We start from the raw sequence: 60,948 nt of genomic DNA, 5'->3' as shown, positions 1-60,948 counted from the left end.
ACGCCGAGGTCCTTCACAGTTTTATTTGAGACGACTGTACAACCATTAAGATTAATTGTCAGATTCAACAGAAGATCTCTTTGTTTCTTGGGACCTAGAACAAGCATCTCTGTTTTGTCCGAGTTTAAAAGTAGAACGTTTGCAGCCATCCACTTCCTTATGTCTGAAACACATGCTTCTAGCAAGGGCAATTTTGGGGCTTCACCATGTTTCATTGAAATGTAACAGCTGTGTGTCATCCGCATAGCAGTGAAAGTTAACATTATGTTTTCGAATAACATCCCCAAGAGGTAAAATATATAGTGAAAACAATAGTGGTCCTAAAATGGAACCTTGAGGAACACTGACATTTACAGTTGATTTGTCAGAGGACAAACCATTCACAGAGACAAACTGATATCTTTCCGACAGATAAGATCTAAACCAGGCCAGAACTTGTCCGTGTAGACCAATTTGGGTTTCCAATCTCTCCAAAAGAATGTGCTGATCGATGGTATCAAAAGCAGCACTAAGGTCTAGGAGCACGAGGACAGATGCAGAGCCTCGGTCCGATGCCATTAAAATGTAATTTACCACCTTCACAAGTGCCGTCTCAGTGCTATGATGGGGTCTAAAACCAGACTGAAGCATTTCGTATACATTGTTTGTCTTCAGGAAGGTAGTGAGTTGCTGCACAACAGCCTTTTCTAAAATTTTTGAGAGGAATGGAAGATTCGATATAGGCCGATAGTTTTTTATATTTTATTACTGCCACTTTTAGTGAGTTTGGTACACATCCGGTGGATAGAGAGCCGTTGATTATGTTCAACATAGTAGGGCCAAGCACAGGAAGCAGCTCTTTCAGTAGTTTAGTTGGAATAGGGTCCAGTATGCAGCTTGAAGGTTTAGAGGCCATGATTATTTTCATCATTGTGTCAAGAGATATAGTACTAAAACACTTGAGCGTCTCTCTTGATCCTAGGTCCTGGCAGAGTTGTGCAGACTCAGGACAACTGAGCATTGAAGGAATACGCAGATTTAAAGAGGAGTCCGTAATTTGCTTTCTAATAATCATAATATTTTCCTCAAAGAAGTTCATGAATTTATCACTGCTAAAGTGAAAGTCATCCTCTCTTGGGGAATGCTGTTTTTTAGTTAGCTTTGCGACAGTATCAGAAAGGAATTTCAGATTGTTCTTATTTTCCTCAATTAAGTTAGAAAAATAGGATGATCGAGCAGCAGTAAGGGCTCTTCGGTACTGCACAGTACTGTCTTTCCAAGCTAGTCGGAAGACTTCCAGTTTGGTGTGGCGCCATTTCCGTTCCAATTTTCTGGAAGCTTGCTTCAGAGCTCGGGTATTTTCTGTGTACCAGGGAGCTAGTTTCTTATGAGAAATGTTTTACATTTTTAGGGGTGCAACTGCATCTAGGGTATTGCGCAAGGTTAAATTGAGTTCCTCAGTTAGGTGGTTAAATTATTTTTGTCCTCTGGCGTCCTTGGGTAGACAGAGGGAATCTGGAAGGACATCAAGGAATCTTTGTGTTGTCTGTGAATTTATAGCACGAGTTTTGATGTTCCTTGGTTGGGGTCTGAGAAGATTATTTGTTGCAAATGCAAACGTAATAAAATGGTGGTCCGATAGTCCAGGATTATGAGGAAAAACATTAAGATCCACAACATTTATTCCATGGGACAAAACTAGGTCCAGCGTATGACTGTGACAGTGAGTGGGTCCAGAGACATGTTGGACAAAACCCACTGAGTCGATGATGGCTCCGAAAGCCTCACTCAATCAGTCAATCAATCAACCAATGATTAATTCACTCAATCAGTCAGTCAACCAACGATGTAATCAGTCAATCAGTGGCAGTGTATGCCAATGGCCCATGGGCACGCCTCTTCACAGGCACTAAAGATAATATCTAACTTACATTGCCCACGTGATGGCACATGCCTCCTGCCTGGACCCACATGCCACTTTCTGTAAATCCCCCCGCAATAACACAGAGCCAACACACCCTGCCTTCACCCTCACCACCGCTGTTATCACTACTCACACTACAGTGTTTGGGGCTGCTTTTCTCTGCGTGTAGGTTCATGAATGTGTGTGTGTGATTTGAGTGTGAAGACGTGTTATGTTGAACGTCTGTGTAGTGAGAATGTGTGGGAGTATATGTAAAAATCTGTTCATAAAGAAGTTGCTGTATTTATATGCATACGTGATTAACTGGTGTGTGTGTTTGGCAGTTGTCCCCCAGACGAGCCCTTCATCCATCCAGTCCCATTGGACTCTATAATGTAAATCATCCTTTATCGCCCTGTCTACTGTGTTATTAATGATCTACTCATTTAGTGTGTGTGTGTGTGTGTGTGTGTGTTCCCGATTGTATTAGCAGATCCGAGGTCAGTGTTTACAGTGTGTTTATTGAAAGCTCAGTCCCCACACACTCCCTGTGCCTTTAATCAACTGCTAGTCTGTTAATCAATAAAGTCATAAACAAAAGCAATGATTCAGAGCTGTTGGCTCTGATAATGTCTGAGTAGGTGTTTTAATCTGTGGGACATCAAGTATTCAAACAGCTGTAGAGAGTCTAAGGTACTTGAGTCCAGTCTTTCTAGTGGAAAGGCCATGAAATCACAGAGAAAAACGTGGCGTGTGTGTCTCATTGCTTTCTTAATTACTTGCACTTCATGTGTCTGCTTGTGAGAGCACATCGGTGTTGGTTTGTCAGTCACCTCTGATGTTGGTTGTCAGTCACCATATTGGTGTTGGTATGGTGTCAGTCACCACACTGGTGTTGGTATGGTTGTCAGTCACCACATTGGTGTTGGTGTTGGTTGTCAGTCACCACATTGGTGTTGGTATAGTTGTCAGTCACCACATTGGTGTTGGTATTGGTTGTCAGTCACCACATTGGTGTTGGTTGTCAGTCACCACACTGGTGTTGGTATGGTTGTCAGTCACCACATTGGTGTTGGTTGTCAGTCACCACATTGGTGTTGGTTGTCAGTCACCACATTGGTGTTGGTGTTGGTTGTCAGTCACCACATTGGTGTTGGTATAGTTGTCAGTCACCATATTGGTGTTGGTATAGTTGTCAGTCACCACATTGGTGTTGGTGTTGGTTGTCAGTCACCACATTGGTGTTGGTTGTCAGTCACCACATTGGTGTTGGTTGTCAGTCACCACATTGGTGTTGGTGTTGGTTGTCAGTCACCACATTGGTGTTGGTATAGTTGTCAGTCACCATATTGGTGTTGGTATAGTTGTCAGTCACCACATTGGTGTTGGTTGTCAGTCACCACACTGGTGTTGGTATGGTTGTCAGTCACCACATTGGTGTTGGTGTTGGTTGTCAGTCACCACATTGGTGTTGGTATAGTTGTCAGTCACCATATTGGTGTTGGTATAGTTATCAGTTACCACATTGGTGTTGGTGTTGGTTGTCAGTCACCACATTGGTGTTGGTGTTGGTTGTCAGTCACCATATTGGTGTTGGTTGTTGGCCTATGGTCACTATCAGTCAGTTTTATGACCTGCCATTACAAATGATTTATGCCCGGGGAGGGCTGGAATATATTATTCTGTTGCGCTGAGGGAAGATCAGAGAGAACAACTGTCCTCTTTAGACATCATCATGGAAACTCAGAAATGGTCTATCGTGGCCCTGTGTCTGCTGGGGGTTTTGGGTTCAACCACCGCCAAAGGTAAAAGATCTGCCAGACACACATTTACTCTGGATGGTCACCTGACCTGACTTAGCTCATCTCCTGCCCTTCTCATTGACTTACTTCTAGACAATCACTATGACTTTCTTCTGAGTTGTGTTTGTAATTATATTCACTCTTTTCATTGGTTTCTACGGTCCTTTCCCCTCAAACCTTCTTACTCTCTCCTTTCACAAACTAATCTCCTCTCACTCCATCATCATACTCTCTCTCTCACCTGATCTTACTCTTCGACTACTCTTCTCTCTGCTGGATCTCCTCTCACTTGTTGTAAACTTCTAAACTCTTAATTCCCTGTCTCTCTTCTCTCTCACCTCGCTACACAAGTTCTTCTGAATCTGACAAAATATTAAAGTACGAAGAAACTACTATCTGCAGTCCTAATTGAAACCCATGACAATATGTAATTGAAGCACTGTCTGTAACCTCCTATCGATAGTATATTGCTGTGGCAATCTATCTACAGTATGTTACAATAGCCTCCTATCTACAGTATGTTACGGTACTCTCCTATCTACAATATACTACTGGATCCTTCTATCTACAGTATGTTACTGTAGCCTCCTATATACAGTATATTACTGTAGCCTTCTATCTACAGTATGTTACTGTAGCCTTCTATCTAGAGTATGTTACTGTAGCCTCCTATCTACAGTATGTTACGGTACTCTCCTATCTACAGTATACTACAGTAGCCTTCTATCTACAGTATCTTACTGTAGCCTCCTATCTACAGTATGTTACTGTAGCCTTCTATCTAGAGTATGTTACTGTAGCCTCCTAGCTACAGTATGTTACTGTTGCCTCCTATCTACAGTATGTTACGGTACCCTCCTGTCTACAGTATGTTACGGTACCCTCCTATCTACAGTATGCTACTGTAGCCTCCTGTCTACAGTATGTTACTGTAGCCTCCTATCTACAGTATGTTACTGTTGCCTCATATCTACAGTATGTTACAGTAGCCTCCTATCGACAGTACGTTACAGTAGCCTCCCATCTACAGTATGGTACGGTAGCCTCCTATCTACAGTATGTTACTGTAGCATTCAATATACAGTATGTTACTGTAGCCTACTAGCTACAGTATGTTACTGTAGCCTCCTATCTACAGTATGTTCCTGTTGCCTCCTATATACAATATGTTACTGTAGCCTGCTGTCTACAATATGTTGCTCTAGCCTCCTGTCTACAGTATTTTACTGTTGCCTCCTATCTACAGTATGGTACTGTAGCCTCATATATACAATATGTTACTGTTGCTTTAGCCTCCTGTCTACAGTATGTTACTGTAGCCTCCTATCAACAGTATGTTACTGTAGCCTCCTATCTACAGTATATTACAGTAGCCTCCTATCTACATTATGTTACTGTAGCCTCCTAGCTACAGTATGTTACTGTAGCCTCCTAGCTACAGTATGTTACTGTTGCCTCCTATATATAATATGTTACTGTTGCTCTAGCCTCCTGTCTACAGTATGTTATGGTACCCTCCTGTCTACAGTATGTTACTGTTGCCTCCTATCTACAGTATGGTACTGTAGACTCATATATACAATATGTTAATGTTGCTTTAGCCTCCTGTCTACAGTATGGTACGGTAGCCTCCTATCTACAGTATGTTACTGTAGCATTCAATATACAGTATGTTCCTGTAGCCTTTTATCTACATTATGTTACTGTAGCCTCCTGTCTACAGTATGTTACTATAGCCTCATATCTACAGTATGTTACTGTTGCCTCCTATCTACAGTATGTTACTGTAGCCTCCTATATATAATATGTTACTGTAGCCTCCTGTCTACAGCATGTTTAGCTGATGAGAGAATAAAGACCAGGCAAGTGAAGTATGTAGTCGTCAGTACGTCTCTTGGAGCCTGATCAAAGATCAGTCCATAGGGTGTTCATATCTACCCCCTCTGATCTCTCTCTCTCACAGTCCATAGGGTGTTCATCTCTACCCCCTCTGATCTCTCTCTCTCTCACATTTCATAGGGTGTTCATCTCTACCCCCTCTGATCTCTCTCTCACAGTCCATAGGGTGTTCATCTCTACCCCCTCTGATCTCTCTCTCTCTCACATTTCATAGGGTGTTCATCTCTACCCCCTCTGATCTCTCTCTCACAGTCCATAGGGTGTTCATCTCTACCCCCTCTGATCTCTCTCTCACAGTCCATAGGGTGTTCATCTCTACCCCCTCTGATCTCTCTCTCTCTCACATTTCATAGGGTGTTCATCTCTACCCCCTCTGATCTCTCTCTTTCTCACATTCCATAGGGTGTTCATCTCTACCTCCTCTGATCTCTCTCTCACAGTCCATAGGGTGTTCATCTCTACCCCCTCTGATCTCTCTCTCACAGTACATAGGGTGTTCATATCTACCCCCTCTGATCTCTCTCTCTCTCACATTTCATAGGGTGTTCATCTCTACCCCCTCTGATCTCTCTCTTTCTCACATTCCATAGGATGTTCATCTCTACCTCCTCTGATCTCTATCTCACAGTCCATAGGGTGTTCATCTCTACCCCCTCTGATCTCTCTCTCACAGTCCATAGGGTGTTCATATCTACCCCCTCTGATCTCTCTCTCTCACATTTCATAGGGTGTTCATCTCTACCCCTTCTGATCTCTCTCTCTCACAGTCCATAGGGTGTTCATATCTACCCCCTCTGATCTCTCTCTCTCTCACATTTCATAGGGTGTTCATCTCTACCCCATCTGATCTCTCTCTCTCACAGTCCATAGGGTGTTCATATCTACCCCCTCTGATCTCTCTCTCTCTCACATTTCATAGGGTGTTCATCTCTACCCCCTCTGATCTCTCTCTCTCACAGTCCATAGGGTGTTCATATCTACCCCCTCTGATCTCTCTCTCTCTCACATTTCATAGGGTGTTCATCTCTACCCCCTCTGATCTCTCTCTCTCTCATATTTCATAGGGTGTTCATCTCTACCCCCTCTTATCTCTCTCTCACTCTCCATAGGGTGTTCATATCTACCCCCTCTGATCTCTCTCTCTCTCACATTTCATAGGGTGTTCATCTCTACCCCCTCTGATCTCTCTCTCTCTCACATTTCATAGGGTGTTCATCTCTACCCCCTCTGATCTCTCTTTCACTGTCCATAGGGTGTTCATATCTACCCCCTCTGATCTCTCTCTCTCTCACATTTCATAGGGTGTTCATCTCTACCCCCTCTGATCTCTCTCTCTCACTGTCCATAGGGTGTTCATATCTACCCCCTCTGATCTCTCTCTCTCTCACATTTCATAGGGTGTTCATCTCTACCCCCTCTGATCTCTCTCTCTCACAGTCCATAGGGTGTTCATATCTACCCCCTCTGATCTCTCTCTCACAGTCCATAGGGTGTTCATCTCTACCCCCTCTGATCTCTCTCTCACAGTCCATAGGGTGTTCATATCTACCCCCTCTGATCTCTCTCTCACAGTCCATAGGGTGTTCATATCTACCCCCTCTGATCTCTCTCTCACACACATACACTCTCTCAAAGTAGATTATATCAAATATTACAGAAGTTAAAACATTTTTATATTCCTGAACTGTTTGCTCTGTGTAAGTTTTGAGAGCTAGAGGAGTTCAGATAAGTGTGTTTTAGTTAAGCATGTTTTTATTAGTGTGTTTTAGATAGGTATGTTTTTGAAAAGTCTCTGTGTCTGGTCCAGTTGAGGAGGAGAACCCAGAGTTCTGGAGAGCCCAGGGTGCCAAGGCTTTGCAAGCGGCGCTGAACAGGAAGTTGAACACCAATGTGGCCAAAAACATCATGCTCTTCCTGGGTGACGGTGAGTGACCAATCACTGTCCAAACCTCACATCAGTGGTGTATTAAACGTATCCAAATCTTACATAACAAATACAATGAGTGACACTCATTCGTAACCACCTTTTCCAGCCTATTCTAATTCACCAGTTACAGTCCAGTACAACCCCAGTATGCCCTATTTCTCTGTGCCATTCCCCCCAAGGTATGGGCATTACCACCATCACAGCAGCTCGAATCCTCAAGGGCCAGATGCACAACCAGTCTGGAGAGGAGACAGTGATGACCATGGATACTTTCCCCCATGCGGGCCTCCTCAAGGTACACAAACAAACAAACAAATCTTCAAATACATACATTAACATGCATAGAGATACCCACAGAGATCACACTTTGTTTGATGTGCAGCTGCAACCATGAGTACCTCTTTCAGAGGAAGATATTGTGTCTGTTGTGTATAATGATGTATGTATGAGGTGCAAGCTCATGCGTACATATTATTCATGTGTATTCCTTTCTATCCCTTAATGTTTGCATGTACTGTCTGTCTGTGTGCAGACATACAGTGTTGACTTCCAGATCCCTGACAGTTCATCCACAGCCACAGCCTACCTGTGTGGTGTTAAGACCAACCTGAACACGGTCGGTGTGAGCGCTGCCGCTCGCAACGGAATCTGCAAGACCCAGAAGGGCAACGAGGTCTCCTCTATTCTCAAGTGGGCCAAAGATGCTGGTAGGAACCATATCTCTGTCCAACTTCCCACATCACTAGGGCCCCGACTTTGTCCTGATCCAGTTGACTTACCAGGAAAACCTTACAGACGATAACTAGGGTCCAGAGTTTTTCCTGATCCAGTTGACTTACCAGGAAAACCTTACAGACGATAACTAGGGTCCAGAGTTTTTCCTGATCCAGTTGACTTACCAGGAAAACCTTACAGACGATAACTAGGGTCCAGAGTTTTTCCTGATCCAGTTGACTTACCAGGAAAACCTTACAGACGATAACTAGGGTCCAGAGTTTTTCCTGGACACGTTATATAATCGGGTGGGTGTTAGATACCGATACAAAACATTAATAAACACAAGAGAGATAACAGTTGGCTAGATGTTCAGTTGAGTCTATAAGGACCACCTGTAGCTGTTGGCTGGAGTCTGGGCCCTCTGGCTTCTTTGGTGATCAGGTGTTGTGGCCTGGTGTAGTACTGAGCTGCTGATGGAGGCAGGAGAATGTTACCTTGACTGTTATCATGTTTCCTTATCACCAACCATAAATATTTCATAACTCCCAGCTCCACAGCCCTGACCCTTACACAGGAGGCTGATATCCCTTCAGAGACAGACGTGACCCTTACACAGGAGGCTGATATCCCTTCAGAGACAGACGTGACCCTTACACAGGAGGCTGATATCCCTACAGAGACAGACCTGACCCTTACACAGGAGGCTGATATCCCTACAGAGACAGGCCTGACCCCTACACAGGAGGCTGATATCCCTTCAGAGACAGCCCTGACCCTTACACAGGAGGCTGATATCCCTTCAGAGACAGACGTGACCCTTACACAGGAGGCTGATATCCCTACAGAGACAGGCCTGACCCCTACACAGGAGGCTGATATCCCTTCAGAGACAGCCCTGACCCCTACACAGGAGGCTGATATCCCTACAGAGACAGGCCTGACCCCTACACAGGAGGCTGATATCCCTTCAGAGACAGCCCTGACCCCTACACAGGAGGCTGATATCCCTTCAGAGAGAGAGATTAAAAGCAACCATGTGTTTGATAGAGAGAACAACATAGAAAGCGCTTTCAGCAGCAGTAAAACTGATGAATTACTTGCTATGAGCATAATAACTGTAAGTATTCTAATTTCAATGCCGAATAATGTGATATCTGACACAAAAACACAGCCACATGGCTATATCACACATAAAAAATACAGTAAGTATTCAAAACCAAGGGTGATTATTTTGAGAGTGGACAAGGTTTGACGGAAAACTTTCCTCTGACCCTCTCCCTCCCTCCTTACTTTCTGACCTCCTCCTCTCCCTCCCTCCTTTCTGACTTCCTCCTCTCCCTCCCTCCTTCCTTTCTGACCTCCTCCTCTCCCTCCTTCCTTTCTGACTTCCTCCTCTCCCTCCCTCCTTCCTTTCTGACTTCCTCCTCTCCCTCCCTTCTTCCTTTCTGACTTCCTCCTCTCCCTCCCTCCTTCCTTTCTGACTTCCTCCTCTCCCTCCTTCCTTTCTGACTTCCTCCTCTCCCTCCCTCCTTCCTTTCTGACTTCCTCCTCTCCCTCCCTCCTTCCTTTCTGACTTCCTCCTCTCCCTCCCTCCTTCCTTTCTGACTTCCTCCTCTCCCTCCCTCTCTCCTTTCTGACTTCCTCCTCTCCCTCCTTCTTTCCTCACCTCTCACTCTTCCTCCTTCATTCCCTCCTAGGTAAATCGGTTGGCATCGTCACAACAACGCGGGTCCAGCATGCAACTCCTGCCACAACCTATGCCCACAGTGCCAGCAGGAAGTGGTACAGCGATGCAGACATGCCCGCCTCTGCCAAGAAAGAAGGATGCACAGACATTGCCTCTCAGCTCCTAAAAAACACTGACATTGATGTGAGCAGCCAAAACCCCTCTATTGACCCAGAGAGTTAGTGTTATTCATGACCTCTCAACTCCTCTATTGACCCAGAGAGTTAGTGATATTCATGACCTCTCTGCACCTCTATTGACCCAGAGAGTTAGTGATATTCATGACCTCTCTGCACCTCTATTGACCCAGAGAGTTAGTGATATTCATGACCTCTCTGCACCTCTATTGACCCAGAGATGTATTGTTATTCATGACCTCTCAACTCCTCTATTGACCCAGAGAGTTAGTGATATTCATGACCTCTCAACTCCTCTATTGACCCAGAGATGTAGTGTTATTCATGACCTCTCAACTCCTCTATTGACCCAGAGAGTTAGTGATATTCATGACCTCTCAACTCCTCTATTGACCCAGAGAGTTAGTGATATTCATGACCTCTCAACTCCTCTATTGACCCAGAGAGTTAGTGTTATTCATGACCTCTAAACTCCTCTATTGACCCAGAGAGTTAGTGATATTCATGACCTCTCAACTCCTCTATTGACCCAGAGAGTTAGTGATATTCATGACCTCTCTGCACCTCTATTGACCCAGAGAGTTAGTGATATTCATGACCTCTCAACTCCTCTATTGACCCAGAGAGTTAGTGATATTCATGACCTCTCAACTCCTCTATTGACCCAGAGAGTTAGTGATATTCATGACCTCTCTGCACCTCTATTGACCCAGAGAGGTAGTGTTATTCATGACCTCTCAACTCCTCTATTGACCCAGAGATGTAGTGTTATTCATGACCTCTAAACTCCTCTATTGACCCAGAGAGTTAGTGATATTCATGACCTCTCAACTCCTCTATTGACCCAGAGAGTTAGTGATATTCATGACCTCTCTGCACCTCTATTGACCCAGAGAGTTAGTGATATTCATGACCTCTCTGCACCTCTATTGACCCAGAGAGGTAGTGTTATTCATGATCTCTCAACTCCTCTATTGACCCAGAGAGTTAGTGATATTCATGACCTCTCTGCACCTCTATTGACCCAGAGAGTTAGTGATATTCATGACCTCTCTGCACCTCTATTGACCCAGAGAGTTAGTGATATTCATGACCTCTCTGCACCTCTATTGACCCAGAGAGGTAGTGTTATTCATGATCTCTCAGCACCTCTATTGACCCAGAGATGTATTGTTATTCATGACCTCTCAACTCCTCTATTGACCCAGAGAGGTAGTGTTATTCATGACCTCTCAACTCCTCTATTGACCCAGAGAGTTAGTGATATTCATGACCTCTCAACTCCTCTATTGACCCAGAGATGTATTGTTATTCATGACCTCTCTGCACCTCTATTGACCCAGAGAGGTAGTGTTATTCAGTAGTCATTGATGAAGGTGAGCCTGAGAGGTCAAGTCTGAAGGTCAAATCTGTGGTGAATCTGGTTGGGGGCAAGCTGATTGCCTCAGTTGTTATTGTTATTCAATACAAACCCTGACCATGAACATGAATGATGTGTCCGTCTCCAGGTGATCATCGGCGGGGGGAGGAAGTACATGACCCCTAAGGGCACCTGGGACCCAGAGTACCCCCGAGACCTGGCCTCCAGTGGCAAGAGACAGGACGGACGCCACCTCATCTCTGACTGGCAGAAGATGAAAGTCGGAAAGGTAAAGAGAGAAAAAAAACTATGGAACAACAAATTGACACACAACATTGGTTACATTCAGCCACAAAATGGCCCAAAGACGTGTATTCAGACTGCCCATATCTCTCTCTCTCTCTCTCTCTCTCTCTCTCTTTCTCTCTCTCGCTCTCTCTCTCTCTCTCTCTCTCTCTCTCTCTCTCTCTCTCTCTCTCTCTTTCGCTTTCGCTTTCTCTTTCTCTCTCTCTCTTTCTCTTCCTCTCTTTCTCTCTCTTTGTCTGTCTGTCTCTCTCTCTTTCTCTTTCTCTTTCTTTCTTTCTTTCTTTCTTTCTCTCTCTCTCTCTTTCTCTCTCTCTCTCTCTCTCTCTCTCTCTCTTTCTCTGTCTGTCTGTCTGTCTGTCTCTCTCTCTCCGTCCATCCGTCCGTCCGTCTGTCTGTCTGACAGGTGGCTCGTTACGTGTGGAACAGGACTGACTTTGACGCTGTGGACCCTGACACCACTGACTACCTTATGGGTAAAGGATTGTAGTATTCTGTCAATTTTTCTGTATATTCTGGAAAGCTGAGTATTTGAAGGTCACGGCCAACATTACTGCTGATTCTTACTGTATATCAATAGACACGGGGGTGTCCTTGGTTTTTTCACTTTCTTACACTTTGAGATAGAGTTCCTCATCCTGCCTTACCTGTTCCTACATCCCTTAGCCTACATATATGTATTGTGAATATTGACTAAGCTAAAACTGACCCATTTTATCATACATTTACACGGGCTGAAGCGCATTGAGTACACTCTACCTGCTCTACAACTTTCTTTTCTTACCTGATCAACCCTGTTCCCTGCAGCCCTGTTTGAGCCTGGAGACCTGCGCTTTGATGTGGAGAGAGACCCCACCATGGACCCTTCCATCGCTGAGACCACAGAAAAGGCCATCCGCATCCTCAGCAAAAACCCCAAGGGATTCTTCCTCCTGGTAGAAGGTGAGCAAAGGGTTAACCAAGCTGTCAGTCAATGAATCCATCCATCAAACCAATTCCAACAAGTTCCTCCTTAACATAGGTGCACGGTTGTTTGTTAAAATACAATCAATCTATTGATTGAATAATCACACCACTTGCTTATATTACTGAACACCAACATGCATTGGTTTCAAAGTGTGTGTGTTGCCGTATTTCTGGATCTTGAGTCAATACAGAGGTTAGTTAGTTGCTGTTCTAATGCGTGCCTCTCAGCAAGACGGTTAGGGACTGCAGTGCTCTACATATATCTGCAGACTGTAGTAGGATCTGCATGTAGTACCTGCATGTGTTTGCTGCAGTGTGAGGAGAGGCAACATTATGTTGGAAAGGGGGATACCTAGTCAGTTGTACAAGTGAATGCCTTCAACTGAAATGTGTCTTTTGCATTTAACCCAACCCCTCAGAGAGGTGCGGGGCCTTATACGACACATTACTGTTCCACAGCGGTGGCTCTTGGGCCCAGGCCCTCAGGAGCCAGTGGTTCCTTGTCCCTTACACACAGACCTAGGTTCAGCTTACCTTCCCCCAATCTTAACCTTAAATCATTAGAGATGACACCAAAATACTGAGCTTAGATCAGTGTTTATGGGTAACTTCATCCTTCTCTTTCTCTCTGTGTGTGTCAGGTGGACGTATCGACCAGGGCCACCATGCCAGCAGAGCCTCCATGGCGTTGCACGAGACGGTTGCCTTTGACAATGCTGTCGCCAAGGGCCTGGAGCTGACCAATGAGGAGGAGACTCTCACCCTGGTGACAGCTGACCACTCCCACGCCTTCACCTTCAATGGATACCCCTTTAGAGGGCAAAGCATTCTGGGTAAGCAACGACCTCACAGAAACAACTTTCTACATGGATTATGGTTTCTGTTTTCCCCATACAGTTAGAGTTGGTTATTTTAGTAATCATTCTGATTATGGGGCTTTTTCACGACAGTGTTTTTATAGTTAAAGGAATGTTTGGGCAACTTTTTTTGGTGGTTCCATGATTAGAAGTTTGGGTCAGGTCATGCTAAATTGATGAAACTACCAATAGTCATGTTGAATTGGTTTAGTAATGCTCTTATGTAGTGAAGCAGTAAGAATCTCTCCCCTTTTACACACACATCCCTCCTCTGTGGACAGGACATCCTCATTCTGCCACCTCTCCCCCCACCTTCCTGCTCTGCCTCCCCCTTCCCCAAGGTGTCACTCCTCACAGCTGTGATGACATCAGAGGTGGTGGTGTGCTCCACTAGGCGGCCTCAGCCGTCGTCTGGGAGACGCCACTGGCACTTTGACATTTCCTCTCCCCTGCAATTACAGAGGAAAACAAACAGCTTAGATCACTCCCTAACCTCCCCTCTCTGCCTCTATCCCCCTCCCCTCTCTGCCTCTCTCTCCTTCCCCTCTCTACCTCTCTCCCCCTCCCCTCTCTGCCTCTCTCTCCCTCCTCTCTCTACCTCTCTCTCCCCTCTCTGCCTCTTTCCCTCCCCTTTCTGCCTCTCTCCCCTCTCTGCCTCTCTCTCCCTCCTCTCTCTACCTCTCTCTCCCCTCTCTGCCTCTTTCCCTCCCCTTTCTGCCTCTCTCTCCCTCCCTTCTCTGCCTCTCTCTCCCTCCCTCCCTTCTCTGCCTCTCTCTCCCTCCCTCCCTTCTCTGCCTCTCTCTCCTTCCCCTCTCTACCTCTCTGCCTCTCTCTCCCTCCTCTCTCTGCCTCTCTCTCCCTCCTCTCTCTAACCTCTCTCCCTCCCCTCTCTGCCTCTCTCCCCTCTCTGCCTCTTTCCCTCCCCTTTCTGCCTCTCTCTCCCCCCCCTCTCTGCCTCTCTCTCCCTCCCCTCTCTGCCTCTTTCTCCCTCCCTCCCTTCTCTGCCTCTCTCTCCCTCCCTCCCTTCTCTGCCTCTCTCTCCCTCCCTCCCTTCTCTGCCTCTCTCTCCCTCCCTCCCTTCTCTGCCTCTTTCTCCCTCCCTCCCTTCTCTGCCTCTTTCTCCCTCCCACCCCGTTCTGCCTCTCCCTCCCTCTATTGCTCCTTCCAAGAAGCTCTTCAGCGTTCAGGCCTCCCTTCCTCTCCATTCCCCACCACCCTCCTTCTGCCTTCCCTCTCTCTCTCTCTCTCTCTCTTTCTCTCTCTCTCTCTCTCTCTCTCTCTCTCTCTCTCTCTCTCTCTCTCTCTCTCTCTCTCTCTCTCTCTCTCTCGGTGATTGATGCAGTAGTGAAACACTGAGCAGTTCATCAGTAGGGTCTGGAAAGTCTAATATCTCATCTGTCTGGAGACAACTTGCTTGACCCCTAGCTCTTTTGGGACACACACCTACTCTCTTACTATGTGTGTAAGACCTTTACATTGTGATTCATCCCACTGTGTGCCTCTCTCACAGGGAAATCTCCTCTGTATGGGAAGGATATGCTGCCTTACACAACCCTGATGTACGGAAACGGCCCTGGATACAAAGTCGTAGACAACAAGCGCCCTGACATCGGTAAAGTGGATACACGTAAGAAACCAAAACTCTGGTCTTCACCTGTAGCTTTCCTCTCTGTACACTCCTTCCTTGTCCTGTAGCTCTCCTCTCTGTACTCTCCTCCTTGTCCTGTAGCTCTCCTCTCTGTACTCTCCTCCCTTGTCCTGTAGCTTTCCTCTCTGTACTCTCCTCCCTTGTCCTGTAGCTTTCCTCTCTGTTCTCTCCTCCCTTCACCTGTAGCTTTCCTCTCTGTACTCTCCTACCTTCACCTGTAGCTTTCCTCTCTGTTCTCTCCTCCCTTGTCCTGTAGCTCTCCTCTCTGTACTCTCCTACCTTCACCTGTAGCTTTCCTCTCTGTTCTCTCCTCCCTTGTCCTGTAGCTCTCCTCTCTGTTCTCTCCTCCCTTGTCCTGTAGCTTTCCTCTCTGTTCTCTCCTCCCTTCACCTGTAGCTTTCCTCTCTGTTCTCTCCTCCCTTGTCCTGTAGCTTTCCTCTCTGTTCTCTCCTCCCTTGTCCTGTAGCTTTCCTCTCTTTCTCTCCTCCCTTGTCCTGTAGCTTTCCTCTCTGTACACTCCTTCCTTGTCCTGTAGCTTTCCTCTCTTTCTCTCCTCCCTTGTCCTGTAGCTTTCCTCTCTGTACACTCCTTCCTTGTCCTGTGGCTTTCCTCTCTTTCTCTCCTCCCTTGTCCTGTAGCTTTCCTCTCTGTTCTCTCCTCCCTTCACCTGTAGCTTTCCTCTCTGTTCTCTCCTCCCTTGTCCTGTAGCTTTCCTCTCTGTTCTCTCCTCCCTTGTCCTGTAGCTTTCCTCTCTTTCTCTCCTCCCTTGTCCTGTAGCTTTCCTCTCTGTACACTCCTTCCTTGTCCTGTGGCTTTCTTCTCTTTCTCTCCTCCCTTGTCCTGTAGCTTTCCTCTCTGTTCTCTCCTCCCTTGTCCTGTAGCTTTCCTCTCTGTTCTCTCCTCCCTTGTCCTGTAGCTTTCCTCTCTTTCTCTCCTCCCTTGTCCTGTAGCTTTCCTCTCTGTACACTCCTTCCTTGTCCTGTAGCTTTCCTCTCTTTCTCTCCTCCCTTGTCCTGTAGCTTTCCTCTCTGTACACTCCTTCCTTGTCCTGTAGCTTTCCTCTCTGTTCTCTCCTCCCTTCACCTGTAGCTTTCCTCTCTTTCTCTCCGCCCTTGTCCTGTAGCTTTCCTCTCTGTACACTCCTTCCTTGTCCTGTAGCTTTCCTCTCTTTCTCTCCTCCCTTGTCCTGTAGCTTTCCTCTCTGTACACTCATTCCTTGTCCTGTAGCTTTCCTCTCTGTTCTCTCCTCCCTTCACCTGTAGATTTCCTCTCTGTTCTCTCCTCCCTTGTCCTGTAGCTTTCCTCTCTGTTCTCTCCTCCCTTGTCCTGTAGCTTTCCTCTCTTTCTCTCCTCCCTTGTCCTGTAGCTTTCCTCTCTGTACACTCCTTCCTTGTCCTGTGGCTTTCCTCTCTGTACACTCCTTCCTTGTCCTGTAGCTTTCCTCTCTGTTCTCTCCTCCCTTGTCCTGTAGCTTTCCTCTCTTTCTCTCCTCCCTTGTCCTGTAGCTTTCCTCTCTGTTCTCTCCTCCCTTGTCCTGTAGCTTTCCTCTCTTTCTCTCCTCCCTTGTCCTGTAGCTTTCCTCTCTGTACTCTCCTCCCTTGTCCTGTAGCTTTCCTCTCTGTTCTCTCCTCCCTTGTCCTGTAGCTTTCCTCTCTTTCTCTCCTCCCTTGTCCTGTAGCTTTCCTCTCTGTACACTCCTTCCTTGTCCTGTGGCTTTCCTCTCTGTACACTCCTTCCTTGTCCTGTAGCTTTCCTCTCTGTTCTCTCCTCCCTTGTCCTGTAGCTTTCCTCTCTTTCTCTCCTCCCTTGTCCTGTAGCTTTCCTCTCTGTACACTCCTTCCTTGTCCTGTGGCCTTCTTGATAAATATCACTCCTGCAGAATGTTTATCTCTCCAGTCCATATTCACATATTTATTCACCTTGGTCAGAGTCGAAGGACTACGTGCAGCTGTCTGCGGTGCCCCTGGACACTGAGACCCATGGTGGGGAAGATGTGGCAGTGCTGGCCCGCGGCCCCATGGCCCACCTCTTCCACGGGGTCCAGGAGCAGAGTTACCTGGCCCATGCCATGGCCTATGCTGGCTGTGTGGGACGGGACCTCAGGCACTGTGAAAGTAGACCTCAACACACCAATACCAAGAGGATCCTCGTCAGTGCTACTGAGGATGATAGGAACAGTGCACCATCCCAGGTATCCTCCATCTCTCTGGTTACTGCCCTACTGGCTGCCGTGCTGCACTGAGAGACTGGTGGAGGTGGAGAAGAGGGAGGGACAGAAAGAGAGAATGAAAGAGGTCCATTTGTTTTGCTACTCCTCTTCAACAAAAAAGTGCTCTGTGCCAAAATGATTTTGTCAAATTATGTAAATTATGACAATACTCCTGATTTGTATATGTTTATATTTAAATAAATCATATATTTGTCGCTAATAAAAAAGTATATGGACTAGAAGATGACCGTTCTGCCAACTTTGTCTTAATTTCAGCTCTGAGTCAATAATAATACATTGGTTAGTCAGAGAAAAGTGCTGTAGGCCTATTTAGCAGTGTGAGGAAACCATAGAAGGATTAGGATTGGGGAATGACTAGTTCCCTCCTGGCGGCCAAAGCCGTTTGATCTCCTATTCTAATATCTGCGTCGCTAATTGAGGATCGAGGCCTGCAAGTGTTTGATGACATTACTACAGCAGGCCAATAATAATGCACAATATTTAAAGATCACATATTTCCGTCCCATAATGTCAGATTATTGTAATCATTGTGTACAGCTGTCGCAGAGTTTGGCTATTACGAGTGACCGGGTCCTCCTTGCACCCAATTGTCTCTTTTTAAAAAAAGCATCAGGTAATTTCCTTGTAGTTGTAGACACCCTTAAAACTATTGCCATTGTATTTATGTGTAATTGTATAATCCACTATTCGCGTAGGCTACTTGTCGAGCAAATAAGAGGACCACAATGGAAATAATCTGTAGATTTCTTGTGTGTTTTGTGAAGTCGATACGCCATCCTTTCCTATTGTAATGATCCAACTGCTATCTCAGCCAAGCCTTGCCAGTTCTTTGAGCATATTACAATAGTCAGTTGGATCCTTGAGCTATTAATTGATTTGCAGTATAGCCTAAGCAAATATATCTTGTGCGTCTGGTTTCAAGCCGCATCATTCCGCTGCACCGCGCAACATGCCTTTTCTCGACTCAGGTGTTGTTACACAATACCGTCTTTTGGTGCCGCTAGAACACAAGGGAAACAGCTCTGCGGCATGTTGTGTGTGATATACAGGTTGCTGCAAATTTGAAATGTTGCGAAATCGAGACAGATTGCGCAACGGTGGGTGTATGGTATTGGACAGGTAGGACAATATTTATCATGAACGGTAGAAGCGGTAAAAAAAACACGAGCTTCTACATTTAAAAAATGAGGGGGTTCAACAAGGGTCCTTCTAACGTCCTCAAAGTTTCCTGAAGAACCTTAGGGTTCTTGGCACTGAAATATTGCCACAAAATATTCTTCCAAGAACCCCATAGGAGGTGGGGTTAATCGAGGAACCTCTTTAGTTATTGGGGGTTCTTGCAGGAACCTAACTGACCAGCTTAAACAGTTTGAATTTGATAAGACAGCAGGTGCAGGCACTTAACTGAAAAATGTAAAGATCTCCTAAATGTAAGATAAGGTTTCTCCTTTTATGATTATACCATCGATCTTTTCATATTTATGCAAATAGCTGTGTTATTTCACACTTTCTCCCTTTTTAGAAAGTCTGAAAATGGCCAATTCAATTGATAGGAATCAACAAAGAGGTAAGAATATGTTAAAGCTGCATTGGGTGCAGATTACTGAATGGCTGGCTCACTTATTTGCATGTGTCTGCAGGTATACTGACCAGGAGGCACACAAAGGTATATATCATTGGTATTGGTTTGTCTCATAATGATATACAGATCACATGTATCATCTACAAATAATTTGAATTAATCTAAAACCTTATAGGACTCTGTCACAGCAGCCTCTGTCAATGAAGATCCCAGAGGCATCTACATTATGGACGAGGTATGAAAATCGTTGTCAAAAGTGACCTGCACTGCAAAATCATGCACTGCAAAATCATGCACTGCAAAATCATGCACTGCAAAATCATGCACTGCAAAATCATGCACTGCAAAATCACGCACTGCAAAATCATGCACTGCAAAATCATGCACTGCAAAATCATTCTGGCTATGGATAACCGACAAAGGCCATCAACACGCCAGAGGACATACGTATTGGACTTGGGGCTGGGAGGGTACCTGTTTTTTTAAATGCTGCTTTGCCTCTAAAATCAACAAGGACAACTAAAAGATTGTGTTATTGTTGTTATTTTTGCTGATTATTACTAATAAAAATGAACACCAAAACATTATTTGTGGAACCATTAATGGTGGTTTTAAAGGGTTCTTGAAGAACTTATAGGGGTTCCCCCACAGTTTCAAAAACTCCTCAAGCAACCTTTTATTTTTAGTATGTCTGTCTATCGTGCTGCGTAGGTCTGAACAGCCGTGATCTCATCATATGAATAGGCCTACTTTGGCCTATTTTATTACATTAAAGCCTTATTCTAAAATTGATTAAACATGTTCTTTAGCCTAATCAATCTACACACAATACCACATAATGACAAAGCAAAAAAACTTTTTTTTAAATGTTTGGAAACTGAAATATCACATTTACATAAGTATTCAGACCCTTTACTAAGAACTTTGTTGAAGCACCTTTTGCAGCGATTACAGCCTCAAGTCTTCTTGGGTGTGATGCTACAAGCTTGGCACACCTGTATTTGGGGAGTTCCTCGCATTCTTCTATGCAGATCCTCTCAAGCTCTGTGAGGTTGGATGGGGAGCGTCACTGCATAGCTATTTTCAGGTCTCTCCAGAGATGTTCGATTGGTACAAGTCCAGGATCTGGCTGGGCCACTCAAGGACATTCAGAGACTTGTCCCGAAGCCACTCCTGCGTTGTCTTGGCTGTGTGCTTAGCGTCGTTGTCCTGTTGGAAGGTGAACCTTCGTCCCAGTCTGAGGTCCAGAGCACTCTGGAGCAGGTTGTCATCAAAGATCTCTCTGTACTTTGCTCCGTTCCATCTTTGCCTCGATCCTGACTTGTCTCCCAGTCCCTGCCACTGAAAAACATCCCCACAGCATGATGCTGCCAACACCATGCTTCACTGTAGGAATGGTGCCAGGTTTCCTCCAGACGTGACACATGGCATTCAGGCCAAAGAGTTCAATCTTGGTTTCATCAGACCAGATAGTTTTGTTTCTCATGGTCTGAGAGTCTTTAGGTGCCTTTAGGCAAACTCCAAGCAGGCTGTCATGTGCCTTTTACTGAGGAGTGGCTTCCATCTGGCCACTACCATAAAGGCCTGATTGGTGGAGTGCTGAAGAGATGGTTGTCTTTCTGGAAGATTCTCCCCTCTCCACAGAAGAACTCTGGAGCTCTGTCAGAGTGACCATCAGGTTCTTGGACACTTCTCTGACCAAGGCCCTTCTCCCCTGATTGCTCACTTTGGCCGGGCGGCCAGCTCTAGGAAGAGTCTTGGTGGTTCCAAATTTCTTCCATTTAAGAATGATGGAGACTACTGTGTTCTTGGGGACCTTCAATGCTGCAGAAATGCTTTTGTACCCTTCCTCAGATCTGTGCCTCAACACAATCCTGTCTCGGTGCTCTACGGACAATTCCTTCGACCTCATGGTTTGAATTTACCACAGGTGGACTCCAATCAAGTTGTAGAAACATCTCAAGGATGATAAATGGAAACAGGATGCACCTGAGCTCAATTTGAGTCTCATAGCAAAGGGTCTGAATACTTATGTAAATAATAAGGTATTTCTGTTGTTGTTTTTAAATAGATTTGCAAAAATTTCCAAAAACCTGTTTTCGCTTTGTCATAATGGGGTATCGTGTGTAGATTGATGAGGATTTTTACATTTTCAAAATAAGGCTGTCACGTAACAAAATGTGAAAAAAGTCAAGGGGTCTGAATACTTCCCGAATGCACTTTAGCTAGCCACAGATGGAATCTGAGTATGTAGACCTATTTTGGCGGCTCTTAGCTCAATCCCACCGGTCCACATTTGAACTACAGCAGCATCGCATTGGCCACCCATAGTGACTCTGAGACACGTTTCCCCTGGCTAGAGTTAGTGATTTGTATAAATGACCCCAAATGTTTCATCGCTCGCAGGGTCGAGAAGGGCAGAGGTAGACCATCACAGCGCAATGCCTAATTAGGCCAGCCATGCACCTGCTGCTGTTGTTGTAGCCATCCTGATTCATCTATTAGACCCCCTCCAGCAAAGCTTTCCAAACGCCCCTGCAAATGGTGTGTGTCTGTGCGTGAGAGAGGAAGAAGATAAAATTAGTAGGCCCTATATTAGAGTGACAGAGCGAAAGACCATTACTGTGTCCTCCCTTCCTGCCATGCATGACGTCTCACATCAATACTTCTGTCCAATAGAATATAATACCACATATGGAGTTTCCTCATTACTCAGGCCAGGCCTGATTAAATCACTGGCCTTACAAATGGCGTGGGCCTGTTACTTCACGCTAACCTCTGTCCATGGTCCTGAAATAGTCCCGATTCAAAGGTTATGGAGCCTCAATGCCTTATTTTCTAATTTCCATTGAAACACCACGCATTTAGGGTACTTTTACTTGGTATTTTCCACCCCATTAGATCCCTGGTCAGAGCTGCACGTTACAGCCTTATTCTAATATGTATTAAATCATTTGTCCCTCTCATCAATATACACGCAGTACTAATGACAAAGCAAAAACAGTTTTTTGAAATGGTTGCAAATGTTTATATATATATATCAATAAATATATATATATATATATATATATATATATATATATATATATATATATAAATATAAAAAAACTGACCCTTCAGACCCTTTACTAAGTACTTTGTTGAAGCACCTTTGGCAGCAATTACAGCCTTGAGTCTTCTTGGGTATGACGCTACAAGCTTGGCACACCTGTATTTGGGGAGTTTCTCGTATTCTTCTCTGCAGATCCTCTCAAGGTCTGTCAGGTTAGATGGGGAGCGTTGCTGCATAGCTATCTTCATGTCTCTCCAGAGATGTTCAATTGGGTACAAGTCCAGGCTCTGGCTGGGCCACTCAAGGACATTCAGAGACTTGTCCCAAAGCCACTGCTGCGTTGTCTTGGCTGTGTGCTTAGGGTCGTTGTCCTGTTGGAAGGGGAACCTTTGCACCAGTCTGAGGTCCTGAGTGGTCTAGAGCACGTTGCCATCAAAGATCTCTCTGTAGTTTGCTCTGATCATCTTTCCCTCAATCCTGACTTGTCTCCCAGTCCCTGACGCTGACAAACATCCCCACAGCACAATGCTGCCACCACCATGCTTTACCGTAGGGATGGTGCCAGGTTTCCTCCAGACGTGACACTTGGCTTTCAGGCCAAAGAGTTCAATCTTTGCTTCATCAGACCAGAGAATCTTGTTTCTCATGGTCTGAGAGTCCATTAGGTGCCTTTTGGCAAACTCCAATTGGGCTGTCATGTGCCTTTTACTGAGGAGTGGCTTCCATCTGGCCACTCTACCATAAAGGCCTGATTGGTGGAGTGATGCAGAGATGGTTGTCCTTCTGGAAGGTTCTCCCCTCTCCACAGAGGAAATCTGGAGCTCTGTCAGAGTGACCATTGGCTGCTTGGTCACTTCTTTGACCAAAGCCCTTCTCCCTTGATTACTCAGTTTGGCCAGGCGGGCCAGCTCTAGGAAGAGCCTTGGTTTTAAAAATTATGGAGGCCACTGTGTTCTGCAGAAATGTTTTGGTACCCTTCCCCAGATATGTGCCTCGACACAATCCTGTCTCTGTGCAATTCCTTTCACCTCATGGCTTGGTTTTTGCTCTGACAGGCACTGTCAACTGTGGTACCTTATATAGACAGGTGTGTGCCTTTACAAATAATGTCTAATCAATTGAATTTACCACAGGTGGACTCCAATCAAGTTGAAGAAACATCTCAAGGATCAATGGAAACAGGATGCACCTCTGCCCAATTTCAAGTCTAATAGCAAAAGGTCTGAATACAAACAGTACGGGTCAAAAGTTTTTAAACACCTACTCATTCAAGGGTTTTCTTTATTTGTACTATTTTCTACATTGTAGAATAATAGTGAAGACATCAAAAGTATGAAATAACACATATGGAATCATGTAGTAACCAAAAAAGTGTTCAGATATTAGATTCTTCTAAGTAGACAACCTTTGCACACTCCAAACTTTTGACTGGTACTGTATATAAATAAGGTATTTATGTTTTTTTTTATTTTTAACACATTTGCAACAAAAACCCTTTGCTTTGTCATTATGGCGTATTGTGTGTAGATTGATGAGGATTTGTTTATTTAATCAATTTTAGAATAAGGCTGTAAAGTAACACAATGTGGAAAAAGTCAAGGGGTCTGAATTCTTTCCGAATGCACTGTACATCCCGTTGCCGAGTATAAAACAAGGCTAAGTAGGGTCTATAGGCTAGGCAATAAAGCCCCAATAAAGCCCTTTCTGGGGAGTTTTTCCCAGCCAAGAGCTTCTACATCTGCGTTGCTCTCTGGGGTTTTAGGTACGGTTTCTGTATAAGCACTTGGTGACAACTGCTGTTGTAAAAAAGGGCTTTATAAATAAATGTGATTGGTTGATAGCCTAACCATGTCAATGTACGGTCTTTACCACATGCCAGCTGGCCGTAGACCGAGGTCTTTTCACACACTGAATAACGAAGGAAGGGGTAGGGGGGTTCTTGTCCGTAAGATGTCGGCACAAATAGGATAATAACCTAAATGTACTCCTGATTCCGGATTCTTTCATGAAAAGACTGCGTTTTGGGGAAAGTGTTGCATTTTGAAGGAAGGCAATTTTAAGCTTTCATCTTTAAAAGCTTGTAACGTTTTAATCACGCCTTGCATCCTTAACTAGACCTTACCCACAGGAGTTGAGTTAGATCAATGCGTTGAGTTTAATAAATTGCAATACGTTATCTCAGTGGGCTATCAGAGGCCCTCACTGAAATCGCATCTGCTGAGAAATGCAACTTTTAATTGAGAACATCAATCCCGAGTTAATTCTCTCTCCACTTCTAGCCCCCCACCCTTTATGAAGTAGGCTGGTCCTTACACCGTGACATCCTCCAATCAGATATCTTTCCACTTCAAGTAGAGCGAAAGGGGAGGTGGAAGCTCGGCCTGGTGTATAAAACCGTTTTCGCGTGGGATTTTTGTACCAATGCAACCTGCAACTCCTCTGCTAGCCAAGGCCGAGTGACGCTACTAGGCTAGAGCTACACGAAGAACGCGGGACGACCCCGTGCTGGTGTGTGGATTTCACTAGAGTGTGACAACAAGGGGGATCCCCCAGCAGCGGAGCGTGAAGCCAATGCTGCTGCCGCGGCCTCAGAGCCCAAGCAGACATGCGCTGTCCAGCCGCGGTGGTGCTGAAACGCCGGCATCGATCCTTCCCTCAGTGACGTAGGGAGAGAGGGGCACGGTTTGGCTACAGGCAGATAGAATACACTGGATATTAATATTGTAATGATAAAACCGCGCAAAGACTACACAGAAGCCATATAGAACATACAGATCTCACAAGCAACCAAGCATTAACAAAAAGCTAGTGAAAACTTGGAAGAACGGGTTGTGAGCAGCACGCCGTATCCTTGCGGAACCCAGAGAAGACTCCGGGGAGAGACAGGAGAGATTTCAGATCTATAAGGTACGCTCAGGTCTTTTGTTGCAGAATGAAAACAGGTGTAGGTTAAGCTACTCCTGTGAGAAGCGAAAATCGGCTTTATTGGTTCCAAAACGTCAGTTGGTAAGAGTTCTTTAATTTGGTTTTGATACTAAAAGCACGTCCCAGACCGCCTGATTTTTGCATACAACGAATGGTGTGAGTTGTAGAGTCCTGTGCACGGGATATTTAAGAGGTGCAATAAGTCGTTTGTTTATTGAACTGGACTGTAAACTTTGTTTTCATCTTTGAGTTTAGAGATTTCTAGATAGACCAGAAATCTGTGTATAATAGTCAATCAGTTGAGTATAGGGAAGCACTGGGACTTTCTTCTGGAGGAGCTGCAGGAGATGAGGAGGGAGTGAGTGTTGGCATCGAGATGCCGCGAGAGCTGATCTCGTATAGCTTTTTGGTGAGCGCGCTAGGCAGGAGAGAGTGAAGTGATTTTTCTGCTGTTGAAGGATGCGGAGCTAAAGGTTTTATGTTTGAATGACAAGACCCTTCCGGCCGGCACAATGGTTTTGACTGCGTTGACCCAGTTTAGCTGCAAGGTAAGACAGCATATTGCTCCTATCTACGCGTTCTGTCTTCATGTTATCTGGGCTATTCGAATAGCTATTCCCACAGACATGGCTTTATAGCCGTCATACATCATAAGACCGTGGAATTGACTATGCTGTAATTACTCATTTTTAAGAAATAGGGGGCTAGCCTCGTCCGGAAATGCAGAATTGAAATATATCACTGTGTTGGGGCATGAGCTACATAGCCCACAGACTGATTTGCTGTTCCCGAGAGACAAGATAGAAAAGGAGAGCCGCACTCTAGGAGCTCAGATGCAATAATTGAATAACCTAATAACGTTTCGACAGACAAGCTGTCTTCATCAGGGTATAATGAGAGACAAGCTTCCTTGGTTACACCGCAGTTGTCTTGTTCTCCCGCTGGTTGTTTACAAGATCCCCCTGTCTGTCTCAGTGTCTGTCCGCCTAGTCAACGTGCCTTTCCATTTCCTCTTCATTGGTGTTTCCCACCGATATCTCACTCGCTCGGTCCTGGAAACGTGATTAATTTGATGGGGCCTTGCACTAGCGATAAATCACACGCACCCCACATCCATCCATCAGTGCACGCATCCATGTAACGCGCGCACACACACACGCACACAAACGCACAGTCGCTTATCACCCACAGCAAGCGAAATACAATATTGTTAGCAATATAAACAAGCCAGGGATTATTTATTTGATATGCCTATAAATCTGGAAGCCAGGCCCTCTAATTGCCTATCAAGTCATCGCCCCTTCAGACACTTGATGATGCTTATGGCTTGTAGGGTACTGTGCTATCATCGTCAGACCGCCTATCAGCACTTATCAGGACTGTAACATGTCAATGTAATCATATTGCTGTCCATAATACTGAATTAGATGGGCTGCTTCAAGCTTTCTGTCTTTGTAACGTTCTGTGCCGTGCATGGCTGTCAGTGTCACCCCAGTAATAGTCTACACAGACCTGTCGTTGCTGTAGGCTGCACGACAAGACCCACCTGTTTGCCCATTATAACTATATCACAATGCAGCTGGCCTTGACATAATTATGTTGATTTCCTCTTAAGTCTTTCAGTGAGCAAGGAAGACAGGAGTCGCACCGCCATGGTCTAGCTCTTGTTTCCACGACAACGACAGAGAGCGAGGCACTTTGATGCACAGCGAGAATGCACTAATATCTCCGTCTAGATGGCGAAAAAAAGCATACATGAAATATAAAAGATGTAGCCTAGAGCAAATAAAAAATGTATGCACAGATGACGGATGTCCGCGAGCCTCTAATTTCCTGGTGATCCGCTCTCTCTCGATACGCGTGGCAGCAGAGAAACTGTTGCACAATCTGACGACGTAAACCATTCAATTTGCCGAAGACAATCGACAAAAATCATAGGCTAGGCCTATAAGATTACAACACTCCAAATCATACCCCCCCCCCCCCCCCCCATTCGTAATTTGTTTTCTCTAGGCTGCATAGGCTTTTGAATCTGTTTTTATTTTATTTTGTCCTATATATTTTTTACAGATTGGTCTTCATTGCACTGCTCTGTGGACCAGGGATTTAAGCCTTTATTGAATACTCGAGATTGCTATGAGACATGATCGCATATGGATGCGGTTTTGACTTTGACTGATTGATTCATCTGTTGTTTTATGTCTTATATAATCAGGCTACATTAGGGCCTGCATGTTGTTTGTGTTGTGGGGAGACTACTGTGATTTTTTTTTAAAAAGGTCATAACCTGATCCATTTGTCAATTTAAAGGCAAGTGAAAATCCTTGTTTACTTGGCAGGTATTAGACATGTACATATTGGCATTTAGATCGACAGTGGTCCCGGTTGGTAGGCTATTTGTGTTTATTGGTTTGCTAATTCTCACCAACAAGACCTCAGCATCAAGTCATTCCGTCGTCATAGAAACAGGAAGTGAGGTGTGTGGGTCTCTCTGTGTGATCCATGGGGGTAACAGAGGGCGCAGTGCATGGCTCGTCTACCCCACATCAATCTGTGTGTGTGAGGGTAGGAAATCAACACACATCAAAAGGGAGCCAGCGGCCACCGGCTCAAATGACAAACCAACGCCTTCCAAGCCCCTTCCATGAATCTAATTTACAAAACAGCGCGTACATCCATAACCCCTCTATACAATACATGAATTAGCGAGCGAGCCATGGATTCCAAGATACAAAACACCCAGAGGCATTTGATCTCAATACATCCAATTAAATGGCAGATATTGAATCCTCCTGGCGCGAGCAACTTCAGCTCGTGAGTGATGAGGTCAGTTATACTGGCCTCAATAGCAGAGATGGGTGCCGGCGACTAATCGAGCAAAGAGTTGTTATTTTCACATGCTGTAACTAGACACGGTTTTCTTGAGAGGAGAGCAAAAGAGAACTTACGTTTTGACAATATAGACCCACTCTGATTACCAGACAGGTTTTTGTAATATACTACTAAATGGCACTTGCATAGTTGATTATCTAGTCACATTGCACTCTCCACAAGCTATCAATTGAAAACAGCGATCACACAGTGCACTGCAGAGTAGAAGCTGTCCTCGTACTGAAACACCTCTAGGGTATTTCCGTGCTTCTGCTTTGTAACCTTGGTCCCTCCTTCAGAGATAAGTTTGACAAATAGAATGAACTACAATATTTATCGTTTTTGTATTGGAACAACTGATGGAAACTATTACCTAAGATGGACTACCACTGTGCAAAGTAATGACGCAAGCGTTTATGAACAACACAATCTCACACTCAATTCGTGCAAATATGTACAAAAAGTATTTAATCAGATTTCGTGCATTTTTTGAATTTTTTGTGTGAATAGACACATTTTTGTGCGACTTCATTCATAGGAAAATACTTTTTTTTTTGTGAAGCCTACATTACACATTTTCTTTCAAAATGCATTGTATACAAGGCTATGTCAAATTTCATGAGGGTTGTCAAATTGGAGAAAAAATACGATTTTTTTGTATTTTTTTTTGTGTGTGGTATCGATTAAGTTATATGATTGGGGAATGGGGATACATTTTTAAGATGGGAAATTAGAATACACACACACACACACAAACACTTACAGACATATACACACACTCACTTTGTTTGTACTCATGTTATAGCCAACGTTTGACTTTTGTATGAATTACTTTTAATAAAATATTTGTTTCTAGGTGTCATGAATTTATAATCTGTAACTGGTTAAATGTTTGTAGTTTTCATGTTTCAGTAATGATTAACATGGTTAAATAGTTGTAAATCTCTGCTTGGTTCAGCTTTTGGTATATTTGGTATTTTTATACATATTCTGTATTTCCACTGAAGAAAGCAATAATTAATCAACACACTACTGTAAATAAATGGACACTACCTGTTATAAAATGGAAATTGCTATCTGTAAATGAATGGTGAGAAATACTCAGTCTAAAGCCATTAGACTATGGGTTTCACTGCCCTATAATAATGATGCAAGTTATATCACGTTAATAGGGTTTATTTACAACCTATGGGGTATAACATGTTGGGCAAAGTGGTATAGGAGAGTCTGACATATAACCCCTAACTTGAGTTCAGTGATCGCCAATGAGAATCCAGAGGGGCCTAGCTTCGTCCTTCATGACTGGGAAAGGCCTGTATTCTAGGCCGTAGAAAATCCAACATCCATCTCATTAGATCAGAACAGGATGGAGCAACAGTGATTGATATTACTGTTTTGCATCCTACAAAAAAGGATAGTTGTGTTTGCTGCATAACACACTTACATTATTTGTCTACCTATATGATGTGGATCATTGTCAGGTTATTTGACATATAAGCTTCAGTAACAAAATAACCCCATGGTTGTAATAACACTGTAAACAGATCGTTTGTAAATGTGTATAATGTATTTGTTTTGGCTCCACACTGGTAAGTTAACCTATGTAAATTAGACAGTCACAGGGGATTTTCTTCTGAATAACTGGTCAGGGCATAGCACTTTCCATTTAGCTTCAGGCAACTTGGATGTAAGGCTTGATCACACCTGTAATGACTACTTCTATCCGTCATGCCCATTGTTGCTTTTCCATTGTTCACTAGATATATCTATGTAATTAAACCCAACACAATGTTAAAAAACAGAGTGCTTTCCACTACTAGATCACATAACTTGACGTGAGCTGGACGTGATCCCAACACTGCCACCAGTGTAGCGGAAGAAAGTGAAAGCTGCAACAGGGACTCTAACCAGGGCTCATACGTGGCAAAGTGAGCTCTCACGGCCGTTGACATGAAAGCCCAGTAGACCTCTGGGCAGAGGCAGTAGTCCTACAATGCTGGCATATGCCCTGTTACAATAGCCTACGTATATAACATGATTGACACGACCGTAATAATCATCATGAAACAGCCTTGGAAGTGCCATAAGTGTAAGCCAACATAATTCATTATTTTACATTAACCTGTTTAACTGCATTGATATCGATTAATTGATCATAATCCAGGCCTGTTGTAGGTTCAAATACCATGCAGTTGCACCAGGGGAATTGAAACCAAACAGATTTTTTTCCGCAGGTCTTCTGTTTCCCCATATTTATTATTAATACATTTTCCATCATGAAAATGTATCACTATTCCCAAATCAAATACCTTCATCGATACCACAAAAAAAGAAATACAGATTTTTGTTGGTCCAATCTGGTAACCCTCGTAAAATCCGACATAGTATCAGTAACCCAAAGTATTAAGCGGGAACAGGCAAAGAAAACAACATTGGCATTAATACAAATAAGGCTACTATTATACCATAAGTATTTTGGTGTATTTTGACAACCTGGGTTGATTAACAATATTGGGCAGTTTACACGTTTGTTTTTTATATAAATAAATGTGAGACACAAAAAAAGCAGTGTAGAACACCATTGCCCAAAATGCATTGCTCCAATAACTTTAAAAGATTGTTCCCAAAGTTTGCCCTCCCAAAAATGTTTTTTTTTTCCCCTATGAATGAAGTCGCACAAGAAATGTGTGTATTTTCACACAAATTAAGCCACACAAAAACGCACAAAATCTGCTGAAATACTTTTTGTACATATTTGCATGAATGAGTGTGAGATTGTGTACTATGAAACAACAAGGCCAATTCGGTCTATTTCTCTGGGGTGTTGTTCAATTAGGTTTTGTGCCAATTCCAGCCTGAGGAAGGTGGCTGAAGGGATGGTGCCATATGAGCTCGCTAGAGCACGACGTGCCCATAGTCTTTTTCCATTTGTGCCTATTGGTTAGTGCCTTGGCACTCATAATGGAGGGCGGTTGAAGTGCATGCAGCCAGGTGGAAAACCAAATGTGTATTTTCATAAAGAGATGGCATATTATATTCTCTGCTTTATTTGATTAGCAGGGATGATAACTGGCCCCCTCTACTCTGTCCTCCTTATAGTTTAGTCTGTGTTGAAAAATACAAACGACATAAGAGCCTTGGCTGCATGACATGGCATGACTGCAAAGTTGATGTGCACGACGAGAACCCCCCTCGGATAGCCCCCCGTGGTATCTCAATTCAAGGGCACCCTGTTTGCGTTACTATTCTAAATAGGTACTAACTGGGGTTAATAATCGGCCTTATCTAAGGGACACTACATTGAAATACCACGTATGGCCCGCTGAGTATTCTAAACGCTCCCTCTGGGTTAGCCCCTGCAGTGGCTCCTGAGTCGCTCTCGAGGCATGCTTGGCATGTTGATTTGCAGTTCACCTATAAATTCTCTCCCTTTGACAGTGGCAGTCGACGATCCTATGTTGCGCGTGGACTGGAGCGAAGACCTGGCGCTCTTCGGAAACACCCAGATCTGCTTACCTCACAGACTCATTCTCCACGCGCCCCTAGGTACACTGGACCACTGCGAGGTGCTGATTGTCACAGTTTGACACTTTTTTTGGCTCGGTCCACACATAGTGACGTGACACCTCCGAGTCCCCTGGACCTGCCGCCCAGCTACAGCTATCATACACTGTGCATTCAAGCGCGACCCTCTGTCACAGGAGATGTTTTCACTGGAGGAATGCTTATTGATTAGGCCTATACTGTTTACTCAATAACGCGCTACATGAGGCGGAACATCATTGTTCATCGCTGTTATACTGGGTTCGTTTGCATCAGGGGCGCAACTTTCACTAGAGATGGGGACATGTCCCCCACATTCTGAAATGTGAAAAGTTTTATCATTGGAATGTGATTCAAAACGAGGCAACGGTGTGCTTTAGGACCACGTGGACGCCTCCGAGCGGTGTGCTTTAGGACCACGTGGACGCCTCCGAGCGGTGTGCTTTAGGACCACGTGGACGCCTCCGAGCGGTGTGCTTTAGGACCACGTGGACGCCTCCGAGCGGTGTGCTTTAGGACCACGTGGACGCCTCCGAGCGGTGTGCTTTAGGACCATGTGGACGCCTCCGAGCGGTGTGCTTTAGGACCACGTGGACGCCTCCGAGCGGTGTGCTTTAGGACCACGTGGACGCCTCCAAGCGGTGTGCTGTAGGACCACGTGGACGCCTCCGAGCGGTGTGCTTTAGGACCACGTGGACGCCTCAGAGCGGTGTGCTTTAGGACCACGTGGACGCCTCCGAGCGGTGTGCTTTAGGACCACGTGGACGCCTCCGAGCGGTCTGGTAGGCTGGTTGGAGTGTTTATCTGACTGGATAATTTAAAAAATAATAATAATAATTAGGTCCCCCCACTTCTAAAACCAAAGTTGCGACCCTGGTTTACATCATATTCCATCAGCCTAAAGCAGCAGTTCTGAACGGAACATTTGTATCACCAATATGTTTATATGTTTTAACCGCAGTAGCCTATCTGGAATATGTCTATAACATAAACTCCCGTGTTACTCCTTTATGTGTAGTTTATATTCTTTCTAATGCAATGGGATCGCCCATAATAGACCGCAGGGGCACCCAGATAATCAAAACGGACAGTAGCCTAGCTCTGAATTGAATTCTCTTCGAAGTCAATAGAAATTCGCGATGTGAAGCAAAACATTATTTTCTCAGCCTTTTTTGGTTTAATAATTACCAAATTAACTAAGCCGTTCAAGTCGTTAACGAGTGATTCCGCTTTGGGTCCTCCATTTTGGTTTTCAGTAAATGTTCACCAGTTAGTTTTCTAATTATTATATGAAGTAATTCAATGTAATTAGCAATTCATTTCTAATGCAGCTTTCAACTGGGAATCTCAATGGCACTGAGTGTAATGCCTTTTTTCCTTGGCCTAAATGCAATTAAACAGATCTTACTAAGGAGAGTTGGACGGTAGGGTCGGCAGCGGTTCGGCCGCCAATGCTGCAGTCTCAATTACTGTGTAGGCTTCAGCACTTCTGACTGGCTTTGTACAAATGGATGGTTGGCCGCAGTGCAACGTTGACATTGGGTTGGTTTGATTGAGCATGAGCAGGTGCTGCCCCCGATCCATTTGTTCTTTTCGGAGTAGCTCTCTGTAACGATGTATTTGTATTTATTAAGGATCCCCATTAGCAGCTACTGTTCCTGGGGTCCAGCAACATTAAGGCAATTATATACCATTTAAAATATTATCACAATAATTTTAACAGCACCTTACGTGTGTTCCCTCAGGCCACTACTCTACTATCACATATCTACAATATAAAATCCATTTATGAATATTATATTATTTACTGACCGCCACAATTGATTAGGCAATACCTAAACAATTTCAGGTATAGGCCTATCTAGAGGTGGAAACAATTATGCAATGAACCTGCTCACAGATTCTATATGCCTATCTCATTTAGTCCATGCTATCTCTCTCTATTGACAGTCTTATGCAGGCTATAGAGAAGTAAATAGAATTTAGCAGGTTGCTGGAATAATTCACTCAAAGCTAATGATGAATCTGTCTCATCTCATTGTATCGATCAGCGCGCACCATCTGGATGTCGCAATGAGCCAGCGCGTGGCTGCAGTAACGAGGAGATTATTAGCACCGCCAAAATATTCCTCTCTCTCCTCTCTTCTCTCTACACCGCTCTATTGAATATCTCGGCGATGAAATAGAACGGTCAGGGCCATTATGATTGTTTGCCGCTTGGTGACCCTACAGGCACTGTCGCAGAGCCGTGCCAGCGTGCCCATTGCCATACAGAAGCTCCGCTGGTGCACGCGTGCCGGCTCGTCCTCTCTCCACGTTCAACAAGCAATATAGATGTCGAATCTGTTTGTAGACAGTGTCGCCTATGAAACCTATATAACGCATTTAAGGCGTTAGTCTTCCAGAGGAACATATGAATGTATAGATAAATTGAGACTAGGAGTAAAAACCATCCGTGGCCATCCGTGTGCATGTGACGTCATCTATGAATCACAGATCCACGTATCCTGCGAGAAATTGCTCCTTGGTGATCGGTTCCTATAGCAATGCTCCTTTAGTGGAAAGTTCAGCAACCGTTTTCGAAGTACACAGGCATAGGGTCGCGAGGAGGCGAGCTCAGCACATACACGCAGTACACACACACACAGCGTAGTATGTTAGAGAAGAGGGACTCGATTTGCATCCTATTTCTATGGAAAAGCTGCTTATCTGCGAGAAAACAAGGGGCGTTGTCACGGATGAAGGAACACTGTTATTATTAGACTACATGTCACTGATTCCAATAGCTTTGTAGCTATGGAAGCCTATTCTTGCGTGTATGTGTGCATGTAGCCAGTGCGCGCGCGTACGTTTGTTTTTGTGATATCAGCGTATTCAGTTCAAAGGAACTGTAGTAGAGCTGTCAAGTGTTAAAGCCTGTGTGGGCATTGCTGTCTCCCTGTCGCTATATGCGCTATATGCACGTCATTCATTCTGGCACCTGTTTGGCAACCCATTGGGCTAGTTTATTTTGGCAGATTGAACTTGAATATAATGTTTTCTCAATTTAATTATTCGTAAAATACGGGCAGTTGTTGTAAATAAATTCCAGTTCAACAACGAGATCTCGTATGAAACCCTTGGCATTGCGTCTGTGTAACAAGTATAACTTTAGAACGTCCCCTCGCCGGGCGCGAACCAGGGACCCTCTGCACACATCAACAGTCACCCTCGAAGCATCGTTACCCATCGCTCCACGAAAGCCGCGGCCCTTGCAGAGCAAGGGGAACCACTACTTCAAGGTCTCAGAGCAAGTGACTTCACCGATTGAAACGCTATTTAGCGCGCACCACCGCTAACTAGCTAGCCGTTTCACATCCATTACATCTGCAGTTTTGGAGAAGATCGGGAGTTCAATACACCGAGCAGATACGCGGAATGCCAATTACTCAATTAATATATAGCCTACTGCCGGTGCTGCTGATGTTTTGTTTTAATTTTCTGAGTTGAGAATGCTTCATAGTCCTGTCGTCACTATAGAGAGTTTATGGTAAAGGAATGGTTGAACAGAAACGACAGTGGATGTTCACAAGCGAGTCTCGGATTTTAAACCGAGTAATGGCAACCTCGGCACCTTGCTTTCTGTTCACTAGACTGTGCCAGATTAGCCCATGGCTTGTCAGTAAAACACCGGGCATGTCCTCGTTATTTTACAAAATGGATATGTGTGTGTTTCCATGCATGTGAAGCACAAGAGTGCTATGATCTTCACCCGTCTGTGTGGGGATGAATGCTGCGGATGCCTTTGCCATTCCGAGCTCTCAGTAGGGGAGAGTGGGTGAAGAGGTAGGAGGGGTGACGGTGGTGTAAAGTGCAGTGGCGCCTGGGGTCATGTGAAACTCGAAGGCATGACATATCTCCCAGATTTTCTTCAGTGATGCGGGAGCTCGGGTCTCTCTGCGGCGCTAGAGGATTTTCACGTCTCTCGGTAGTGGTTGACATAATCGCCAGCGCGGGAACATCTGAGCTCGCAGAGCCCCTGTCCCCGGGCTGTTTCAAAACGTTTCAGTATTGAGAGCGCAAACGTAGATTGACGTGGGATCAGCTAACTGTCTACATTATAGACACGTGGACGAAACTAGGCTATAAAAAGCAATGCTGAATAAAAGCGCGTGTCAACACCAGATACAATGTTTGTGGTGTAACTTTACAGGATAGGCAGACCATACTAAGGGAGTAGAGCAGAGAGTATTGACAGACCAGACCAGGGGAGTAGAGTAGAGAGGATTGACAGACCAGACCAGGGGAGTAGAGTAGAGAGGATTGACAGACCAGACCAGGGGAGTAGAGTAGAGAGGATTGACAGATCAGACCAATGGAGTAGAGTAGAGAGGATTGACAGATCAGACCAATGGAGTAGAGTAGAGAGGATTGACAGATCAGACCAATGGAGTAGAGTAGAGAGGATTGACAGACCAGACCAATGGAGTAGAGTAGAGAGGATTGACAGACCAGACCAATGGAGTAGAGTAGAGGATGGATAGACCAGACCATGGGAGTAGAGTAGAGGATGGATAGACCAGACCAGGGGAGTAGAGTAGAGGATGGATAGACCAGGGGAGTAGAGTAGAGAGGATGGATAGACCAGACCAATGGAGTAGAGTAGAGGATGGATAGACCAGACCAAGGGAGTAGAGTAGAGAGGATGGATAGACCAGACCAATGGAGTAGAGTAGAGGATGGATAGACCAGACCAGGGGAGTAGAGTAGAGGATGGATAGACCAGGGGAGTAGAGTAGAGGATGGATAGACCAGACCAAGGGAGGAGGGTAGAGGATGGATAGACCAGACCAATGGAGTAGAGTAGAGGATGGATAGACCAGACCAATGGAGTAGAGTAGAGGATGGATAGACCAGGGGAGTAGAGTAGAGGATGGATAGACCAGACCAAGGGAGGAGGGTAGAGAGGATTGACAGACCAGACCAATGGAGTAGAGTAGAGGATGGATAGACCAGGGGAGTAGAGTAGAGAGGATTGACAGACCAGGGGAGTAGAGTAGAGAGGATTGACAGACCAGACCAGGGGAGTAGAGTAGAGAGGATTGACAGACCAGACCAATGGAGTAGAGTAGAGGATGGATAGACCAGGGGAGTAGAGTAGAGGATGGATAGACCAGACCAAGGGAGGAGGGTAGAGAGGATTGACAGACCAGACCAGGGGAGTAGAGTAGAGAGGATTGACAGACCAGACCAGGGGAGTAGAGTAGAGAGGATTGACAGACCAGACCAATGGAGTAGAGTAGAGGATGGATAGACCAGGGGAGTAGAGTAGAGAGGATTGACAGACCAGACCAGGGGAGTAGAGTAGAGAGGATTGACAGACCAGACCAGGGGAGTAGAGTAGAGGATGGATAGACCAGGGGAGTAGAGGATGGATAGACCAGGGGAGTAGAGTAGAGGATGGATAGACCAGGGGAGTAGAGTAGAGGATGGATAGACCAGGGGAGTAGAGTAGAGGATGGATAGACCAGGGGAGTAGAGTAGAGAGGATTGACAGACCAGGGGAGTAGAGTAGAGAGGATTGACAGACCAGACCAGGGGAGTAGAGTAGAGAGGATTGACAGACCAGGGGAGTAGAGTAGAGAGGATGGACAGACTAGACCAAGGGAGGAGGGTAGAGAGGATTGACAGACCAGACCAGGGGAGTAGATTAGAGAGGATTGACAGACCAGGGAAGTAGAGTAGAGAGGATTGACAGACCAGACCAGGGGAGTAGAGTAGAGAGGATTGACAGACCAGGGGAGTAGAGTAGAGAGGATTGACAGACCAGACCAATGGAGTAGAGTAGAGGATGGATAGACCAGACCAAGGGAGGAGGGTAGAGAGGCTTGACAGACCAGGGGAGCAGAGTAGAGGATGGATAGACCAGACCAAGGGAGGAGGGTAGAGAGGAGGGGGGTTGTTCTGTAGTTTCATCATAATATTCTTTCAATGGCCCTTCATATCATTAATGCAGTGTGTGTGTGTGTGTGTGTGTAAAAACAATGAAAACAGGTGTTTTCTCTACCTTGAAGACATGAGTGCTCTTTTAGATCCGTTTGAAAGGATTTCTTGGTAGTCATAGCATCTACAGTACATCTGTATAATAGCCTCCACTGCTTTAATAATGGTTGTTTTTTCCTTCACAGGTAAATGTTGAAGACACCGTTGAAATGTTACCAAAATCGAGAAGAGCACTTACCATTCAAGAGATTGCGGCATTAGCCAGATCTTCATTACATGGTAAATACGAGCATTGCGCACAAACACAGAGTCTATTGTCTATTGATATACAGTAAGAATCAGCAGTAATGTTGGCCGTGACCTTCAAATACTCAGCTTTCCAGAATACACAGAAAAATTGACAGAATACTACAATCCTTTACCCATAAGGTAGTCAGTGGTGTCAGGGTCCACAGCGTCAAAGTCAGTCCTGTTCCACACGTAACGAGCCACCTGTCAGACCCACACACACACACACACACACACACACACACACACACACACACACACACACACACACACACACACACACACACACACACACACACACACACACACACACACACACACACACACACACACTCTTTACACTTTACATGTATGTGACACTTACCCTCTAATCTTTGACCTCTAGGCATTTCCCAGGCAATGAAGGACCATGTGACACGGCCCACAGGCATGGCCCAGGGCAGGGTGGCCCACCTGATAGAATGGAAGGGCTGGTGTAAGCCCACTGACACCCCCGCAGCTCTGGAGTCTGACTTCAACAACTACTCTGACCTCACTGAGGGAGAACAGGAGGCCCGCTTCGCTGCAGGTCAGTAGCCCTACCCAGTTTATCATTACGATCATTTAGTTTTACTTTAACAGGTAAGTTGACTGAGAATGTTTTTTGCAGCAATGACTTGAGGTATTAAAATGTTGTGCAATGTTCCTCTTTCTCTCAGTTTTTTTGTCCCCTTCTTTCTATGCCACTATTTTTTCCTCTGTTCCTGTCTGCCTCCCTCCCTGCAGTGCAGCCTCTCAAGGTTAATTTGCACAGTAAGGTTCTGCTCCTGGCTAGTGCCGGCGTGACTGAGCACTTTTCTCTGTGCCCCTCGTCTCCTCTCATTTTTATTTTATTTTTTCTCCTCTTGTCTCCTATCCTCTCCTTTCCACACCAAATATGCCCCTTTACACACATACAGGCATGCAAACACTTATATCCCCTTCTGATTCCACCATCACATCCAGCTGACCCCAGGGTTATTTCAATTGTCCTTCACTTCCTCTTACATCATCATCATGTGCCTGTCCACTCTGTCGGAACCCCAAAGTCCTGACATCTCTGGCTCCTTTTGAACTTTAGCTGGGCTTGGGTGACTTTACAGTGAATGTATTGTACTGTATATGGGAGAGTGTAAATGTGTGACTGTTTTGTAGAAGTGATTTGTTTTCAATTATGGGAGAGAGCACAAGTGTAAATGTGTCGGAAGGTTTTTGACTATGTATGCACTGTATATGGTATGTATTTGTGTGTGTGTGTTTGCTGGCTCTCATGATAGATTAAGTCCGCTGAATGGGAGTTACAGTGGTGGTTCTGTCCATGTGGGGTTGTCCTATTGATGTACCAGCACGTGCCAACACACTCACTCACTCACTCACTCTCTCTCTCTCTCTCTCTCTCTCTCTCTCTCTCTCTCTCTCTCTCTCTCCCTCTCCCTCTCCCTCTTTCTCTCTCTCTCATACTCTCTTTTTATCTCTCTCACCCTTTAGACTATATGTGAGAGGGAAAATAGAACAGTGTACTTTTCAGTGTGTGTTTGTATCTGTGTGAGTGTGTCAAATGTTACTGTGTGTGTGTGACTGTGTGCAGGGCTACAGTTCCCTTGGTTTACTCTGAAGAGGCCATCAAAGTGTTCTGGGAGTGTGCTGTTCTTAACATGTCTGCATGGGAGAAGAGCCAATCTCTGCAGGACCAACACACACTCAAGCAGCATGGATGTAAACCGTGTGTGTATAAGATGGAGAAAGACAATGAGAAACAGAAAGAGACTAGTGGTATGTGTTGGAGGATGGGCCTCCTTGTGTGTGAAGGCTGAGTTTAGTGTTGAGCCACAGTAGAATCGATCTCTGTGTGAACCAACACATGAATACAGAACACATGACAGCAGAGAACAGCGGAGAGGCAAATAGAGAGAAATGAGATGAGAGTGATTGGGAAAGAAAGAGAGAGCGAAAGAGAGATAGAGAGATGAAATCGAAATGAGGTGAAAAAGAGGGAGATTGAAATGCAAAGGAAAATGAGATGAATGAGGAAAGGAGAGGAACACATGTGGCTGAGGGAGAGAGAGGAGAGGAATGAGAAAAGAAAGGGATTGGATGGAATACAAACGAGAGGAGAGGAATGAGGAAAGAGAGGGATTGGATGGAATACAAAAGAGAGGAGAGGAATGAGGAAAGGAATGCCATTGGAGCAGCGGAGAGAAAGAGGTAATTTGTGATTGGCTAGCTCGTCACAGTGATTGGAGGTGATTGGTCTCTCCGGAACGCTGGTTCTGTCACATGCCGAGTCACCTCAGCCACAGAGAAACCCACGATCACCATGTCCCCTGTGTGGGTTTTTATTTGTGCTATTTCATGTACATGTGTGTATTAATATGTGTGTGAATTGGAAATGTTTTTTGCATATCCCAACTCTCCCTGAGACACCCTCAGAGAGTGGTCATTATTAACAATTAGAGTTAAGTGCCTTGCTCAAGGAAACATCAGCAGATTTTTCACCTTGTCGGCACAACGATTCACACTAGCGACCATTCAGTTACTGGCCCAACGCTCTAATCACTAGGCTCCCTGCCACCCCCCGCTGGGCTACCTGCCACCCAGCTGGGCTACCTGCCACACCCCGCTGGGCTACTTGCCACACCCCGCTGGGCTACCTGCCACCCAGCTGGGCTGCCTGGCATCCAGCTTGGCTACCTGCCACACCCCACTGGGCTACCTGCCACACCCCGCTGGGCTACCTGCCACCCAGTTGGGCTGCCTGCCACCCAGCTTGGCTACCTGCCACACCCCGCTGGGCTACCTGCTACCCTTTTCTCCCCAATTTTGTGGTATCCAATCGGTATTTACAGTCTTGTCTCATCGCTGCAACTCCCGTACGGAAGCGAAGGTCGAGAGCCGTGCGTCCCCCGAAACACAACCCAACCAAGCCACACTGCTTCTTGACACTCCAAGCCACACCAATGTGTCGGAGGAAACACCGTGCACCTGGCGACTGTGTCAGCGTTCACTGCACCTGGCCCGCCACAGAAGTCGCTAGTGCGTGATGGGACAAGGACATCCCTGCTGGCCAAACCCTCCCTTAACCCGGACGACGCTGGGCCAGTGGTGCGCCGCCTCATGTGTCTCCTGGTCGCGGCCGGCTGCGGATTTGAACCCAGAATCTTTAGTGGCACAACTAGCACTGCGACACAGTGCTTTAGACTACTGCGCTACTTGGGAGGCCAATCTCACATTTCTGATTGTGTTACAGTGCATTCGGAAAGTATTCAGACCCCTTGACTTTTTCTACATTTTGTTTATTTATTCTAAAATGGATTTAAACAATTTTCCCTCATCCATCAACACACAATACCCCATAATGACATAGTTAAAACAGGTTTTACTTTTTTTGTGCAAATGTATTTAAAATACAAAACTCATATCACATTTACATAAGTATTCAGACCCTTTACTCAGCACTTTGTTGAAGCACCTTTGGCAGTGATTACAGCCTCATTCTGTTTAATATTGACGCTACACGCTTGGCACACCTGTATTTGAGGAGTTTCTCACATTCTTCTCTGCAGATCCTCTCAAGTTTTGTCAGGGTGGATGGGTAGCATTGCTGCACAGCTATCTTCAGGTCTCACCAAGGAGGTGTTCGATCGGGTTCAAGTCCGGGCTCTGGCTGGGCCATTCAAGGACAACCAAAGACTTGTCCCGAAGCCACTCCTGCGTTGTTTTGGCTGCGTGCTTAGGGTCGTTGTCCTGTTGGAAGGTGAACCTTCGCTCCAGTCTGTGGTCCTGAGTGCACTGGAGCAGGTTTTCATCATGATCTCTCTGTACTTTGCTCCGTTCATCTTTCCCTCGATATTGACTTGCCACCCAGTCCCTGCCACTGACAAACATCCCCACAGCATGACGCTGCCACCACCATGCTTCACTGTAGGGATGGTGTCAGGTTTCCTCCAGATGTGACACTTGGCAGTCAGGCCAAAGAGTTAAATCTTGGTTTCATCAGACCACAGAATATTGTTTCTCATGGCCAGAGTCCTTTGGGTGCCTTTTGGCAAACTCTAAGTGGGCTGTCATGTGCCTTTTACTGAGGAGTGGCTTCCGTCTGGCCACTCTACCACAAAGGCCTGATTGGTGGAGTGCTGAAGAGGCGGTTGATTTCTGGAATGTTTTCCCATCTCCATAGAGGAACTCTGGAGTTCTGTCAGAATGACCATTGGTTTCTTGGTCACTTCCCTGACCAAGGCCCTTCTCCCCCGATTGCTCAGTTCGGCTGGGTGGGCCAGCTCTAGGAAGAGTCTTGGTGGTTCCAAACTTCTTCCATTTAACTTCTTCCATTCAATGCAGAATTGTTTTGGTACCTTTCCCCAGATCTGTGCTTCTGATCTGTGTTTTTTTCTCTGACATGCACTGTCAACTGTGGGACCTTATATAGACAGGTGTATGCCTTTCTAAATAATGTCCAATCAATTGAATTAACCACAATTTACAAACATCTCAAGGATGATCAATGGAAACAGGATGCACCTGAGCTCAATTTCGAGGCTCATAGCATAGGGTCTGAATAAGATATCTGTTTTTATTTGTAATAAATTTGCAAAAATGTCTAAAAACCTGTTCTCTCCTTGTTATTATGTGGCATTGTGTGTAGATTAACGAGGAAAAAAATGTGTTCAAATCAATTTTAGAATAAGGCTGTAATGTAACAAAATGTGGAAAAAGTCAAAGGATCTGAATACTTTCCGAATGCCCTGTACCTGGGATTTGTGTGTGTGAATTATTTGCAGTGTTTGCATATATACCCAGGTGACATGTTTGTATGATCTACGACCACTCCGGTTTAGAACCTTGCTGTGATGTCAGTCTATCCCTGTACTCTGTCTTCTACCTGTCAATCAAAAAGTATATGCCTGCGTCATCATGGGCACCCAGGGACAGGGCTCGATGTCTGACCTGTGTGTGAATGTGTGTGTGTATTAAATGTTGGTGAATATGATGTCTAACAAATGTGTGTTTCAGGTGTGGCGGAGCAGTTTGCCATAGCGGAGGCTAAGCTGAGAGCCTGGTCGTCTGTGGATGGAGATGACTCTAATGACGACTCTTATGATGAGGACTTCATTCCCGCCAACGAGCCCACAACACAAAGCACGGGTACTGTACACACACACACACACACACACACACACACACACACACACACACACACACACACACACACACACACACACACACACACACTCTAAATATCATAATCAGACCACCTCCAATACGATACCAACTTTTTAAACTTTTAAATTTGAGCCAATACTACCCTATTACAACTGGAGTATCACTGAAGAATACATGGTCCTCCCTTCTAATACCTTCATTTGTTCCTACCCCCTACTCCAGGTCTTGCACATCCTTTCTCCCCATCCCCCCACCTCCCTGTCTCCTCTAACTGTGTGGTGATGAATCTGTCTGAAACTCTGATTGTCCCAGTGCCCTACTTTCATTCTCTCACAAAAAAATGTTGTTCCCCGGTGCAATTTGATATCCCACATGCAAGTTTAATTTGATTCCTTTGCTGCAGACAGGGGGGTGGGGGGGGGGTGGTTGAGTTTGTTGGTTGTGTGAGTGGACTATACATTTAGTGTGTGTGTGTTTGTGAATGTTTGTGTGTACTATTGTGGGGATGCCAATGCTTTTATGCTGATTGCTTACTCCACTGCACCAAATATGACTGCTTTGTTTTGCTTGATTAAGTCATTTATTTTAATTTAGTATTAGGTATTTTATTCCGTAACACTATATGGGTGAGAAGTTGCCCCAAAGGCACAGATCTAGGATCAGCTTGCATCCTATAACCTCCACCCTTTCCAGATATAGCCTGATAAGTCAGTTTGACTACTTAACGTGTCTGCTGTCATTCCATAACAATACACTGCTCTCTCATCAGTAGGGCTCCTAGTTTTTCCTGACCACGTGACCTGACCTCATCAGGCATGGTAAGACAATAGGCAGGTTCATTCAGTACACTCACTGTCTCTCTTCTCCCCCTCTCTCCCCCTCTCTGAAACCCCTCAGAGGTGCCCCCCTACCTGAGGGACCTTCTTCACAGTCAGGTGTGTCAGCACCTGGGTCTACGGGGGCCGTGCTGCGAGGGAGCAGGTAGAGGAGACAGGCCCTCGCCCACTTCCACAGACACCATCTGCTCCAGCCTCTGCAGCCTGGACGAGCAACACCCCTTACTGCGAGATCTCACCCATCACTGCGGCAACAACTACGGTAACGCCGCCGAGCTGGCTGCCAAGATCCTCTCGGCCCTGCAAGGGGGAGAGGAGCTGCTGTTGGCCCGCCTCCAGAGGGTGGAGCAGGGGGTTAGAGGGGGAGGGGACTTCAACAGCCTGGGGGGTGGGAGGGGCCGGCCAGGGGGGGAGGAATCGCCCTGCTACTCTGTGACCTACTCCGAGACCTACCTGTCACCCGGGGAGGACGACGATACGCCCTGCAAAGACTACGAGGGCACCGTGTGCCAGGGAGAAGGAGATGGCGAGGTGTACCCACCTGACTATGCCACCCACAGGAAGGTCTCAGACGTAGCCTCCTCCGGGGTGGTGTCTCTGGACGAGGATGAAGAGGAGGAAAAGGAGGAGGAGGAGAGGGAGAGAGAGCAGGGAAACCAATGTCATTGATTTTTGTTTCATCCATTGTTTCTCTGTCCATCTCTTCGTCCCTCCCTTGGCCTCTGATATGTTAAGCCTGTCCATCTCTTCGTCCCTCCCTTGGCCTCTGATATGTTAAGCCTGTCCATCTCTCCGTCCCTCACATGGCCTCTGATATGTTAAGCCTGTCCATCTCTTCGTCCCTCCCTTGGCCTCTGATATGTTAAGCCTGTCCATCTCTTCGTCCCTCCCTTGGCCTCTGATATGTTAAGCCTGTCCATCTCTCCGTCCCTCACATGGCCTCTGATATGTTAAGCCCGTCCATCTCTTCGTCCCTCCCTTGGCCTCTGATATGTTAAGCCTGTCCATCTCTTCGTCCCTCCCTTGGCCTCTGATATGTTAAGCCTGTCCATCTCTTCGTCCCTCCCTTGGCCTCTGATATGTTAAGCCTGTCCATCTCTTCGTCCCTCCCTTGGCCTCTGATATGTTAAGCCTGTCCATCTCTTCGTCCCTCACATGGCCTCTGATATGTTAAGCCTGTCCATCTCTTCATCCCTCCCTTGGCCTCTGATATGTTAAGCCTGTCCATCTCTCTGTCCCTCACATGGCCTCTGACATGTTTAAACCTGTCTGCATGTTTTATTTTCATGACTTGAACTCTTACTGCTGTGTAACCCCTCTGTCCTGGCCTTATGGCATCATGTCGATCCCCTACCCGCCTGCCCCCTGACCATTTGATATGTATCAATATATTTTTGTCTTGAGGCGTCCAAACAATCTTTTCTATCAATGTGAAGCAGGACAGCTGGACTGGCTGTCACAGCCTTCAATAAGAAGCCCAACAATTGGTCTGTGGTTTCAGTAAGAAGCCCATGGATTGGCCAGTGGGGTTCAGTGCTCCACCCACACACAACAAGAAAGTGAGAGACAGCTAAAAACTAAAAAAGACAGAAAAAGACTGAATCTTAAAACTATGAAATATCTTTGCATGTGTTTGCAAGTGCTGAACTGAACTTGTGTGCTGACCTGGTCTTGAGCACGTTGGTTTGCAGTTTGGGCTGTTCTGTATAACCCCACCCTTCCCCCGCCACCACCCAGATACAATGTATCCCATTGGTGGACAGGTTCCACTGCATCCTGAAACCTGAAACCCCTCCTCTCTTTTGCAAGAGATGTAAGCCGTGTTCCTCTGCCCAGGCGTTGCTGACGCGTGCCAGATCTTCCTAAATCTGGATAGTTATTTTACGTATCAGCTAACCACATCATATGCTACACCAATCTGGTGTCTGACGGCACAGTCGATGATGTGGCACACAACCATTGGATGATGCATGCAACGTCTGAACAGGGGAGCACGACCCCTAGCATCCTTCTGGGCATGGCTTGCTGAGTATGCCAAACTACCGTATGTAACCTGTCACCTACAGTTATGAGCAAATGTTGGAATGTCTTAAAAGTGACAGGAAATGTGTATTTGATATGCTTTTATTGTACTAGTTTTCTATCATTCAACATGTTGTTGTTATTATAATTATTCTGAATATCATTATGACTAACCGTCATAAAGACATACTATAGCTACCGGATTCTGTTTTTGGTTCTATGGTTTCCTATATGGAAGGCCAATGGTCTAGGCCTTCAAAGACAAAAACACAAATAGAATGTTCCAGAAGTGACCATTTGGTGAAAGAGATGCTGTTTGGTGGAGAAATTGTTGTTCAAAGACAGAAAGCTAGTTTTCAGTGAGGTGTTGAGTTGCATTGGAAATTTTCTATATTTTTGTATGCATTGTTTTGCTTTAATCTTTGCCTATGCGGCGTGCCAGTGTATGTGTTTTTTGCACGAAGCTAACGTGGCTGTAGATTTCTCCTTTCTTTGTTATCACTGTGTGATATAGTATACTGGGAAAAAATACAAATGTGAACAAAAAATGTTTTATTTTACTTGGAAAGGGTACTGTGTATAGGGTACTCTGGATACTGGGATACAGTTTGTTATTGACATGATCCTCAATGGAAATGTTTTCTTGTCTTTGTAATTATATCGGACTTCTTTCTTTCCTGTCATAGCTGCTCCTAAAGCAAAATTACACGTTTATTTCCATTCTTTTTCAGACGATGTCAGGAAAAGGGCATTTTTTGTAAATAAATCTAAATCATTCCATTGCCATGGTGATCTGAGGAACCTTAAATTGGTTCGGTCAGAGTGACTGTCACTCATACAACTCAGGAAGTCCCATTGGTTCAGAGCGCCAGTATATCCCAGCCCTACACAACAAGCCACTGCTCACTCATCCTCTATCTCAGCGAACTACTGTGTGTGTGTGTGTGTGTGTGTGTGTGTGTGTGTGTGTGTGTGCGCGCGTGTAAGGAAATTAATTCTCGATTAAAGCACAGAATTAGTGCTCAGCTCACCTCTTCAGCTCTCACTGATTGTTCAGGAAAGCCTGTGTGTGTGTGTGTGTGTGTGGTAAAATAATACACGGTCATCAAGCTTGCATTTGTGTGTCCGCTCCAAAAACCCCTAATGCAGTGATTCCCTTTAAACAGTGTTTTAGTGTAGCAGTGTTCTGACTGGAGGTAAAAGGCTTGGCCTACATGGTGCTTTTGGAAAGGACATCAGACCAATTACCGATCTCGCTTTTTGGAAACTAAAACTGTTTTTTGTTGTTGACTTTCTGCCATTAGTATAGAGAGATATTTAAAAGTAGAGGAGGCGTCATACATTTTAGCACCATGATTTGAAACAAAACAACTGAATTATTTGATAATGACACCTCTAACAACTAGTGGACTGAACGAGTCTGAGACACAAATTAAACTCAGGGGGAACCATTACGCCTGTGCATTCATTTATAACCTTTGACCTCCTGTGTTCTGATTGGCCATACGGTCAGGTCAGTTCCATTCATTCTGTCCAATGACAAACGTTAACCCACCACTGAGCCAGAGCTATAGATCCACTTGACATCCACAACATGCTGACATTTACATTATGGTTCTACACAGAACAATTCACAGTATGTAGAAAGACACTACAACAGCTAGGTGGTTTTTCTAGAATGCGTCTGGTAATGCTGTCTATTCTAATGCAGTGTTCTGTGCATCCATTTATCATGGTCGACGAGATTGTTTGGAGTACGAGTTTCTCAGCAACTCAATTAACTTAATGGAACAGTGAGCAGAGCACTGTTTGTCTACCTGCCTCAATTACAGCTGTACAAAGTTGCTCGTATGGTAGTGGACCTCCTCTTTGACAAGGTCAAGGGTTAAAAGTGAAACTAGACTTGTGGAAGGTTAGATCCTGGTGTTTAGAGGATTGGAGGGTTTGAGTATTATCTAGTTGAAGGGACACTGCGTCACTGTCCTTTCACTGACATTACAGAGAGGGGGTGTTTGCGGCCCGACAAGGTTGTGATTTTGTCCTGATGCAGTGACGTGTGTTGCATTGTTTTCTGTCCCCCAAGTCTGGCTGCATGGCGCACTCACTGAAAGTGCCCCCCTGGTGGTGTGTGACGGGCACCTTGGTTCCGGGCATCTCGTTCACGCACAGCTGTCACACACACTCTCCCTCGCTGTCTCAGTCTGTCTCATTTCTCATCCCCTTCTCCTTTCTGTCTCTGTCCCTTTGTCTCCTGCATCTCCTGTCTCCAACTTTCACCATTTCAGTCTGTTTCCCTCTCCTTCTATCTCTCCTTCTATCTCTCCTTCTCTTCCTTCCTTCCTTCCTTCCTTCCTTCCTTCCTTCCTCCCCTGTCCTTATCCACAGGAGCCATTTCTTATGTAACTGGGGGACAGCGGGGCTGAGTGCTACCTTTGTCGACAGGCAATTAGCCAGCGATGATGAAAAACAACTGATGGACACGTAGAGCAATAGGAGATGTCTCCTTTCTTTTATCCTCTCCTGCCGTGTGTCTCTATCTTTGCTGTCTCTCCTTCCCCCTCTGACCTAATTTGAGTATTTTGAGGTTAACTGCCCCAAAAAGCTGCTAGTGGTTGCTATAAGAGGCGGGTGATGTAATGGGGTGGCGCCACTGTCCTGTGATTGGATCAATGTCCTATGATTTATACTGCGCCAACCAATGGAAATAAGTGTCTCTATCCTAGTGCGGCACAGATGGATTTGAAATCGAGGCATGTCCTGTGTGTGTTTGTAGAGAGAGAGAGAGGCCACATGTTCTATGTGTGGCCTGTTGCTCCAGGCCAGCACTGACATTGGGCACTTATCACAGCAAGAGGCTCTCACTACTGCTCCAGATTATCTGTGTGTGGTTGTGCGTGTGTGTGACGTTCTGTGTGTGTGTGTGTGTAATAGAAACAGCCGGGAAAGCGGCGTTAGAAAAAAAAGACATCAAAACCTCGGACAGACGGTGGCAGTGGAGAGTGGGAGGAGTGGATATGCACTGTAGAATATGGATATTCAACCTGCACTGGTCCCATCGCCCTAGCCTAGCTTCCTCTTGGAGCTTGAGAGAGTCACTGCCTCAGCACCCCACACCCATAAGGTGAACATCTAGACACTACAGGCTTTCTGTTGAACATCTAGACACTACAGGCTTTCTGTTGAACATCTAGACACTACAGGCTTTCTGTTGAACATCTAGACACTACAGGCTTTCTGTTGAACATCTAGACACTACAGGCCCTGCATACAGAACTAGGAGGCAACAGCAGACTGCTGTAAACGTCTCATTGGAGAGCTATAGTGTAATCTTCACAGATTAGAGAGTAAAGCTGGGAGAGGAGAATTGGGCTGTGTTTAACCCACATTAGCCTCTACCGCCACAGCAGTGCTTAATTAAAACTACCCACAATTCCCTATGTGCTGGGCGGTGAGGTGACACCAAGGTAATGTCGTGGCTCTGGTGCACACACAAACACACATCTAAACACACACACATGCATCTTAAAACACACACTTACACAGACACACATTAAAACACACTTGTATACACACAGACTCTGCTTTAATTCCCTTGTCTGAATGCAACAACTTTATATGTGAAAAGATGCAATATACCAAGAGCACTCAGTCTCCCACTGTTCGCCAGAAGCAAGATAACCATGAAACAAAGCCTACAACTATAAGAACCAGAGTACCATGTCACTTCTTCCTGTTGCCCCTCTTACTGGTATCTGTGAATCTTCCTCTCACACACACACACACACACACACACACACACACACACACACACACACACACACACACACACACACACACACACACACACACACACACACACACACCTCTAATCCCTCAGAGATCTTTTATCAACATTCTCTCATTTATTTTTATTAATTTCCTCTCATTCGTTTGGTTGAATGTACTACTTTGAATATTGCCACTTGATTTAAAAAATCAACTGGACTGGCTTTTGTTTGCTGCACCTGGCATCATTTGAAGTTCTTAATAAATTATCCTTAATGTTCTTTGCAAAAAAAAATGAAATTCTTACTTGGTATAATTGTGTGATTTCCTGACTCGAAGGAGGGAATTATGGGTAAAAAAGGAAGATGAATTAAGTTGTAGAGTTTGTGGAAAGAACTTAACAATCACATTGGATTCCAAGAAGCTACTGAATGTATTTGATTTGTTAATGTGCTTGTCCATTATCTCAGCTCATTACAACATCATTATAGTCTCTGGGGCTCCCGAGTGGCGCAGCGGTCTAAGGCACTGCATCTCAATGCTAGAGGCGTCACTACAGACTCTGGTTCGATCCCAGGCTGTATCACAACCAGCTGTGATCTGGAGTCCCTTTTGGCCCAGTGTCATCAAATCAAATGTTGACATGGTTAGCAGATGTTAATGTGAATGTAGCAACTAGTTCCGACAGTGCAGTAATATCTAACAAGTAATCTTTTCAAATTCACAAACACTACCATATCCACACAAATGTAAACGGATGAATAAGAATATGCACATATAAATATATGGATGAGCGATGGCCGTGGCGTATAGGCAAGATGCATATTCTATACCACATGTATATACGGTATAGAATACAGTATATACATATGAGATAGGTAATGTAGGATTTGTAGACATTATTAAAGTGCCGTTATTTAAAGTGACTAACGATACCTTTATTAAATCAATTTATTAAATTTAGTATCCACAGATTTGTGTCTGTATGTTGGCAGCAGCCTCTCTATGTTAGAGATAAGCTGTTTGTCAGTCTCTCGGTCCTCGTTTTGATGCACCTGTACTGACCTCACCTTCTGGATGATAGTGGTGTGAACAGGCAGTGGCTCGGATGGTTGTTGTCCTTGATGATCTTTTTGGCCTTCCTGTGACATCGGGTGCTGTAGGTGTCCTGGAGGGCAGGTAGTTTGACCCCGATGATGCATTGTGAAGACCTCACTACCCTCTGGAGAGCCTTACGGTTGTGGGCGGAGCAGTTGCCGTACCAGGCGATGAAACAGCCCGACAGGATGCTCTTGATTGTGCATATATAAAAGTTTGTGAGGGTTTTAGTTGACAAGCTAAATTACTTCTGCCTCCTGAGGTTGAAGAGGTGTTGTTGCGCCTTCTTCACCACGCTGTCTGTGTGGGTGGACCATTTCAGTTTGTCTGTGAAGTGTACGTCGAGGAGCTTAAAACTTTCCACCTTCTCCACTAGTGTCCCGTCTCCCTCTGCTATTTCCTGAAGTCCACGATCATCTCCTTTGTTTTGTTGACATTGAGTGAGTTGGAGGCGTGCATGGCCACGCAGTCATGGGTGAACAGGGAGTACAGGAGAGGGCTGAGAAGGCACCCTTGTGGGGCCCCAGTGTTGAGGATCAGCGGGGTGGAGATATTGTTTCTTACCCTCACCACCTGGGGGCGGCCCGCAGGAAGTCTAGGACCCAATTGCACAGGGCAGGGTCGAGACCCAGGGTCTCAAGCTTAATGACGAGTTTGGAGGGTACTATGGTGTTAAATGCTGAGCTGTAGTCAATGAACAGCATTCTTACATAGGTACTCCTCTTGTCCAGATGGGATAGGGCCGTGTGCAGTGTGATGGTGATTGCATCGTCTGTGGACCTATTGGGGATGTAAGCAAATTGGGTCTAGGGTGACAGGTAGGGTGGAGGTAATATGATGCTTGACTAGTCTCTCAAAGCTTTGGTAGCGGTTTCTGTCAGTGGCACTGTATTGTCCTCAAAGCGAGCAAAGCAGTTGTTTAATTGTTCGGGAGCAAGGTGTCGATGTCCGGTTTTCCTTTTGTAATCTGTGATTGACTGTAGACCCTGCCACATACGTCTTGTGTTTGTGAGCTGTTGAATTGCGACTTTACTTTGTCTCTATACTGACACTTTGCTTGTTTGATTGCCTTGCAGAGGGAATAGTTACACTGTTTGTATTTGGTCATGATTCCAGTTACCTAGCCATGATTAAAAGCGGTGGTTTGCGCATTCAGTTTTGCGCGAATGCTGCCATCAATCCACGGTTTCTGTTTAGGGAAGGTTTTAACAGTCACAGTGGGTACAACATCACAGATGCACTTGCTAACAAACTTGCTCACCGAGTCAGTGTATACGTCAATGTTGTTGTCTGAGGCTACCCGGAACATATCCCAGTCCACGTGATCGAAGCAATCTTGAAGCATGGAATCCGATTGGTCAGACCAGTGTTGGATAGACCTGAGCACAGGTGTTTTCTGTTTTAGTTTCTGTCTATAGGCTGGGAGCAACAAGATGAAGTCATGATCAGATTTGCCGAAGGGAGGGCGGGGATGGGCTTTGTATGCGTTGCGGAAGTTAGAGTAGCAATGGTCCAGAAAGCTACCGGCTCGTGCCGCGCATTCAATATGCTGATAGAATTTAGGAAGCCTTGTTCTCAGATTAGCTTTGTTAAAATCCCCAGCTACAATAAATGCAGCCTCAGGATACATGGTTTCCAGTTTAAATAGTCCAGTGAAGTTCTTTCAGGGCCGTCAAGGTATCTGCTTGGGGGGATATACACGGCTGTGACTATAATCAAAGAGAATTCTCTTGGTAGATAATGCGGTCTGCATTTGATTGCAAGGAATTGTAGGTCAGGTGAACAAAAGAACTTGAGTTCCTGAATGTTGTTATGATTACACCATGAGTCATTAATCATAAGGGATACACCCCCTTCCTTCTTCTTACCAGAGAGATGTTTGTTTCTATCGGCGCAATGCGTGAAGAAACCAGGTGGCTGTACCGACTCTGACAACATATCCCAAGTGAGCCATGTTTCCGTGAAACAGAGAATGTTACAATCTCTGATGTCTCTCTGGAAGCCCTAATTTCGTCCACCTTGTTATCTAGAGATTGGACATCGGAAAGTAATATGCTCAGAAGCGGTGGATGGTGTGCTCGCCTTCTTAGTCTGACCAGTAGGCCGCTCCATCTGCCTCTCCTGCGGCGACCACGTTGTTTTGTGTCGGCCCCTGGGATAAGATCCCATGTCCAGGGTGGAGGTCCGAACAAAGTATCTGCTTCGGGAAAGTCATATTCCTGGTCGTAATGTTGGTAAGTTGACATAACTTTTATATCCAGTACTTCTTCACGGCTGTATGTAATAACACTTGAGATTTTCCTGACTAACAATGTAAGAAATAATACATGAAAAAACAAGGTACTCAGGCTCTGTCGCAACCGGTTCAAACTGTTGTTCTCATTCTGTTATCTCAGACCGCATGCCTAAAACATCTCTGAGTGCACCCCTTGGCTGACTAATCTCTATGTCACTTAGGGTTGTGTGTGAGTTTGGAGGGATTCACTTCTTATTTCTTTTACACTTATTCCTGGCAGCATTGCTGGACACACCACCTTGTAAGGTGAAAAGACGTTGGGGCCACAGCACTTCTCTTTACCAGAATGCTTTGGGCCTTCGTTAAATTACACCCAGACAGACAGCAGAGAGCTCAATGTCAGTGTGTGTGTGCAGTGGAAAAAATAAATGACTGACTTCTGAAGTGTGTCTGGGCTGATTCTAAATGATAACAGTGCCACCAGCTTTGTCAAGAACTTAGTAGTAAAAGAACCTCACTGAGTGAGTTGTAGTTTCAGAGTGTGTGTGTGTGTGTTTTAGACACCACTTCTCACCATGGCTCTGACCAGCTTTTCATCCACCGACTTGCCGATGTCCTCTTCCTCGTACTGCTCATCATCCCGCTACAGCAGTTCCAGCACGTACCGGTCAGAGGGGTCTGGTGGTAACGGGCGGACCCCCTGTTTGAGCCCTTCCTGGAGGTAGCAGTGGTGGGACCCTCAAAGCCTGTTTGGAGAGGAGGGGGATGCATCCCCCCTGTCTGGCCCCCCTTCAGCGGACACAACAAGGACTCCTACGGGTACCCAGGTGAGTGGGGGGTTTGGGTAGAATAACAACGGCAAGCGGTGGTTAAATTGAGCGAGAGCTACCCAGGGCCAGGCTCCTGCACCTTGGGTGAAAGGTAGTGACAGGTAGCCTAGTGGTTATGAGCGATTAAGAGCACTGGGACAGTAAATGAAAGGTCGCTGGTTTGAATCCCGAGCTGACTAGGTTAAAAAATCCCTTGAGGGACGACAGAGATTGGCAATTGAGTTGTAAGCTTAACCTACAAAATATAACTTGTTATTAAAAAATGTTTAGCCCATCTATCAATGGTTAACTGGTTTGACTAGTTATGTTCAACACGCTCAGTTTTTTACCACAAAAAGAGTAGAACCATCTCCCCTGCTTTTACACTATGATTTGTTTTACCATATTAAAACAGGAGTTGTTGAAGTAGTAGGCTTGACCTTTTTAACCAAATCGACATGTTTTAATTAAATGGCATTTTTTAGAAGTGTACAGACACTTGTTTTGCAATTTCACTTGCTTTTGAGAAACTTACCCCACCAGCGATACACTTCCCCAGGCTCGTTCTGCAGTATGGGAGCACGGATGAAACAGGAATAAAGGCTCCAAAAACACACAGAGCGTATGCTTGCACATGGAAACTACATGGGCATGCTCACACTCATCTTACCCCATACTGCAGAACGAGTCGGAGGACGTCTATTACTGCTGGGTTAAGTTTCTCAAAACCAAGTGAAATCACAAAAAAACCTGTCTGAAAACAATTATGCCATGCCATGCCATTACTTTTAAAAAAGTGAACTTGTCCTTTAAATGAAGGACAAATGTAAATGAATCACTAATTACACAAAATAAAATAATAATCTTAAGAAATGACTTTGTCAAAGCAACAGAACAACAAGAGCTTTGATTTTTGGCACTTTAGCAAATCTTTATTTATATAAAATATTATTACATTTTCCATGTGATTTATATTATAGGAAACTGATAACAGGCTTTTAAAATTCAGTATTGGTGCACAATTGCTATTTAAAATATCAATAAGTATTTGTGAAACGACTCAGAAGGTGCTAGAGATGGTGGCATGTATACATGTATGCTGGTACAAAAATTAATATCTCAAACAAGATCATGAACCATAACAGTGGGAGATGTCTACTGTAAAGTCTCACTGTCAGAGTGTATGAACTGCCATTGTGGCTCCAGCCCATCCCCAGTGTCTTTGCTAAAGTGCTCTAAAAGGCAATAAGAGGGGCCTGTGTGTTGGACAGTGTCGAGACAGGGAAACTCTCATAGGTGCTAAAATGCCAAAGAGGGAATATAAAACTAAAGGAGCTCCCTCAGAGCCATAAACATACAATATGGATGGAGTGTCTATGAGACTCTGTGTTTCTCACCACTTCATAAAATTATAACGATCGCTTTAAGTATGTGTTTATGGACTGTGTGACGCTACTGGGTGTCTAATAACCCAAATCAAAATGAATATTAAACAATATTGTGAAATATATCAACAAATATGAATGTGCTTACTTTCACATTGTTCTCTGTCTTACATAGAAAATACATTCAAGTTTTTAAAGAAAAAGTTCAAAGAAAAAAGATACTTAACATTTATGAGTAAATCTTTGCTATCAACATTTATATGACAGAGAGGCTTGGTCCAATCTCTACTGACAAAATCTTCGTAATACTGTATTAATCAACTGTAACCACAAGTGAACTGACATTTTAGCCTTGTTTATACCTGGCGCTAAAATGGGTCCTGTCTCCTGATCTGGTCCACATTCTGATTTTTAGATACGCATCTACACATGGTATTTAAATGTGTCTCTTATTCATCCACTGTGTCTGCATTGTGACCAGATTTACTGGTCACTCCCTGTACGAAAAATTATTTGACAGATATTCTTTAAAAAAAACATTTGTTTATTTTAATACATGTTGATGTCATAGATCAGTGATTTTAGGCAGTTAAACAGTTTCACTGTACAGATCCATTTACACTTGTGAGGTATCCAGACACAATGTGTGTGTCTGGGTCACTATAACTATATCTATTTTGCCAATTGGATTGATCCCCTCTACCACACGGAACCCCACTAATCTACCGACGGAAACGCACGAGGTGGCTAAAAACAGACCTCCATCCTATGCTAGCTTGCTACTGATGGCCCGGCTAGCTGTCTGAATCGTCGTGACCCCAATCAACCTCAACCTTATGATGACTCGACTAAGCATGCCTCTCCTTAATGTCAATATGCTGTCGTGACGTTGTATTGGTTAATGTGACGACTGTTGCTCATCGAATGATTATAAGCTTCTAATTACGTGATTAAGTGAATCAAGCAATTATTAACTCATTAACCTGGGGCACCATGGGAAAACTAGTTTTTATTGAGTTTCTATTTCCCAAATTAACTCAAAGAATATCAGAATAACGATTTTACAACAGCCGCTAATTAACCAGTTTCCTCTATCAGTGTCATAATCTGAACGTCGTATAGCCCTTGCGTCTGCACGGACCCGGGACCCACTAATGAATTCGTACCACACCAATCTTAATTGAATATTTATTTACTAAAAAGCTAAAATGATGATAAAAGATACACATAGACAAAACACATTATAGGCTATTGATTAGAACTTAGTATAATGGGCCAACACACTATCGGCCTTTATCGAATCTTCCATTCCTCTCAAAAATTTTAGAAAAGGCTGTTGTGCAGCAACTCACTGCCTTCCTGAAGACAAACAATGTATACGAAATGCTTCAGTCTGGTTTTAGACCCCATCATAGCACTGAGACTGCACTTGTGAAGGTGGTAAATTACATTTTAATGGCATCGGGACCGAGGCTCTGCATCTGTCCTCGTGCTCCTAGACCTTAGTGCTGCTTTTGATACCATCGATCACCACATTCTTTTGGAGAGATTGGAAACCCAAATTGGTCTACACTGACAAGTTCTGGCCTGGTTTAGATCTTATCTGTTGGAAAGATATCAGTTTGTCTCTGTGAATGGTTTGTCCTCTGACAAATCAACTGTAAATTTCGGTGTTCCTCAAGGTTCCGTTTTAGGACCACTATTGTTTTCACTATATATTTTACCTCTTGGGGATGTTATTCGAAAACATAATGTTAACTTTCACTGCTATGCGGATGACACACAGCTGTACATTTCAATGAAACATGGTGAAGCCCCAAAATTGCCCTTGCTAGAAGCATGTGTTTCAGACATAAGGAAGTGGATGGCTGCAAACTTTCTACTTTTAAACTCGGACAAAACAGAGATGCTTATTCTAGGTCCCAAGAAACAAAGAGATCTTCTGTTGAATCTGACAATTCATCTTAATGGTTGTACAGTCGTCTCAAATAAAACTGTGAAGGACCTCGGCGTTACTCTGGACCCTGATCTCTCTTTTGAAGAACATATCAAGACCATTTCAAGGACAGCTTTTTTCCATCTACGTAACATTGCAAAAATCTGAAACTTTCTGTCCAAAAATGATGCAGAAAAATTAATCCATGCTTTTGTCACTTCTAGGTTAGACTACTGCAATGCTCTACTTTCCGGCTACCCGGATAAAGCACTAAATAAACTTCAGTTAGTGCTAAATACGGCTGCTAGAATCCTGACTAGAACCAAAAAATGTGATCATATTACTCCAGTGCTAGCCTCCCTACACTGGCTTCCTGTCAAAGCAAGGGCTGATTTCAAGGTTTTACTGCTAACCTACAAAGCATTACATGGGCTTGCTCCTACCTATCTCTCTGATTTGGTTCTGCCGTACATACCTACACGTACGCTACGGTCACAAGACGCAGGCCTCCTAATTGTCCCTAGAATTTCTAAGCAAACAGCTGGAGGCAGGGCTTTCTCCTATAGAGCTCCATTTTTATGGAACGGTCTGCCTAACCATGTCAGAGACGCAAACTCGGTCTCAACCTTTAAGTCTTTACTGAAGACTCGTCTCTTCAGTGGGTCATATGATTGAGTGTAGTCTGGCCCAGGAGTGTGAAGGTGAACGGAAAGGCTCTGGAGCAACGAACCACCCTTGCTGTCTCTGCCTGGCCGGTTCCCCTCTTTCCACTGGGATTCTCTGCCTCTAACCCTATTACAGGGGCTGAGTCACTAGCTTACTGGGGGGCTCTCATGCCGTCCCTGGAGGGGGTGCGTCACCTGAGTGGGTTGATTCACTGATGTGGTCATCCTGTCTGGGTTGGCTCCCCCCCTTGGGTTGTGCCATGGCGGAGATCTTTGTGGGCTATACTCAGCCTTGTCTCAGGATGGTAAGTTGGTGGTTGAAGATATCCCTCTAGTGGTGTGGGGGCTGTGCTTTGGCAAAGTGGGTGGGGTTATATCCTTCCTGTTTGGCCCTGTCTGGGGGTGTCCTCGGATGGGGCCACAGTGTCTCCTGACCCCTCCTGTATCAGCCTCCAGTATTTATGCTGCAGTAGTTTATGTGTCGGGGGGCTAGGGTCAGTTTGTTATATCTGGAGTACTTCTCCTGTCCTATTCGGTGTCCTGTGTGAATCTAAGTGTGCGTTCTCTAATTCTCTCCTTCTCTCTTTCTTTCTCTCTCTTGGAGGACCTGAGCCCTAGGACCATGCCCCAGGACTACCTGACATGATGACTCCTTGCTGTCCCCAGTCCACCTGACTGTGCTGCTGCTCCAATTTCAACTGTTCTGCCTTATTATTATTCGACCATGCTGGTCATTTATGAACATTTGAACATCTTGGCCATGTTCTGTTATAATCTCCACCCAGCACAGCCAGAAGAGGACTGGCCACCCCACATAGCCTGGTTCCTCTCTAGGTTTCTTCCTAGGTTTAGTCCTTTCTAGGGAGTTTTTCCTAGCCACCGTGCTTCTACACCTGCATTGCTTGCTGTTTGGGGTTTTAGACTGGGTTTCTGTACAGCACTTTGAGATATCAGCTGATGTACGAAGGGCTATATAAATAAATACATTTGATTTGATTTGATTTTGGTGCGTGTTACCCACAATGGGAATTTCAAAAGAGAGAGAAAAAGGAGTACACAAGAAAAATATAAATTTGGGTGAATTTGTCAGCTATGCTATTCTAACCCTAGCCTTGCCCCAAACTGCCACTCTTATGGGTCAGAATATAATGATGTAATTACGTGGGGAAGATCTCAGAGGATTCTCTGCGTGGACCGTTCCGCTGTTCGATGACGCACCTCTCCTGTGCACCTCCCTGCTCGTGCCACCTGGTGTCAATGTCCCTTTTGGCCTTGGAGTCTCTTCCCTCACCCCTTTCTCTGGAAGGGGTCTTCTGAGGACAGACAGCTCTGTAGCTCAGAGCTCACAGCATAGGAATGAAACCCTTTAGGTACCACGATTCGATGGGAGATGGAGGCTAGGTGGTTCGACTTGAATTCACCCCCTTAGACACAGCTACTCATCCGTAGCTTGGGTAGAAAATGATTTCTTTGTCCTCAAACTTGCTTGCGTTCTGTGTTGTTTGACTTTTCAGACCCTGCTGCAGCTGGGGTCACGTATTCTTGTCCATTCTATACTCACAGGTTTTATACCCTTGGGTCAGAAGTGGGCGTAACCACCTTTAGGGCAATTCTCTGGGCGTACCAAGTTAATGAGGCAAGGCTAGATTTTCTCAAATCCCATTTTAGACAACTAACTTAACATTTCATCTTCCCCAAAACATTCTCTTTGATTTGGATATTTTCCATACAACGTACAATGTATAAACATCAAACATATATTAGGAAAACCCTTCACATTACAATGTTTTCGTAATAACGTAATCTATTATCCTTTAATAACAGAACAAAAATGACATACATTTTCATAGTCCACCTATCGCCATGACCACCATTGTGGCGGACGGAAACCATTGTTCCAAAGTCCCTTAATTTCATGTTTAATGTTCTGAGGTTGGTTCTCCATAGTGACAGGACAAAGGAATTTGTCTGTGGCCTGAGATTTACAAGGGGTGTGGGGCCATAAAACCCCCCCACGTCTTCAAACCCACAGCTCTCTCCTCTGTTGTGGTTGAGAGATAATCTGTAGGGTTGTGGTCTCCTGTAACCTGACCTGATCAAGACAGTCATGACAATGCCTTGTCCATTGCTGTTCTGGTTAATGTTTATTGGCTTATTTCACCTGTAGAGCCTCTAGCCCTGCTCACTATACCTCATCCAAACTTTCAGTTCCACCACCCACACATGCGATGACATCACCTGGTTTCAATTATGTTTCTAGAGACAATATCTCTCTCATCATCACTCAATACCTAGGTTTACCTCCACTGTATTCACATCCTACCATACCTTTGTCTGTACATTATACATTGAAGCTATTTTATCGCCCCCAGAAACCTCCTTTTACTCTCTGTTCCGGACGTTCTAGAATACCAATTCTCATAGCTTTTAGCCGGACCCTTATCCTACTCCTCCTCTTGTGATGTAGAGGTGAATCCAGGCCCTGTAGTGCCTAGCTCCACTCCTATTCCCGAGGCGCTCTCTTTTGATGACTTCTGTAACCGCAATAGCCTTGGTTTCATGCATGTTAACATTAGAAGCCTCCTCCCTAAGTTTGTTTTATTCACTGCTTTAGCACACTCTGCCAACCTGGATATTCTAGCCATGTCTGAATCCTGGCTTAGGAAGACCACCAACAATTCTGAAATGTTCATCCCTAACTACAACATTTTCAGACAAGATAGAACGGCCAAAGGGGGCGGTGTTGCAATCTACTGCAAAGATAGCCTGCAGAGTTCTGTCCTACTATCCAGGTCTGTACCCAAACAATTTGAACTTCTACTTTTAAAAATCCACCTCTCTATAAACAAGTATTTCAATTGCTCTTAATGGTCTCCAATTGCTCTTAAATACATGTAAAACTAAATGCATGCTCTTCAACCGATTGCTGCCTGCACCTGACCGCCTGTCCAACCTCACTACTCTGGACGGCTCTGACTTAGAATACAGTATGTGGACAACTACAAATGCCTAGGTGTCTGGTTAGACTGTAAACTCTCCTTCCAGACTCACATCAAACATCTCCAATACAAAGTTAAATCTAGAATTGGCTTCCTATTTTTCAACAAAGCATCCTTCACTCATGCTGCCAAACATACCCTTGTAAAACTGACCATCCTACCGATCCTCGACTTCGGCGATGTCATTTACAAAATAGCCTCCAATACCCTACTCAATAAATTGGATGCAGTCTATCACAGTGCCATTTGTTTTGTCACCAAAGCCCCATATACTACCCACCACTGCGACTTGTACGCTCTCGTTGGCTGGCCCTGCCTTCAT

General features: G+C 45.0%; 2 protein-coding genes across 4 annotated transcripts; both read left to right on the top strand.

The window, feature by feature from the left end:
- Positions 1-3,526: 3,526 nt before the first annotated feature.
- Positions 3,527-17,680, top strand: alp3 (alkaline phosphatase 3). Of its 2 annotated transcripts, none has more exons than XM_036965693.2 (11): positions 3,527-3,687; positions 7,391-7,507; positions 7,690-7,805; positions 8,043-8,217; positions 9,925-10,097; positions 11,599-11,739; positions 12,160-12,229; positions 12,561-12,695; positions 13,361-13,552; positions 15,087-15,188; positions 17,153-17,680. In XM_036965693.2, exons 1-11 carry the CDS (start codon positions 3,618-3,620, stop codon positions 17,464-17,466), a joined length of 1,605 nt encoding a protein of 534 aa, XP_036821588.1. In that variant the 5' UTR covers positions 3,527-3,617; the 3' UTR covers positions 17,467-17,680. The 2 variants fall into 2 exon arrangements, with proteins under 2 accessions (XP_036821588.1, XP_036821587.1); XM_036965692.2 differs by having other exon boundaries at positions 15,087-15,203.
- Positions 17,681-24,500: 6,820 nt separating this feature from the next.
- fam131ab (family with sequence similarity 131 member Ab) lies at positions 24,501-49,793 on the top strand. 2 transcript variants are annotated; one of them, XM_036965266.2, is made up of 5 exons: positions 24,501-24,995; positions 37,595-37,688; positions 38,083-38,265; positions 42,726-42,857; positions 43,773-49,793. In XM_036965266.2, exons 2-5 carry the CDS (start codon positions 37,619-37,621, stop codon positions 44,378-44,380), a joined length of 993 nt encoding a protein of 330 aa, XP_036821161.1. In that variant the 5' UTR covers positions 24,501-24,995; positions 37,595-37,618; the 3' UTR covers positions 44,381-49,793. The 2 variants fall into 2 exon arrangements, with proteins under 2 accessions (XP_036821161.1, XP_036821160.1); XM_036965265.2 differs by lacking the exon at positions 24,501-24,995 and adding an exon at positions 25,414-25,561.
- The last annotated feature ends 11,155 nt before the right edge of the window (positions 49,794-60,948 follow it).

Source organism: Oncorhynchus mykiss, chromosome 27, assembly GCF_057628025.1.
Source record: "Oncorhynchus mykiss isolate SJ-2025 chromosome 27, ASM5762802v1, whole genome shotgun sequence".
NCBI classification, from domain to species: Eukaryota; Metazoa; Chordata; class Actinopteri; order Salmoniformes; family Salmonidae; genus Oncorhynchus; species Oncorhynchus mykiss.
This window is presented reverse-complemented; position numbering and strand designations above follow the sequence as displayed.

What these genes read in the sequence shown, in the direction of transcription:
- alp3 (XM_036965692.2), top strand. Translation starts at nt 3,618, where the DNA reads ATGGAAACTCAGAAATGGTCTATCGTGGCCCTGTGTCTGCTGGGGGTT. An exon ending in CCCATGCGGGCCTCCTCAAG is followed by an intron (nt 7,806 to 8,042) that starts GTACACAAACAA and finishes GTCTGTGTGCAG; the next exon opens with ACATACAGTGTTGACTTCCA. An exon ending in CACCACTGACTACCTTATGG is followed by an intron (nt 12,230 to 12,560) that starts GTAAAGGATTGT and finishes TGTTCCCTGCAG; the next exon opens with CCCTGTTTGAGCCTGGAGAC.
- fam131ab (XM_036965265.2), top strand. Translation starts at nt 25,526, where the DNA reads ATGGTTTTGACTGCGTTGACCCAGTTTAGCTGCAAG. An exon ending in TGACCCAGTTTAGCTGCAAG is followed by an intron (nt 25,562 to 37,594) that starts GTAAGACAGCAT and finishes TTTCCTTCACAG; the next exon opens with GTAAATGTTGAAGACACCGT. An exon ending in GGAGGCCCGCTTCGCTGCAG is followed by an intron (nt 38,266 to 42,725) that starts GTCAGTAGCCCT and finishes TGTGTGTTTCAG; the next exon opens with GTGTGGCGGAGCAGTTTGCC.